This window comes from Thamnophis elegans, chromosome 2 (genome assembly GCF_009769535.1).
Source record: "Thamnophis elegans isolate rThaEle1 chromosome 2, rThaEle1.pri, whole genome shotgun sequence".
Lineage (NCBI taxonomy): Eukaryota > Metazoa > Chordata > Lepidosauria > Squamata > Colubridae > Thamnophis > Thamnophis elegans.
The window spans coordinates 35,232,107-35,286,321 of record NC_045542.1 but is presented as its reverse complement, the minus strand read 5'-3'; the positions used below and the strand labels follow the sequence as shown (position 1 = coordinate 35,286,321).

Genomic DNA, 54,215 nt, shown 5'->3' with positions numbered 1-54,215 from the left:
CAGGGATCAACACCAGACAAACGATCAGGTAGAAAGCACTACTTTACTCAGGAATCACCAAGGAGGAAACCATGCCCCACTCCCAGAAAAAACCCTGGTAGGACAAGCTACTATAAATAAACAGACAGCAAACCCCAAACTCACTAGCATTGATGGTATTAATTAAATATCTCCAAGCAAATAATCAGACTCGGACACTAGCAACTCCATAGCCACAGATATAGATCATGTGACTTTATTAAGCATGTCTAGAATTTACAAAATAGCTCCCTCTTTAAATTTCTTTTTAAGAAAACCTAGCAGCCACCATAAAACTTGGAAAAATACAATCCTTATACTTCTCTGAACATAAGCCTCCTTAAATGCTTTTATACTGTAAGTCACCCAGAATCATTTCATTACAAGATAGGCAAATGGGCAGCAAGTTATTTAGTCAATCAATCAAATAAATACATCCCATGGAACTGATTGCTTTGTAGCTGTGTGCCAGACCAATGGGAGAATCAGTCCAGGCAACAAAATAGAAATTTATTTGAATTAAGTATAAACCAATTTATTTGTGCTGTGGCTTGTCTGTGTACCTGGTTTTGTTAGGCAAAATGGGCCTTTCAGGAGAATAGCAGAGCTGATGAGATCCAGTGTTAAAAAGATGGAATGTTGGAAATGATCAACTTAATGAACAATGCAAGTTGGGATTTCTCTAGTTTTCAATTTTTTTGCTGCCCTGGAGCTGATTGGGAGGCTTTTTTCCCTTTGGTTTAGATGGAATTGCAGGGACTTTGGGACAAGATGTGTTAATTTGTGTCTGATGAGATTAAGCAAAGAGTTTGGATCTGGTCACGTCCAAAAAAACAGGAAAGGAGAAGGTACATTTGCTTTGTTAGATTTATTTTCTCCATTGCATTTCATTTATGTGAAAGTGATAATCATGTCCATCAACATGATTTTAAACTACTAAATGAGAAGAAATTAAGTGTCTCCTTGGTCATTCTGACTTTCTGGTTTTTTTCTGGTTTTTTCTGGTTTTAATTGCTTTTAATCCTCTGCGAACCACCCAGAGTTTTTAGTAAGTGGACAATTTCAGCAACTGAAATTATAAGCAAAGAAGCAAACAATAGAAGCTTCCAAGGCAGATCCTGTTCCTGGACGCCACCCAACAATGTCAGTTTTCAAGGGGGAAATGAAAAGCAAAATAATGAAGGACAACATTTTCCCCAAGGAATTTTATCCAAAAGAGAGATTTTAAGTTTGCCTCTGCTTTGACTGTTAAAAGCTCCAGGACCTGTTTTGACATATTCTCTGGGAGGAATATAGGATGGATGCTGCCAGTTCCTGCAGAGTGCAAAGAGCCAGCTCTGGAATCATAACCATCAGGAGTTTAAGAATCCCAGGGATCTGTTTGTATAGGCTCCTAAATCTAAGATGATCCCAGAAAAAAAATTGCTCTGAATGGGATGTATTGGTGCAAATGAATGGTTTGAGAACCATCAGACTTTTATAGGTAGGCATGAGCCTTTACAAAGAAGTGTGAGCAGGAGTGGGCTGCTACAGGTTCGCCCAGGTTCGGGAGAATCTGTAGCTAACGTTATGGCCCATTCAGAGAACCTCCAAATCCCACCCCTGGCTGGCCTCGCCCACCCTACCCCACCCCTCCCAGGAGTCTCCACGCAGCCTGTTTTGGATGCGAGGTAAGTGCTGGGCCCATGCTGAGGCTCGGGGAGGGAGAAAAACGGGCCTCCTGGAAGTTCCAGAAGGCCGGAAAAGGGCTTGTTTCCAGCCTCCAGAGCATGGAGGAGGCCACGCCTACCCAGCAACTGGGCAGAGAACCCATTGCTGAAATTTTTGAAGCCCACCCCTGGGTCAGCCTAGGTCACACCTAGTTATCCTAAGACTGCCTATAAACATTTCAAAATGGAAAGCAATAATAGTGACCCTGATGCTATTCACCTTCTAGAAAGCTTAAAATAAATCTAGCTTTTTCCTCAGGTACTAGGACTGGTTACTAGCCAAGTTTAAAATATGTGCATTTGGGACTGGGAGTTATGTGTGAGATCCCGGGACATTTGCATTTTATATTTACCAAGTTTATTTTTAAATGCATTTTTGTTGCTTTATACAGTATTGGCTCACATTATTAGTTGCCCAGAGTTACTTGCTTAACATGGGTAGCCCCATACATTTCCTTAATAGATAAATAAATAAACTCAACCCTTACATGATGAGCCTCTGGCAGGAGGAAAAGCATCCATCACATTTTCCAGGACGTGAGGGCTATTTTTAAATAGCTGTGAAAGTTTTAAGGGACGTCGGAGTATTGGCAGAAACACCACATCTCTGAGAGTCCAGAACATTGGCAGGACACAGCGGTGGAGTGCTGCACAAATGTCACAGGAACTTGGAAGTTGTTCACCTCCCAGGACCCTGTTCTGCTGTTAGTGGGATGGGCTTTGGTACCATTCATGAGACTTCTTTGTTGAGCTGATGATATGGATCCATGCCTTTGAGGACTTGTCTTCTACTTCCATTTTAGTGCCTGGTCTCTTGACATGAATGCTTCTTCTCTTAGCTACATAACTGTCTCCCAGTTTTTGCTCCGGTTTGGTCAAACCATTGTAAGGACATCATAAGCACCAGTTGGGAAAGGTCCCAGTTTCTTCATAAAACCTTATGCCACCAGACTTGAAATTTTGGGCTTAGACAACTTAGAACTACGCTGCCTTCGATCTGACCTGAGCGTAGTACATAAAATTATCTGCTACAATGTCCTACCTGTCAATTAATACTTCAGCTTCAACACAACAATACATGAGCACACAATAGATACAAACTTGTGGTAAACTGCTCCAAACTTGATTGCAGAAAATACGACTTCAGTAAGAGAGTTGTCAATACCTGGAATGCACTACCTGACACTGTGGTTTGTTCCCCAAACACCCCAAAACTTTAACTTTAGACTGTCTACTGTCGACCTCACCCCATTCCTAAGACGTCTGTAAAGGACATACATAAGCGCACCAGCGTGCCTACTGTCCCTGTCCTAATATTCCCTTGTATTCATATTCATTTCATGTATTCGTAATCATGTTTATACTTATATATGTTATCTAATTTATGCTTGACAAAATAAAATAAATAAATAAATAATCCCAGGGAATATATGTCTTTATTCCTGCAGTCTCCAATGGTCAGGCTGCTCCCAAACTCTAAATAGATGTGTTGCACTATATCAGGCAACTCAGCTGCAAATATTCCAGCTTAGAATATCCATTTGGTAATTTCTTTAAATTGCCCTTCTGGGAGGATCTTGGGACAGGTTGGATAATTATAAATACAAACCAGATTTATGAAACACAGCCGAACAGTAGTCTCTTGAGATTTGCAATGGGGTTTGCTGAAATAACTGGACTTTGATTTAACAGCATTGCATGACATAAAATTTTGGCTGCTACAAAATCATTTTGCTAGATATTTTTTTTAAACTTATAATTCTTTTATATTGCAGGAATTTCAAAATATCCATGACAGGAATTAGTTCAAGCAAAGAAAACAATGTAAAAGTTTCCTTAAATAATCTCATTTAATATGCTCTAAAATACACATTATTATTTTACATTCTGAATTGCTATATGTTCAATTAAAATGTGCTATGAATTTATGCTAGGCTTCCCTTTCCTGCTACTGAACAACTGTGTTGGATTCAGTTTTCAGAATTCCTAGCTAGCTACATAATTAAAGAGAATTACAGTCTAAATACATCTGGACAGCATCAGATTAGATAATGCCAGTATCTACTTTCTTCAGAAGAAATTCAGAGCTGGCCAGGGCTTTTGAGCACATAAATAAGTCTTAAGAAATGCACTTGGACTTAGCTGAAAGTGAAGGTACACAAAATTGCTGGCTTGTAGTACAGTGATAATAGCAGAAGTAAAACTGGACTTAATGACGCTAATAGAAAGGAATGTGAGCACCCTGCATTAGCTCTATTAAAGATGAATTTTGCCATAGAAGTTTCAATCCTAAATTTAGGAAAATTAAGTCACAGTGAATGCAATGACGTTTCTTAAAATACATATGTGCAGAATTGGATGCTAATGTTCTTAAACTGGGGCTATGGTAACTTCCCTAAACAACATGTGTTTATATTTGTACACACACATAAATGGGAACCCACAACACAATTTGAGCCTGTTTGGCCCTAATGTAGGGCCACTGTTTTAACTGAGACCACTGGAATGGTGGAGGTTAGGATGGTGGAGGTTGGGACTGTACAAATTGAAACTGTCTTGCAAATTGGATTTGAATCATATCGATCTACTATAAGACCATGACTTCAGTGGACCAGTTTCAACCCAGCTTCTATAGAACTTGGATATTGTTGTTGTCTAATGTTTATATAGCAGTCCCAGATTCTGGAACAAGTCCATAGCATGGAGGAGGGGGACTACCAATAACCTATCATTTCTCTACATGCAGCTAGACAGATTGGCTAGATTCCACCCGAAGAAAGGAGTTTCTTAGGTACTTTAAAGCGAAATCATACAGGTCTTTAAAAGTCAAAAACAGCACTTTGAATTGGACACCTATTGAAAGGAAACATATATGACAATAGCAATTTTGGCCCATTAGGATTCTGTCTACCACATTTTGTACCAACTGTAATTTTACATATTTTATCATCCACTTTTTTATCTTTTTCTGATTCATTGTTCTATTATCACTAAAATTCTCAGCCCTTATTTAGCAGGGTTTCCCAACCCTATTAGTGTTTTGTTTTGCTTTGTTTTTGTTTTCCACATTGATTGATTAACAATGTTTTATATTCCCCAGTTACACAGTTGTCCATGGCACATAAGAACATAGCAAAAAAGCAATAGCCAATAATGTATCTCTCACCCGCCCCTAACTTCTCCATAATATAGTTCATACGTATACATGTGTGTTTGTTTGTTCTTCTGTGAGTAGATGGGTATAGACAAATAGATAAATAGAATTTTCAAAACATAATTTAAAAAAATTAAATTCCATACCAAAGGCCAGTTTAAAAGAAAGATTTTAAATGCTTTCCCAAGCCTCAAGAGGGAAGATACTAAATGTATCTCTGGGGACAGCATGTTCCATACTATGGGGCAACAATGGAGAAGCCTGTCTTTTTATCCAGGCACCTCTTAAACTTTGTGTGGTGGTGAATTATGGAAGACACATTCTCTAGGTGACCTTAACTGGGGAGACAGATTCAATTTGGAGAGTGCAGCAAACTTAGAAAAGGAATTATTTTACAATAGTTGATTGACTCCACTAGCATTCTGGGTGCCATACTAGTTGCAGCTTCCAAGTCATTCATTCATTCATTAGATTTCGCTGCCACCCATCTCCTCTGCAAGGCGATTCTGGTTTGAGTCTTCAAAAACAGTCCCATATAAAGTACAGGTAGTCCTCGACTTACAACCATTTGAGCGCCACTAGAAAAAAACGACTGATGACTGTTTTTCACACTTTAAGACAGCTGCAGCGTCTTTGTGGTCATATGATCAAAATTCTTGGCCACGAGCACGTTTTTATGATGTTTGCAATGTCTTGGAAACATGTAATCACCTTTTGTGACCTTCTGACAAGCAAAGTCAATGGGGAAGCCAGAATCACTTAACAACCATGTTCCTAACAACGGCAGTGGCTCAGTTAACAAAGGGGGTAAAATTCGTTTACCAATTGTCTCACTTAGCAGCGAAAATTTTGGGCTCAGTTGTGGTCATATGTCAAGGACTCCTTGTATATTGCATTAGTCCAATTGCATAGGGATATGTGTATGAGTTACTGCTGCTGAGTCTCTTGCTCAAGATAGTAAAACAACTGCTCTACCAAGCCATGAGTCTGCCTGCTGCTGCTCAAGCAGGACTCAAGTCCAGGAGGCCATTCATGATGAGACCTGCTCTTTCAGGGAGGATGACCAGCATACAGAGTTAGTTCTGGAATCAATGTTGGCAAGAGGCCAAAGTGGTGTTTGGTGGTGGGGGGCGGATTACAATTCTTTTACCCTGAGGAACTTTCTTCTCATCCAGATCCTAACAGCCTTCAGATTCTTGTTCAGGACTTTCATAGCATTATTTTCTCACGCCCTCCTTTTAAGCTCTGTTTTGCTGGTATCCGCTCAATAACCCCTAGAAATAATTGTCTCTTCTTACTTTCTTTCCCATGAAATCCCGCTATTACAGAGACAATGCCTTTGTACAAAGACAACACCATTGATGTCCAAGAGCACCAAATCCTTCCCAAGCAGCTCTTTATCCTCTCCTTAAACAAAATAGCGCTATCAGGAAGAAGGGAAGGTAGTGCACTTTTGAGTTAGGGTTAGGCTTCCTGGAATTCTGGGAGGAAATTGAACATCATTGTTTTGATATGTTGGACATATCAGTGTCCCATTTTGCCAAAACCCCATTGGAGGAAAAATCCAATCTAGGGTTAGAGTTTGGCTTCCTTAAATTCCAGGAGGAAATCCAGTAAGTATCAATGTTAGACGTGAGGAGGTTCCTTTGGTATAATGGAAATCTTTTAGGTTTTTGCTTAGTTAACTGTAAAAGAAAATACATGGGAAAACCCCTTTGGAGGACAAAAAAATCAAATCTAGGGTTAGGGTTAGATATATGGTTAGGATCAGGGGTGGGTTGCTGCCGGTTTTACTACCAGTTTGCAACGTGCACACGCTGTTCAATGTAAATTGTTCTTCGTGCATATGCACAACAATTTACAGTGAACTGTGCACGCACAGTCACTAAAAATCAAAATGGCAGTAGCCCAGCGGGTGTGGCAGGCCTGGATTGCTGCCAGTTCTGTGACCCGGGCCTGAATTCCACTACCGGTTTAAACTGGGAGCAACCCATCTCTGGTTAGGATGAAATCCAACATCATAGCCACATTCCTTGTTGGTGTGGTGAACTACTGACTTTTATATTTTCATTTACTTTACCTCTAAGGGAAAATACACAAAAAAAATCCCACTGGAGAAAAATATATCTGGAATTAGGGTTAGGGTTCAGCTTCCTTGAAATCTGGAAGGAAACGCAGGATCAATAGGATCAATTTCATGGAAGCTCATTTGGTGTGGAATGGGACAACTTGCCAATGGTCAACTCACTACGGCCATCTCTCTCTGTGACAACTCACCACAGGGCAATTCAACAAACACAAAAGTTAAATTAATTTCAATGGAACAGTGGCCAATAATAATAGAGTCAATCCAATTGCAATAATTTTGATGAAAACATGGTCACCAAAAATAAAAGTAACTGAATGAAACGATGAATGCAGCATTGAATTGTCCTGTGGCGACTTGTGCCACGGTGAGCTGGTCGTGGTGAGTTGTCCTGCAGCAAGTTGGCCATGGTGAGTTATCCTATGCCCCATTTGGTGTATTGGACATCTTAAAGGTAAAGGTTCCCCTCACACATATGTGCTAGTCATTCCCAACTCTAGGGGGAGATGCTTATCTCCGTTTCAAAGCCAAAGAGCCAGCACTGTCCGAAAGTGTCTCCATGGTCATGTGGCTGGCATGACTAAATGCCAAGGGCACATGGAATGCTGTTACCTTCCCACCAAAGGTGGTCCCTATTTTTCTACTGGCATTTTTAATGTGTTTTCGAACTGCTAGGTTGGCAGAAGCTGGGACAAGTAATGGGAGCTTACTCTGTTACACGGCGCTAGGGATTCGAAGTGCCGAACTGCCAACCATTCCAAGCTTAACTTCTTAGCCACTGAGCCACTGCGTCCCTATTATTGGACATCGTACTTTTATGTTTATTGCTTACTTTATCTCTAAGGAAAGATGAATGAGAAAACCTAATTGGAAGAAAAATGTAACCTAAGGTTAGGTTTAGGGTTTGATTTCCTTCAATTTGGGGAGTAAATCCAACATCAGAGTGAGATTCAGGGAGGGTCTTTTTATCTAGTGGACATATTGCCATTATCTTTTCACTCAGTTTACTTCTGAGGGAAAAAGCACAGAAAAACCTTATTGGAGGAAAAATGTAATCTAGAGTGAGGTTTACGCTTCCTTGAGCACTGGTAGGAAATCCAACATCAGTGTGATATATGTGTGTGTGTATGTGTGTGTGTGCGCGCACGCGCGTGCTCTTTTTTAACATAGTGGAAATGGAATGGAGGCAGTGGGCAACCAACAGCTGCAGCACAATGCAACTGCCCTTTTGTTAACTTCACACAATTTATGAGACAGGCGTGTGTAGAGGCCCCAGTGCTAGAACTGCTGAAATCCTCTTGAAAGGATACGCCAGCCCATTAAGGACTCTTTTGAACACATTTTCAAATGCCATCTTCATTTTCCTTCCCTGTGGATTAACTCTTTCTGCCTCCCATTGTGTTTCTCCACTGTCTCATCCTTCTCTTTGCTCATCTCTATGCACTTATTTCCCCATGCATACTATAATCTCATACAAACATACTTTGTATCCCAACAGAATTGCCATGTTTGGTAATAAAGAGCTCAACTCCTTAAGGTAGTGAGCAAGGGGATTGCCTTTTAGCTGGCTCTAAATACACTTCTAGCAAGAGCACGAGACATTGTATAAATCCTTGTTACTCTTATTTTCTCCAGATGAAAAATGGGTATATATTTCTCTTAGGATGGACACGGATTTTTTGTTATTGTTGTTGTTCTATTTTATAAGTAAGTTGGGCGAGGGATTTTTTTTACGATGTAAATGCTAACTTCCAAATTACACTGAAAAATACATTTTGGGAGTAACATTTTTTCAACAATTAAGATGCAGGCAAGAGATATCCTCAACTCACAACCATAATAGAGCCCAAATTTCTATTGCTAAATGAGAAATTTATTAAGTGAGCTTTGCCCCATTTTACGACTTTTCTCGCCACATTTGTCAAGTGAATTACTGCAGTTCTTAAATTAGTAACACAGTCATTAAGTGAGTCTGTCTTCCCATTGACTTTGTTTGTCAGAAGGTCGCAAAAGGAGATCACATGACTCCGGGTCAATGCAACTGTTATAAATGTGAGTCAGTTGTCAAGCATCCGAATGTAGATCATATGACCATTCGGATGCTGCAATGGTCGTAAGTGTGAAAATGTCATAAGTCACTTTTTTCAATGCTGCTATAACTTCGAGCTGTCAATAAATGAACTGTTGTAAGTTGGGGATTAGCTGTATAATGTACAAGGGGAAAATAATATTTTGTTAGCTTCTAAAGCCTTTCTTGGAGTCAGTCAATTAGAAAACTCAACTTTCATTTAGACTGTTCATTTGACACATAGCCAAATTGTTTAACCTTCAAAGGGTTGAAGGTGAAAGTTTGACAGGCTGCCAGCCAACAAATCTATTTCTATTGTCATTCTAAAGGGGGAAGAGGCTGTTCCATCACTCTTTGCCTCTTTCAAGATATAGTAGATGAAGCCAATGGCCCCCAACCTTTTGGGCACCAGGGACCAGTTCCATGGAGAGAGGTTTTTTGGTGGACCAGTAGGGGCATCGTTTGTGCTACCTGCATCCCACGAATGGGGCATTGCTTGCTTGCATGGTTTCTGGTATACCGTGGACCAGTGTCAGTCCACGGACCGGGGGTTGAGGACCCCTGCATTAAGTTATCAACACATGCAGAACATAGGTATGAAGAGGGTTGCATACAGGGTTTTTTTTCCCCTAGTCAGTCTAAGGAAGAATGGAACAAAGTAGAAAACACCAACCAGAATAAGTTTTAGAGTTAGTAGAAAATGGAAGACTGGTACCCGCACACTGTGGCTGTGCCGAAGTACAAAGCCTTCTGAATCTGCCCCTCACAGCACCTCCCATGAATCCATGGCATAATATCAAGGGACCATTTCAGGTGCTCAACCGACTACTACCAGTGCAGAAGTGGGCAACCCATCAACATATTGAGGAAGTGACATAGATAGCCAGCACATTTTAAAAAATGGAAAATTGAATAGGGTTGAATAATGCTGAATTTTCAGTCAAAATGTGCAATGTGCAAAGCTTGATATTTCTTAGGGAACCAAAGTCTAGGGCTGTGATGGCAAACCTATGGCACACATGCCACAGGTGGCACCCAGAGCCCTCTCTGGGGACATTCAAGCCGTTGCCCCAGCTCAGCTCTGCCATGCATACACATGCACCTCCCACCGGCCAGCTTGTTTTGGGGTCTCTGCCACGCATGGGGTTCAGGTTGCATGTGCATGCGTGGGGTGCCGGGTGCACATGGGGGGTAGTGCACACATGTGGGGGGGGGCAGAGAGCACAACGGTGGGTCAAACATGCATGCATGGCGTGCAGGGGGCCCACATGCGCATTGCATTATGGGTGTGCACATGCATGTGCTTTCAGCACTTGGTGCTGAAAAAGGTTAGCCATCACTGGTCTAGAGTCATGTTCCCAGCAAAATATCGGGGGGGGGGGGGGAGAAAAGAGTTGCAACCCTTCAGCCCAAATGAGAAAGATAAAAATGGACAGGTCCAAGCCTGCTGAAGGAAGGAGGCAGTCTCAGAGGCGGTTACATTGGAGTGGATGACCCAGCCTCTTCTACCCCTTTACATACACCCAGTTTCCCCATGAAAAGATGCTTCTCAAAATGGAAAACACAATTTTCATTGCAATGTGATTTTAGCTATCTCAGTGGCAGGCTACCAACAAGATGAAGGCTTTGGTGTAAGGACATGGAAGTGGGTGGATCATCTCTGTCCTGATTAAAAAAAAACTATACAGATAAAAGTAAAGATATGGAAGAAGAGGGCAAGAATAACAATTGGATACAAATCAGGTGAGGAAGTATCATACGGGATGGTCATTTTCTCAAGCAACATTTTCAAAAACGTCCAGCTGAAATCCGCAAGACATTTTCCATTTATTTTAGATAGAAATGTCTGTCCCAAGGCTTTCCAATCCAACACGATGCAGATATCAATGTACCATTTCAAATTAGCAAATAAAATTTTTGAATTCATCTTCTATTTTTCTGATTCCTTTCTATACCTGGGGCAACATAAGCCCACAACTTTTCACCTAAATTCAGCAGTTTTCTTGCTGATCCAGCTCTGATTACCAGCAATAATTCATCATTCTGTGATTAAGCAAAATATGATATCGCATCTGAATTCAGTGAGTTCAGATGCCGTATCATATTTTGCTTAATCATCTTCTCTCTGTTACACTGTGACAAGGTCCTACCAGTAATTCTTAATTTAATGTTCCTTTAATAAGAACAGCCAAGTTCATTCCCGCATGTTCTAATTACAGCCAGCCTCTTAAAATTATTTACTGTTAATTCATCATCTGTAGAATGACTCATGCACATGAGGTAAATTGCAAATTATCAGTAAATAACAGAAGTTGTATATTTTTATTGCAAGCTAAACTGAGGGATGAACACGAGTTGTTAGCCTTTCCTCTCTTATGATCTAATCTAAGTACAGATATAATCTACAGTATATGGGAGAGGCTCGCTTTAGATATTTCCCATAATATATTTTTGACTTGTTGTCTAGATACAGCACATTCCATGGATGCATCCTATCAAGAGTGATTTGTTTTTTTCCATTGTAAATGCAATAATAAAATATCCAAATGCTGCTTAAACATGTGAAGCCCATATTAGTTTTAGATAAATGCATCCATTATAGTACAGGTAGTCCTCAACTTACAACCACAATTGAGCCCAGAATTTTTGATGCTAAGTGAGAAATTTGTTAAGTGAGTTTTGCCCCATTTTATAACCTTTATACACGTTTGTAAAATGAATCACTGCAGTGGTTAAATTAGCAATATGGTTGTTAAGTTAATCTGGCTTCCCCATTGGCTTTGCTTATCAGGTTGCAAAAAGTGATCACACGACTCCAGGACACTGCAACCGTCATAAATATGAACCCGTTGTCAAGAGCCGTGATGGCACAGTGGTTAGAATGCAATACTGCAAGCTATTTGTGCTGCCTGCTGGCAGCCTGCAATTTGGCAATTCGAGTCCCACCAGCTTAAGGTTGACTCAGCCTTCCATCCTTCCAAGGTCGGTAAAATGAAGACCCAGGGGGAAATATGCTGAGTTTATAAACTGCTTAAAAAGGGCTGGAAAGCACTGTGAAGTGGTATATAATAGCTATTGCTATTGCTATCTGAAGGTAAATCACATGACCATGGGGATGCTACAATGGTCATAAGTGTGAAACACAATAATAAGTCTCTTTTTTCAATGCCGCTGAAACTTTGAACAGTCACTAAACAAACTGTTGTTGGTCGAGGACCACCTGTAATTGTTGCGTGCAAATTCCCCCCACCCACTTAGGCACATAAAAATAAGAAATGAGTAGGAAGTTACAGAACAGGAAAATGTATAAATATGCCTCTATACAAATAAATAAATTTTTTAAAATTGGGGTGGAATGTCCTTGAGACAAAAATATCCCAGGCTAAACCCTTAAATTACCCAGTTTGGAGCTCTGATTGAGACACCAGGCTAGAAATCGGGAGACTTGGGAGTCCTGCTTTAGGCACAAAACCAACTGGGCGGCCTTGGGCCAATCATCCTCTCTCCATTCTGTAAAGCAAGGGCAAACCACCTCCGAAAACCTTGCTGAGAAAATGACAGGGACTAGTCCAGACAATTGCCAAGTGTCAATTCTAACTGAAGCTCGCTCCCAAAAAACAACACAACACATGCACACACCCTTAGATAGCCTAAGAAGATTAACAGATTAACAGAGTTGGAAGGGGCTTCATAGGTAATTCGAGTCCAACACCACCACCCCCTCAAGCAGGAGACCCTACACCATTTCTGACAAATGGCAGTCCAATCTCTTCTTGAAGTGGGGAGGGGGTCGTGATGATGGCTATCAAAACTGAAGATCTCTTGATTCTTTCCATTACATTGGCTGAGGGAGTGAGGAAAGGAAAGAAGGAAGGAGCGAGGGAGGGAAAGGAGGGAGAGAGAGGAAGGGGGAGGGAGGGAGGAAGAAAGGAAAGAAGAGAGAGAGAAAGAGATGGGGAAGAGAGAGAGAGAAAGATGGAGAAGAGAGAGAGAGGAGTTGGCAGTGTCAAGAGTCGATGTGAATCACTTCAAAGAGGCGGGAAATTCTTCGCTGCTAACCGGCGTGCCTGGCAGACGTGCCAGCGATGCAGCACCCATTCCCCGACGAATCCCCTCCGTCTTAGCATCCAAATCATCGGACGGGGAGAAAGAGAGAAAAGAGCAAGCCTCCCGCCGACACCGCGCTTTCCCAGCACCGCCCAGCGGCTCACACGTGAGCGCCGGAGTCATCTGACAAGGAGGAAGGCCGAGGGGAAGACCGGGCGCTTCGGTGCTCTCTCTCTTTCTCTCTCCCCGGGACGGCCATGCTCTCCCGCTTGCTGCGGGAGCACCAGGCCAAGCAGAGCGAGCGGAAGGAGCTGCAAGGTGAGCGGCCGGGGGAGCCTCGGGAAAAAGCCTGGCTCCCTGTGCCTCCCCACCCCACCCCTCCCCGACGTCTCAACTCTTGGAAAGGTTGCGGGGAGAGGAGGAGGGCCGAGTTCGGGGGTATCGAGGCGAGGGACTCCGTGGCTTTCGTGACTCGGCGCGTAGTAATAATAATAATAATAAAAAAAAACCCACCGGATTTTCGGCAGGTGTAATTTGAGTCTGACTCGCGTGTTTGTGGAGCTCAGCTGTTCATCCTTTTCCTTCCGGTCTCTTAAATCCAAAGAATGATGAGTAGCTTCCCTTTTCTTTCCTTCGTCCTTAGTGCTCAAGCACTAAGCATTAGGAAAGCAGTAGGGTCTCCTGCTTGAGCAGGGGGCTGGACTAGAAGACCTCCAAGGTCCCTTCCAGGTCTGTTCTGATTCCGAGTGTGGCTGCAGCTGTAATTCTCACTACACAAACCTTCAAACTACATTGGAACACTCCCCCCCCAAGGATGTCTAGTTTTGTGTGATCTGAACTAGCTAGCCTCATATTGCCTGGCTAGCGTCATCCTCGAGAGTGAGAAAAGCGGCATATATATTTAATAAATAAACACAGGTAGTCCTCGACTTTACAACCACAATTAAGGCCAAAATGTATGTTGCTATGTAAGACATTTGTTCAGTGAATTTTGCCCCACTTTACGACTTTTCTCAGCGCGCATTTGTTCAGTGAATCCCTGCAGTTCTTCAATTAGAGTAACACGGTTGTTAAGTGAATTTGGTTTCCCCATTGACTTTGCTTGGCAGAAGGGTCGCCAAAGGAGATCACAGGATTCTGGGACACTGCGACCCATCATAAATTGGAGTCAGTTGTCAACAATCCGAATGCAAATCATGTGACCACAGGGATATCGCAGGGTCACAAGTGTGAAAAACGGTCCTGTCACTTTTTTCAGTTCCGTTGTAACTTTGAACGGTCACTAAGTGAACTGTTGTAAGTCAAGAACTACCTATACAGGTAGTGATCCTTGGCTTACGACCACAATTGATTCCCAAATTTTTGTTGTCGAGTGAGAATATTTATTAAGTGAGTTTTGCCCCATTTTACAACCTTCCTTGCCACAATTGGTAAGTGAATCACCACAGTTGATAACTTAGTAACCTGGTTGTTAAGTGAATCTGGCTTCTCCATTGACTTTGCTTATCAGAAGGTCACAAAAGGGGATCACATGATCCCAGGATGCTGCAATCATCATAAATACATACCGGCTGTCAAGCATCTGAATTTTAATCTCATGACTGTGGGGGTGCTGCAGTGGCTGTGTGTGAGAAACGGTCATAAGTCACTTTTTTTCAGTGCCATTTTAACTTCAAACGGTTACGTAAACAAATGTTTGTAAGTTAGGGACCACTTGTAGTGTTCTCACCAAAGACTCCGGGGGGGAGGGGGGACTGTAAAAAACGGGCTGCTCTCTTTTAAATTCAGAACAGATACTTGTAACATTCTAAAATGGTAAACATAAGTCACTTTTTTCATTGCTATTATAACTTCAAATGGTCGCTAAATGAACTGTTGTAAGTCAAGGACTACCTGTACTTGAATACAACTGTAAACATTTCGAAGGCTATAAAACTGCTTGAATTTCACAGTCTCTGGACCAGAGGTGGGTTCCTAACAGTTCGACCAGGTTCGGCTGAACCGGTAGTGGTATGGCCGTCTGGGCCGCTGGAATCGGCAGCCACCCAGGCCTACCTCACCCCCCCAACCGGTTCCCCAGTCACCGTCGCCATTTTGTTTTTGAGTTGTACACATGCGCAGAACAATTTTAATTGAACTCTGCATGCACGCGGGCAGGAGCAAATTGGCAGTAAAACCAGCCAGAACCCACCCCTGCTCTGGACCTCTTCTGGTCTGAAAATTTCATTCATTTTCATTTCATTTATTATATTTATATGCCACCCTTTTCCCCCGAAGGGGACTCAGGGCGGCTAACAAATCAAATCGGGGGGGGGGGGGACAGACAAAAAATAAAAAAATAAACGATACATAACAATACATAATTTAAAAACACACAACAGTCATACCATTCCAGACGGGGGCAACAGCTCTTTAGCCCCAGGCCTGTGGGAACAGCCAGGTTTTAACGGCTTTGCGGAAGGCCTGGAGGGTGGTGAGGGTTCGAATCTCCACAGGGAGTTCGTTCCAAAGGGTCGGAGCAGCCACAGAAAAGGCTCTCCTCCGGGTAGTCGCCAGTCGACACTGGCCGGCGGATGGAATTCGGAGGAGGCCTAATCTGTGGGATCTAATCGGTCTAGCGGAGGTGAAAAGAGGCTAAACCCACGAGCAAACATACAGCAGGCCATGGGTCTCAGGCAGAGAGGAAATGCAGGAAGGAGCTGTCGTTAGTGGGCTTCTTCTTCTATTAGTCTTGCACAGAAGGAATGGCAGTGCTGGCAGCCAATTCTGCCTTCTTGACCGTAGCAGTTCGGGACCTCCAGGGAAATGGATGGGTGTATTTATTTATTAAATTTTTATGTCCCCCATCTCACTGAGATATTGACTCTGACTAGAGAATATAGACAAACTTGCACTACCGTCTTCACTAAATACAGATAGTCCTCGACTTACAACAGTTTGTTCAGAGACTGAAGTTAGAAACGGCACTGAAAAAAGCGACACGACCATTTTTCACATTTACGACCATCGTGTTATCCCAGTGGTAAGTCAGTGTGGAAGCCAGATTCACTTAACAGCCATGTTCCTAACTTAACAACTGCAGTGATTCACTTAACAAATATGACAAGAAGAGTTGTAAAACGGGGCAAAACTCACTTAACAAATTTCTCAGCAACATAAATGTTGGACTCAATTGTGATCGTAAGGACGACCTGTAAAAGCCCCTGCCCTCAAACTCCTTGTGGGCAGAAGCAGAGTAATGCATCCAGTGGTGGCAGAACCATCAGTATACAGTTGGTAAAACGTTTGGTAAGATTTGGTAAGTTTGGTCTGGTGGTTTTAAGATCTCAGGCTAGAAACCAGGAGGCTGTGAGTTCTAGTTCCCACTTAGGCAGGGGAGCCGGCTAGGTGACTTTGGGCCTGTCACTCTCAGCTTAACTCACCTCACATGGTAGTTGTGGAGAAAATAGAGAGAGGAAGGAATATTCTCCAAAGCACTTGAGGGTAGAACAAAAAGCAATGGGTGGAAACTAATCAAGGAGAGAACTTAGAACTGAGGAGAAATTTCCTAAGTTAGAACAATTAATCAGTGGAACAGCTTGCCTCCAGAAGTTGTGAATGCCCCAACACTTCTTAAGTCTTTAAGAAGATGTTGGATAGCCATTTGTCTGAAATGGTATAGGGTTTCCTGCCTAGGCAGAGGGTTGGACTAGAAGACCTCCAAGGTCCCTTCCAACTCTGCTATTGTGTTGTATTGTATTGTATATTAGGAATGTTCAACACCTTGAATTATTTGTAATAAAAATAAAGAGATAAAAATTAAAAAAAAATCAGTTATTTCCCAGTTTAAAGCAACCTTCCACCTACAGTACTTGATGTGTGACCACAATTGAGCCCAAAATTTTTCTTGCTAAGCAAGACAATTGTTAAGTGAGTTTTGCTCCATATTATGAGCTGATAAATGAATCACTGCAGTTGTTAGTAACACAAGTTGTTAAGTGAATCTGGCTTCCTTATTGCCTTTGCTTGTCAGAAACTCACAAAGGGGGATCCCATGACCCTGGGCCCCATGGCCATCATAAATACATACCAGTTGTCAAGCATGATCACACCTGCTGTTGGGGCCTAGAGGTGGAGCTTTCATCTCACAATCAGGAGGTTGTGGGTTCTATAACAGGTAGAGGCAGCTGTAAGGTCTCCTGCTTGGGCAGGAGATGACTGCCACTAGATGACCTGCAAGGCCCATTCCAACTCTACTTATCTGTTAACGTGACTGTGGGGATTACCAACGTTGTAAGTGTGAAAAATGGTCATAATAAGTCACTTTTTTTCAATGCCGTTGCAATTTCAAATGGTCACTAAATAAAGCTGGGGACTATTTATCGTCTTCTCACCAAAGACTCTGAAAAAAAACATTAAAAAACAGGCTACTCTCTTTCAAATTCATGTTTCTAAGAAGCCCATGTGATCAGAACAGATGCTTGTAGCATTTTCAAATGGTAAACAGTAGGGCCAATCCCAAGCCTTGATTAAATAAGCAATAATACGGTTGATTAAATTTGCGTGAGACTCCACTAGTTTAAAACTAGAATAGATCAACTAAAGTTGGCTTTGTTTGAGATGTGAGCCAAGAAAAGAAACAATATCATGGGGAGATGGCATTAAAAAAGCAATTCCTGAGGCATGTTGGTGCCATGGTCAGGGAGATAGGAGATTGAGGCCTGTCTTAAATTACTGAGGTGGATATTATATAAAATCAATGCTCTACTAAGCAAACAACCTTAATATTCCAAACAGATAATTTAATGTACAGTGAGAGGAAGGACATAATATGAAAACAGTGCCAAGGATGTGATGCAGAGTCATTTCACAGACATGCTGACTTTAATGATATCATAGAAGAGAGATTTGTTTTTCTTTCTAGAACGGCGGAGGCGAGAAGCAATTGCTGCAGCAACTTGTTTAACAGAAGCCCTCGTTGATCATCTAAATGTGGGGTGAGTAGTATTGAGAAGTGGGGAGTGATTGAAACTATATGAAATATCCATGAAATTACATGGCATGGATATTGGTATCCAAGGCATGATTGAAGATCAAACTGATATATCCATCAAAGCTCTTGTCTCACAATCAGAAGGTTGTGAGTTTGATCCTAAGTAGAGATGTAGGATCTCCTGCTTGGGCAGGGGGTTGGACTAGATGTCCTGCAAGGTCCCATCCAACTCTGTTACTCTTGAAAATGGGAATTTGAATATTTTGCCATCTGGCTCATGCCTCCTATTTGAAATTTGTATTGGCAAAATATAAGGTTTCTACACAAACTTTCAAAAAGATGCTTTGGTTTGAGGACTTTGAGTGAATCAGCTCTTTGAAACTGCATCAGGAAGTGATAGCTTCTCACTTCAAACAGCAAATAGTTACTTCATTGAAGGCTGCTCTCTTTAGGAAGCTGCAATGAGTAGAAGCCACTTCTAGCTACTGCAAAAGTTTGTTAAGGCTGGAAAGCACTTTATGGAGGCAAATCAGTTCTTCATTTCAACAAAGAAAACTCATTTTGCATTCATGGAGCAAAGTTCTTAACCAAGGGAAATTGAATGTGCCTTGGGCAGGCTTACTGAAAAATTAATTAATAACTGACTGGTATTTCTGGGGCAGGGGGAGAATCAAATTACAGAAGATGGAGGTTGCAGAAAAGGACACCCTTGTTTTACACCTTTAGGTTCCTGAATTGTTCCCTTATAAGGGAATAGTCAAGAGCCAGTAATGTGAAGGATGTAATCTCTGGACAGAGCAGTTCAATCTCCCTGCCTTGACTATAAACATAGCATACGCATATGACAAGCCCCTCAGCTTTATCTCGCCAATTCCAAGAATAATACAGAACTTTCCTGAGAATGCCTGAATAGTGTAACGAGCTTTAAACATCACAGCTCTGTAGAAATAAATACTTAATTCAATTCTCGCCATTTGTTGCATGTTAACAAAAATAGCTTTGTAGAATTCACATGGCAATGCAGAAAAATGCAGATGGGAAACGACCTCTCTTTTATATGGATATCCTTTTCTATAACTATAATCAACTATAATCAAACTGTCTGTTTGATAGCTGTCTCCAGGAACCTCATCACAGTTGTCTTAGCCATGTGGACTGGATTTATTGCTTTAGCTTTGGCACCTTATGTTTCATGGATAACATTTTTCCTTGGTTTTAATACGTTGTGAGCTGCCCAGAGTTGCACATATAAATTTATTAAGTAAATAAGTCACAACATTACAATTTAAAACTCTATAGTTTAAGTATTGCAAATATTGCTTTTCTTGATCTCTTCTGTGTTACCCATGATTCATTTTTTGGTTACTCTGAAGTCTCTTGTTAAAATAGAGGCCCGGGGGGGGGGGGATCACACCTGAATACTCCATTTCAGACATAAATTGATGCAACTTTTGACTATTAATTCTCTTCCAATAGATTTTAAATAATAGCATTATAAATAGGTTTTTAGCCTCAATATGACAGCAAAATCTTGGAAGAATAATATTCATGTGACATAAGAACATCTAAGGCTGGGTTGTCCAAGTTTAACAACTTTTAAGACTTGTGGACTTCATCTCCCAGAATTCCCCAGGCAACCAATTCCGTCCACAAGTCTTAATGTTGCCAAGATTGGACACCCCTGATCTAAGGCAAAAGTTGTATGTTTCAGCAAGGTCTGAAATACTAATTGGAAGGATGTGATTTCCTGTTAACACTTTGTGGCCTGTATCACACTCTTCACCCTTTTACCCAACAGTTATTTTGAAAGAAGATGGGACTGAAACTAGACCACCCTCTAGCCTGAAGTGTTTATTTACATTGGGAAGCAGAAGCTGCAACATTTTATAGCATGACTCCTGTCCTTGACAAGCTCCCACAGTTGCTGGCGCCATTTAGTTTTGTGGTTAATGGATGAGAATGGGAATTACAATTTTATTCTTCAGGCTACATTTCCCTAGAGACTTTCAACAGACCACAGATCCCTAGAAATTCCTTGGGACAGTAGAGCAAATGATTAAATAAGCCTTGTGTAGGTTTCTCCCCAGAAATGCTGCATCTAACTCCTTTTGCAAAGACTATTTTTGTTGTTATAACTTTTTACCACACAAGTATATGAGATCCTGATAATGGAACATAAAAGTAGCTGTAGCCTCAGGGTTTTCGCATGTTTCTCTTCCTCATTAGTAAACAGGGAATATAAAGCAGGCTTCCTTTGTCTACCCTGTGATCAAGCCACATAGACTTTTCCAATGGCTTCATAAGGCTGGACCATAAGAAAGGCTGAGCACCAAAGAATTGGGGCCTTTGAACTCTGGTGCTGGAGAAGACTCCTGCGAATCCCTTCGACTGCAAGGTGATCAAACCCGTCAGTCCTAGAGGAGATCAACCCTGACTGCTCTTTAGGAGGCCCGATCTGAAGATGAAACTCAAATACTTTGGCCACCTAATGAGAAAGAAGGACTCACTGGAGAAGAGCCTAATGCTGGGAATGATGGAGGGCAAAAGAAGAAGAATGAGTGGCTGGATGGAGTCACCAAAGCAGTAGGCATGAGCTTAAATGGATTCCAGAGGATAGTAGAGGACAGGAAGGCCTGGTGGAATGTCGTCCATGGGGTCTTGATGGGTCGGACACGACTTTGCAACTAACAACAAAAACAAAACAATGGCTTCATATTTTTCATTTTACTATAATACTAGCTAAAGTCAGTAGGGAGAGAGGTATCAGCCCTTTCAGACAGGCCAGGTCAAGAAACAGAAGCAGCGGGCAGGGATTCTAAGAATGTTGCTTTATTGTTGTGGGCCCCAATAACAGAATCTTGAAAGCTGGTCAGAGTTTCTCTCTATCCCATCTTATGTTGGAGAAAATCAAGGCGGGGTTATTTTGACTTTCTTTCTCACCTGTGCTTCAATTGCTGAACTGTGTATTGCATGTCCCAAGTCCCTGCATAACTGGCTCGTCATACCTTCTTCAAGATCAGCTCTGAATTCCTTTACTTCACCTCCCCTATCAGAACGATCCTCCCCTCCCTTGTAGGAAGATGAGCCAGACAGGTTGTTATGGGCGGAGATGAGAATCCGTCCTTCCCTCATCTGAAGATGGGCCTGGCATCTTACCAAGATCAGTGGACAAGTCACCGAAGAGTCAGCTGTAAAATTCCCCCACTTGTCTTCCTGCAAATAATACAGGGGAGCTTATCCTGGGAATTGGCAAGGAGTCTCCTTCATCTCTGGCTCTATTCTCTATTAATAGCAACAGCAGGTCACAAGGACAGAACTTGTACAGGAATATCAGATGGAACTGTTGTTCAAAGTGTGTAATGTGGTCATTTCTCTCCCTCTCCTGTGACTTCTCTGGTTTGGGATAGCTCAGAATGCATTCAGTATTCAAAAATTTCAAAATCTTGAAAGCCAGTCTAGGTTTCTTTCTATTCCATCTTAATATGAAATGAAATTAAAGCAGGGTTATTTTGAGATTCTTTCTTATGCTTGCTTCAGTGTCTGGACTGTATAACTTCTTGTCCAAGTCCCTGTTTCACATCTCTTTCATATCTTCTCCAAGGTCCATTCTAAGAGGGGATTCACTTTGAGGTATGGTGGATGTCCTGGCAAGCCTGCGATTCCTTTTCCCACTGTATACAGTGAACTGTAATATATATTTATGAGCCATGGTGGCGCAGTGATTAGAATGGGGTACTGCAAGCTACTTCTGCTGACTGCCTCCAATTTGAAGTTTGAATCCCACCAGGCTCAAGGTTGACTCAGCCTTCCATCCTTCTGGGATGGGTAAAATGAGGATCCAGATTGTTGGGGGCAATAGGCTGACTGTAAACTGCTTAGAGAGGGCTGTAAAGCACTGTGAAGCAGTATATAAGTCTTAAGTGCTATTGCTATTTTTCATATAAAGGTTCAGAGTCTTCTTAACCCAATTTACTAACATTATCCAATTGCTTTCCATTCCCTTGGAATCAAGAAGAGATGGATCATCCTCTCTCACACACTACCAATAATTCTCTGCCTTTTGGTCTCCACCTTTTACTCATCCTGACCACTAGTTCTGCTCACCATCCTGCTCATCAATTGTCTACAGATTTTTCATTATTACTGAGAAATAATAGACTTCTTTTCATACTGATGCCCAGAAAACTATATGTCTACATGAAGTTACCAAGAGTTGAAGACAATGCATCAGAAGCGTTACTGTTTTGTTTTGTGTTATTTTGTGAAAGAATGCACTAAAAACTTCACCATTTCTCAGTGTTAAAATATCTCTATCTCTTGTTTATTTCACAAAAATTCAGTTAGTCCAAGCCATTGTATGCTAATTGTTCCAGTATATTTAAAGAACTATTTGTCTATCTGGTACTCAGTGTTACAGTGTCATGAGAAAGTAATTTCCTCCCGTTCCTAAAAAGCTCAAATGACATTATCTTAGCTTTAAAAGCATCCCCCCTAAGATTAATATTGTATTCATAATCCCTTTCCTCATGGAGGCAATTATAAGTTATTTTTTGCATATGCTTGCATCTATAAACATCAAGATAACTTTTTTAAGATTTCCTTTTTATGCAAGGCAACACTTTTCTTCCACTTAAACGTGTTAGAACACTATCATGTTTTAATTTCTATAGCCACAAAAAGAATTTTTAATAAATTCCAGGCGTGACTTTTTCCAACAAATAATCCATTCTGAAATGCTTTCAGGGCCTTTAAAGAGGGTGAGATGGGGAATGGAAATGCAATAAAGCAGTTGCCTCACATATGGGAGTGGGGGCACATATACAAAACATGAATTAGTGTTGTGGCCCAGCAGGTGCCGTTGGAGCTGCCACCAGACTCCGACAGCAAGGGGCCTTCTGAGTCGGCTCTGGAGGATGTGGAGGACCCTGGACAGGGTTCTGACTCCAAGCAGGGCACAGAGAGACTGGTTGGCCACTAGGAGGAACCTGAGCCTTGGACCAGTGGGGGGGAGACAAGGGAGAGTGAGCCGGAGGCCAGCAGTGAGTTGTTCCTGGATGCACGCCATCGAAGAGCTACTAGGCGTCAGGAACAATTATGCAATTACAGGAGCTGGTGGTCATTAGGCTCCTCTCCAGACTATAAAAGCTACTTGTGCACATGGCCTTCTTTGTAGAAGTCAACGCAGGATTGAATGTCGGAGGACAGTACTGAGAGCTTGGCAGGCTGGATTGCTGCCAAGCCTTATCTGTGTTTATTGCTGCCTGAGTTTGTCTGAGTTGCTGCCAAGGTCCTTATCTGTTTGTTCTGCTTGGCTTTCAGCCACCAAGGTTTTGGTATCTTGCTAATTAAAGTATATTCCAGTTAAGCTTGTTTCGGCATTCGTTACTGGACGGAGGAGGGGGTCAGAACAGATTAGTATATTAAATTATTAGATAGCAATAGCACTTAGACTTATATACCCTCTTTACAGTGCTTTTACAGCCCTCTCTAAGTAGTTTACAGAGTCAGCCTGTTGCCCCCAACAATCTGGGTCCTCACTTTACCCACCTCAGAAGGATAGAAGGCTGAGTCAACCTTGAGCCTGGTGGGATTTGAATTGCCAAATTGCAAGTGACCGGCAATCAGCGGAAGTAGCCTGCAGTACTGCACTCTAACCACTGTGCTACGAGGCTCCTTAGTTAGAGATGGATATTTTTCATTAGAAAATCAACCAAATAAGGTATAATTCCATAAGTTATAACTACCAACTCAGACAAACGGTAAGCAACAGCCTCATCAAGGAACTATCAAGAACACTCCAACCAACACTGACAATGCAAGCCACTGGTATATAAACAGAGACCAAACCCCACTCTCTTCTCACACTGATTATGTTATTTAGTTGGGTAATGAAACATCTATAATCTATAACATCCAGGCAATCTTAGAGAGTACCAAGGACCCCACAGTTCAACCCTGAACTACAAATATTGTCTTGTATCAGTCCCACTAGTTATTTCAATACATATTTTGTGTTTTCCAATCCATTCTCATTTAGTGGGCCACTGACTTCAGTGGACAAAAATCAGTGGAGCAAAGATTTAAATTGGTACCAGATGCAATGTAAAGCAAATGAAAGGATGATTCAAACAGGTACCTGCCCTGCCCCCTGCAGCTGACTGTTAGACTGTTTGGTCTAACAAATCCATCTCAAAAGATTTTTGTTCTTCTTCCAAGGAGCCTGGTAATATTCAGAGCCTTTTTCTATAGCTTTAATTTGTATATTTGAGTCCAGATAGGAGTGGAAAGATTCCTGTCAGATAAACATCCAAGATCTCCCAAGGTTTCTGCATGAAAAAATGAGAAGAGACAACTAAATCCTCATCTCTTTGTAAAGTTGGGGGGCTTGGGATCTTCCAATCTTTTGCTGTAATTTTTAGGGGCTGCAAATGAAGAAAGGTATCTGCAAATATAACTTCTAATTTCCTTGTTGATCAGTAAGGCAGCCTAGGTAAAGGATTCTATCAGAAGTATTACATTCAAGCAAATATGTCAAAAACAAATAATATAAGACCATATTTTTAGCATAAAATGTTTTCAAGAATAATCCCTATCATTGTCACACCTGTCTCCCTTACCTGGAAACTGTTCCTTCCGTTCTCAAAAGTATTATTATCAAATGCAGTAAAATTATTTAAATATTTAACTTTTTATTATTGGCAGAAGATGGATTTTCTGTTGTAGCTTGCTTATGTGATTTTCATCTCACATAGAAGACTCTTTTATAAACAGACAATACTGACTTCATATATCAACATTTCTTAACTGAAAACACGTATGTTGAAATGTCGATGAAAATATCTCATTAGCCTTTTATCAAAAGTATCAGTCCATTTCAGTCAGATTACTATCAATATCAGAATATTGCTGTTTCTACCCCAGATGTATTATATATTTTATGTCAGATATATGAATATAAACTCAATTACCGTATCTCGAGTTAGAAAAAGAGCATATATCAGTTTAACATTAAAAGATATTTTCTGAAAATATACCACTTATAAAACATTCATCTATTCATTGAACAGAACGCAACTGATACACAATTCAATTAAATGTTTAATTGGTTGCATAGTTCATTAAAAATACAGTAGGTGATAATAGGAATAGGAATAGCCATAGGGGTTTTTCTTAAATGGTATAATAGATTAAGCATCAAACACCCATATAAATACTCAGTTGATTAAAGAAGGAATTGTATTAGAAGCCCATAGTGCATTAAAGAGCTTTAATTGACCTAGTCCTACTTCATTACAGGCAAGAATAATGATTCATGAAAGATTGTTAAAAAGTATTAACAGAGAGGACAATCCAGATTAACTTATATTTCTCTGATCATTGAAATATCTTGGTGCTTTAGATCCTCAGTAGAATTAAAAATAAGAGACTTTAAAAGCAATTACAAGCCCATTTAAAAAGGTCTGCAAAGGGTAGAAGCCTCAGTTCAAAAGAGAATATTTTCCAGAGACCTGGGATGGTTACAGAGAAAGTTTGACCCTGAATTTCCACAAGATGAGCCTCTGGCAATTATAGGAGAACTTTCTCAGATAATCACTTTCAGTCATTTAAGATCCTCGTTCATACAACCGTGCAAAGCCCAGCACTTCACCTTTTAAATATAATGTCATTGTGTAACAAGTCACAGTAGCAGTCTGCACAAATCTTTGGTCTTTTGAAACATCCTTCACATCAGCTTAAACCAGGGTTCCTCAAACGGGGGCCAGATACAGTCCATCAAAGCCATTAATCCGCCCTGTGGGGGACCATAAGGCTGCCCCACCCACATCGCCCCACCTATTCATTGGCCCCCCTCCACTTTCTGGAGGCCGAGGAGGCCAAAAACGAGATGCAGGGAGGCCTCAGGAAGCCAAACATTGGCTGGTTTTGGCCTCCCTAGCCTCCAGAGGGAGGGGGGCAGCCCCCCCAGGCAGCCACATCCCGTCATTAACCTGCTTTCCATCCCCAGGAGCATAACAAATTAAAGTTTAATTTGAGCACATTGTTTAATGGACTGCTACATTGGCCATGACCACCTGGTCACATGGCCACCTCCCACCCAGTCACATGACCACCTAGCCACCCCCACCCAGTTATATGACCACCTAGCCAAGCCCACCCAGTGACACCTAGTCACACCCACCCAGGCAGTCCGCCCCGCCCCCCCAAGAATCTGAGGGACCGTGAATTGGTTGAGGACCCCTGGCTTCAGTGATTGAAGATTTTAGAGTAAACCTTATACTCCGTATATTTTACATTCCTCTTAGACAGCTGATAAAAAATTTGGAGAAAGCCTCAAGAGGTTTTAGTTCCACAAAGTAAAGTTTACACAGTAGCATCTCTCCCCTTTGAAAGTGCTGCTTTCTCTGTCTCTTAATCCTCCGCCTGCAAGAGAAACCCATATTAGTTGAGAATGTTCACCGTTCAGTGAAGTAGGAGAATTCCTGTTCATTTATTGAGACATTACAGAACAAGTCACTTACCACATGCTGGGTAAGGTCTGAGACTATGCGTTATCAGAAGCTATAATTTATACAGGAAGGATATCATAGTTTCTTGGAACAGAGGTTTTTTTAACTCAATCTGGAAAATTTGCTTCCTAAAAGTACACAATGAAAGGAATTCTCAGAATGACTTTATTTCTATATGTCGCTAATGCAGCAGCTAGTTTTAGAAACACCCTGGCTTTTTGCAGGTTGGTTGATTTTTCCTCTTCATCACAACCTCTTATTGTTTTGCCCTTCCCTTATATCCCTTTTTCCCAATTTGGTGGTTCGAATCCCACCAGGTTCAAGGTTGACTCAGCCTTCCATCCTTCTGAGATGGGCAAAATGAGAATTCAGATTGTTGGGGTCGATAGGCTGACTCTGTAAACCACATAGAGAGGGCTGGAAAGCACTGTGAAGCAGTATATAAATCTAAGTGCTATTGCTATATGCCCTTCTTTGGACAATTTCTTCAGTGGCTCAGCCTCCTCACCATGCTGAATCTTTTACCTGACTTTGCCTTATTCACAAATGGATCCAGATGCTCCTCATATTTATAATGATTGCCAGATGTTGCTTAGATACTTAATCTACTATATCCTTGGGAATTTATCCGGCTACAAGCTCCCAGCGCCTGCCTCTGCCCCTGGGATTAGCTTGCTCTGAGCTGGGAAGCTACTTAGTACGGGGAAAAGTTTGAACAGAAAATTGAGTGACGGAGAGCTTAGAGAAAGGAAGCCTGTTCTGTTCCTCCCTTGTTGTCTTAAAAGAATGACTGAGCCTCTCATTCCCAGGGTGGCCCAGGCTTATGTGAACCAAAGGAAGCTGGACCACGAGGTGAAGACACTGCAGATCCAAGCTGCTCAGTTTGCCAAGCAAACAGGCCAGTGGATCAGCATGGTAGAAAACTTCAATCAAGCTCTGAAGGTGAGCACAGTTGCCTGTATGAATGGCAGTGGTTCATATATTGTGCATATATTGTATTAAGATCAGCCTTAAAGGGCTGGGCTGGGCGAGTGGGAATAGGGGGCATCACAGGTGGGTTCAGCATATACAGAGCCATCAGTTCCCAGATACAAAAGAAGAGGCAATTCCAGAAGGGGAAAGAAATAACAAACATCTCAGGTCTCCCCTCTGGCCCATCATTTATAACTTTTTAAATATCAATTATATGCTATGATTTCTATTTCAAAAATTCTAATGCAAGCATGCCCATTTGAAAAATGCACCTTTGACCCTTGTGTGCTCTCTGGTTCTACTATGGCACACTGGGCAGGGATTAGCAACCTGGGACATCGGAGAAGAGTGAGTGTAGTTACACTTTTATTTAAAGCTTATTGTCAGCAACTCACTACACCAAAAGAATGTTTACTTGATCTCAAATATATTTTGTTGTTTTGTCACTCTGTCATTAATCCTGAGTGTAATGGGAGAGCGCCATCTACTGGTCATAGACGGATGATATAGATGGATGGATGGGTGGGTGGATGGAGGATGGATGGATGGGTGGGTGGGTGGATGGAGGATGGATGGATGGATGGATGGATGGATGGATGGATGGATGGATAGACGGACGGACGGACGGACGGACAGACAGACAGAGTCTAGTAGACAAAGAAATGAAAGACTTTGAACTTTGTATGTGTATTTAGCGAAAGAGATGAGGGCTAACAAAGGTCTTCTGTTAAAATGGTAAATTGTTTTCTGTACATTATCCTCAAATTCATCTAAAATTATTTCAGTGTCAGAGCAGAAGGATGCTCTAGAAAATTAGGTCCAGGCATGTATGGATTTGAGAAGCCAAAGAACGAGTTTAATCTTGACTTATCTCTCTGGCCAGGAAATTGGTGATGTGGAGAACTGGGCACGGAGTATCGAGATGGACATGCGGACCATTGCCACCGCTCTGGAATACGTTTACAAAGGGCAGCTGCAGCCTTCCACTTCCTGATCCAGATGCCAGATTCTATTGGTCACCAGAATTGCATCTCTCATGCTATGTTGCCAACTGAAGGCATGTCATGGCAGAGTCCTTGCCTGCAACCTCTTCCTCTAGTTCAGTGACTATTCTTCTGCAGCACTGAATAAGCTTTCCCCCTCCCTCCCCGGCCCATTTAGATGGCATAAGAGGCGCCATTGGGTCTTTTGCTTTGGCTGAGTATCCATGGGCAGCTGGGAGGAACCATGAAACACTGGCATGGAAGTGCCCATACCCACACGGACAGGAATAGAAGCCATGCTTTTTCCATGCAAGCTGGATCAGTCTGTGCTATGAAGTTAGAAAGAATGAAATAAAAGCAGGTGGCTTAATTACATTGCAAGTGTCGGTGTGAGTCATTGCAGGGGGGGCGGATGTTGGTTCTATCAGCTGTGTAACCCCATCTTGGCAAATGGTGAAGGAGGACAGAAAGCTGCCTTCTCTTCCTCAGACAGAGGGATGGATTGGAGATGGGGAACTTCTGTGTGGCTGGAGCTTTTTCTCATAAGGTCACCCAGCCTGGCCTCTTCATCCTCTTTTAGTTTTCAAATCCTTCCCCCATGTTTTTCAAGCCTTTATACAAAGGAACCTTTCTCAGATTTAATTTGTCCTAATCTCTCCTTAATTCGGCATGTGCTACATGCTTGGGTAAGAGGGGTGTGACATGGAATGCCAAAAGTGTTCAATTTCTATTTCTAGAGTGTTGCCTCTCCCTTCACTAGCTTTATGGTAGAAGAGGCTGGATATTTTAATATGGTCCGGGAAAATCTCCTCCTATTAAGGAAGCTCCCCATATTCCCTGGTTCCACAGATGGGTTGCCTTTAGTATGTGCAGTTCTACCTCTGGCTTGAGTGGGCTTCAGCTAGGAAATATTCTGCTTCTCTTTTCCTGATCTTGTGTGCCTTCCATCTACTTTTGTAGTTGCAAAGGTTGGGCAACTTTTGAGTCAGTAATAATCCTTTATTAAATATATTTTCTGCCCATCACAATCACGACAATACAGGAGTTCTTGTTGTATTTCTTTATTCCCCAAGTTTTTTATTTTTTTTATTTTTTACAAATAAATCAATGAATAAACAGTGTGGTACCTGGATGTCATACATTATAACACAAGTAAAATTGATAAAGTTAATCATAATTATTACATTCAATCAACTTACTGTATTTTTCGGAGTATAAGACGCACCTCGTTCCCTCAAAAAAGAGGGTGAAAATCGGGGTGTGTCTTATACACTGAATACAGCATTTTTTGCCTCCTGAAGCCCCGCTCCCTTCACCGAAATGGCTGTGCAGAGCCTCTAGGAAGCTTTTAGAGAGCTCCTGGGGGCTGGGGAGGGCTCAATTTTGCCCCCACCCAGCCCCCAAGGGTGCTTGCATGCCCCTTTTTTTTTTGACAAAAAAACGGGCTGTTTTTTGCTTGTTGTTGGGGGGGACGGACTTTATTTATTTATTTATTTATTTATTTATTTACTTGTTTGTTTATTTATTTATTTATTTATTTATTTGTCTTGTATGCCGCCCACTCCCGGAGGACTCCAGGCGGCTTACAAAAGACAAGGGAAAGAGGGGAACAAGACAAAGACAACATATTAAAAACAAAACCAACATTCACAATTTCTATGGAGGTAGATGCTTCTCAGCTCCCCCCAGCCTGCTGGAACAGCCAGGACTTGGTGGCTTTGCGGAAGGCCAGGAGGGTAGTAAGGATCTGGATCTCAACAGGGAGCTCGTTCCAGAGGGCCGGAGCTGCAACAGAGAAGGCTCTCCCCCGGGGAGTCACCAGCCGACATTGGCTGGCAGATGGAATCCGGAGGAGACCCAACCTGTGCGATCTAATTGGTCTGAGAGAGGTAATCGGCAGGAGGCGGTCTCTCAGGTCCGATGCCATGTAGGGCTTTATAGGTAGCGACCAGCACCTTGAAGCGGATTCGGAGACTAATAGGTAGCCAGTGCAGCTCGCGGAGGATAGGTGTAACGTGGGTGTACCTTGGTGCACCCACAATCGCTCGCGCGGCTGCATTCTGGACTAATTGGAGTCTTCGAACACTCTTCAAGGGCAGCCCCATGTAGAGCGCATTACAATAATCCAGTCTTGAGCTCTACAAGCCTCCTAAAGGCTATTTATGCACTTTTTTTTTCCCGTGAAGAACGAGCCATTTTTGGGAGGTTTGCAGAGTGCAAAAACTTTTTTAAAATTTGCCTCTTCAAAACCTTCAGTGCGTCTTATACTCCGGTGTGTCTTATACTCCAAAAAATACGATACATTTTCCTAATAGTAATACACACTTATATTAGGTTGCAATCTATTGTTCAATTATTCCATGTTTTCTCTTGTTATTACTTTTATTTTATCATATAAAAATTATTATATACAAAATTTATACACTAATATTCCCCCTTCTCTTATTTCTATCGTATTCTAGCTTTAATCCTTTATTAAAAGGCTTTTTCTTTCTATTCTGTATAATTTCTAATCATGTCACCCACTTACAAAAAGAAAAGAGAGTGAGAAAAAGAAAAGCAAATCAGAGCAACAGCAAAAAAGAGAAATCATCTTTGCCCGTTTCAGTACTTTAAGTGCTATGTTTTAAAAGAAAAGAGAGAGAAACGGAAAAGCAAATCACCACCACAACAACAAAAATTATCTATCCATCATCTTTTGCCCATTTCAGTACTTTAATTGTTGCATTTCTTACAACAGCACTGAGACTCCCTAACTTAGGGCAGAGTTTGTCTGTAAAAATTTAAACCATTTATTTTCCTTTCTTCCTTATCTGTATCTTTTGGCTTAACTGGGCCTTTCTAATGAACACAAGATTACCAAATCAAGATACCTGTATATGGAATTCCATATTTGCTTCATTTGGAGATCAGAAAACCACACATTTTGAATGCTTTTGTGCGTCTGAATGTAAATGGCTTTCTAACCAGACTGTACAGGTAGTCCTCAACTTATGACCACAACTGAGCCCAAGATCTCTATTGTTAGGTGAGTTTTGCCCCATTTTACGTCTTGCCAGAATTGTTAAGTGAATCCCCGCAGTTGCTAAGTTAGTATCAGATTCATTGTTAAATGAATGGCTTCCCCATTGACTTTGTCAGAAGGTCAAAAAGGTGATCCTATGAACTCGGAATACTGCAACCATTATAAATATGAATCAGTTGCCAAGCATCCGAATTTTGATCAGATGACCATGAGGGTGCTGCGGCAGATATAAGTGGGAAAAATGGTCATAAGTCTCCTTTTTTCAGTGCCGTTGCAACTTTGAATGGTCACTAATTGGACTGTTGTAAGTCAAGGACTATGTCCATTGGTCGTTCTTAAAGAAGCAGTGGAAAATAGATTCTTGGTTTCTACCGCAAAGATGAGGTAGAAATCCTTTTCGATTATAGGTTCACATTTGATTTCGACTGCTGGGCTTAAGCTCCCAATATGCCTTCTCTTAACTTTGTTTGTGTCCTGCCTGATGATTTTTGCAAATAACTCGAGGCGGTGAACATATTTAACACACCTTCCTTCTCTTATTATCCTCACAACAAGAAGCCTACGAGGAGTTGGGCTGAGAGAGAGAGAGAGTGACTCGTCAAAGCTCATCCAGCCAGCTTTCATGGCTGAATCAAGACTAGAACTCACCATCTCCTGCTTTCTGGCCTGGGGCCATAACCACTAGGCCAGTGGTTCCCAAACTTGGCAACTTTAAGACTTGTGGACTTCAACTCCCAGAATTCTGCAGCCAGCTGGCTGGAGAATTCTGGGAGTTGAAGTCCACAAGTCTTAAAGTTGCCAAGTTTGGGAACCACTGCACTAGGCCAAACTAGTCATAAATTAATTGTAAATGAGCCCTGAGGGCAGAAAATTAATTAGGATTTTCCCGAGGCTATTTATTCTCATTTCCTTCTGTATTCCTTAATTCATTGAGGGATAGGTGGAAAACAGTTGGAACATATGGAGGCATCTAAACTGTGGGGACTCCCATGGCCTCCCTTTTTTTGTAGCTGGAGAGTGGCAAGGGATTGTGTTCATTTTTGTTTAGATTATAGTTCCAAGCAAGAAACTTAAGGTGATTAAAAAAAAAAAAAGCACTTACGCCCACATCCCAGCTAGAAAGACTCCCAGTGCAACTTCTAAATCAATAAAAAGTCCCTAATGTTATATTTATAATCTTTTAAAAAACAAACATGGCAGTTAAACCAAAAAAGAATGTACAAGGCGGGAAAAGACATACTTGGATACCAATTCTTCATGTACAGGGAACTTTATCGCTTGTTCAGCTCTATCTCAGGAAAAGGTGGCTGAATGATTGTTGAGGAGGAGACAAATCCAGTTGGAATTATAGCAATAGCAATAGCAGTTAGACTTATATACCGCTTCATAGGGCTTTCAGCCCTTTCTAAGCGGTTTACAGAGTCAGCATATCGCCTCCACAGTCTGGGTCCTCATTTTACCCACCTTGGAAGGATGGAAGGCTGAGTCAACCCTGAGCCAGTGAGATTTGAACAGCTGAACTGCAGATAACAGTCAGCTGAAGTGGCTGCAGTACAGCACTCTAACCACTGCGCCACCTCGGCTCCTTTGACTGCTGAGTTGTCTACCTTTTTTCCTCTTTCTCTGCTGATTCTCTAAATTGGATAACCTGAAATATGTGGGCATTTCAATCATAAGTTTATTTATATCCCATCTTTTAATATTTTTATAAGAGTGATTAAGCCACACAATGTTCCTTCCTCCTCCTATTTCCCCCACCCCAACAAACCCTCTGTGTAGTGAGTTGGGCTGAGAGTGAGTGACTGGCCCAAAGTCACCCAGCTGGCTTTCGTGGCTAAAGCGGGACTTGAACTCACTAGGCCAAACTGGCTATGCGTCAGTAACAGGATTAAAGCAGGCACATCTCACTACCTATTCTTATTTGGATTTAAATATACCATATTTTTCGGACTATAAGACACACCGGAGTATAAGATGCACCAAGATTTCGAAGAGGAAAATAAGAAAATAAATGTTTTTGGCCTCCGTGCATCCAGTTTTTGTCCCCCCTTCGGCCCCCAGGAGCACTCTGCAGGCCTCCCAAATCTTCTGCGTATCCCGTTTTTGTGAAAACAGGCCCATTTTCATGAAAAACGGGCCTGTTTTGGTCTCCCAACCCCACCCCACCCATGCATCCTGGTTTTGCTCTCCCCAGCCCCCAGGAGCACTCTGCAGGACGCCCAAACCTTCTGTGTACCCTGTTTTTGCAAAAAAAAAAAAAAAATGGGCCCGTTTCCACAAAAATGGGATGTGTGGAGCGGGGTTTCGGGAGGCCAAAAATAGCCATATTTGGTGTATAAGACGCACTGACATTTCTACCCTCTTTAGTCAGGGGAAATTGTATCTTATACTACTTTTTCTTGCATAGCACCGTATACATTTGCAGAAAAGGGACACCTTAGTCTCCATTTTGTTAGGCTATTTTACCAACAAGGCAGGGGCTTTCACACATGGAAAACTCATGGCCACTTTCTTTACTTACCTAAAGCTCAGCAGCTGAGACCTCTTATTTAGAGACTTCTAATGAGTTGAACTAAGCAACAAAGGGCTTTTTCACTTCTAAGCTCTCTCTCTCTCTCTCTTCTGTTCTCTTCTGCGAAAGCATAAAACCCTTCGTAGGTTTTTGTAAGAAGCCTGGATTTCATTTCTCTTTACTTCTCAACCTTGACATTATCAACAATGAGTGGGACTCTATAAATGTACTACAGCCAATCCTTGACTTACAACCATAATACCGCTCAAAATTTTCATTGCTAAGCAAGGCAGTTGTTAACTGAGTTTTGCCCCGCTTTACAACCTTTGCTACCACAGTTGTTAAGTGAATCAGGTTTCTCCATTGACTTTGCTTGTCAGAAGGTCTCAAAAGATGATTACATGACCCGGGGACACGGTAACCATCATAAATATGAGTCAGTTGCCAAGTGTCCGAAATTTGATCACGAGACCATGGGGATACTGCAACAGTCGTAAGTGTGAAAAACAATCATCAAAGCACTATTTTTTTCAGTGCTGTTGTAACTTTGAACGGTGACAAAACAAATGGTTGCATATCAACAGCTACCTGTATACAGGTTGGAATACTGATTCTTAAGTGATGCTATACAGCTCCACAAGGAGTAAGTTACTGATATATCAATATTGGAGTATTCAAGAAAGTACAGAAACCTTCTCCCCTCTTGCAATGGCTTCTTGCAGCCAGCAGAGGAGAATTGGTGTATTCTGTATGAGCCGTGGTAGTGCAGTGGTTAGAGTGCAGTACTGCAGGCTACGTCCGCTGACTGCCGGCCACCTGCAATTTGGCAGATCGAATCTGACCAGGCTCAAGGTTGACTCAGCCTTCCATCCTTCCGAGGTGGGTAAAATGAGGACCCAGATTGTTGGGGGCAATAGGCTGACTCTATAAACTGCTTAGAGAGGGCTGTAAAGCACTGTGAAACGGTATATAAGTCTAAGTGCTATTGCTGCTTCCTTCCTCCTGAGAATAAAATTTCAGTTTTCTTCCCCAGGTCATTAAAAGGATAGGGCAGATGCTAAGGAGAAATTAAATAGGTAGGAACAAATGGACATCACCTTGGATAAGGTGATGAGCCAAGGTGGCGCAGTGGTTAAAATGCAGCACTGCAGGCTACTGCTAGATCAGCAGGTCAGCGGTTCAAATCTCACCGGCTCAGGGTTGACTCAGCCTTCCATCCTTCCGAGGTGGGTAAAATGAGGACCCAGATTGTTGGGGGCAATATGCTGACTCTCTGTAAACCGCTTAGAGAGGCCTGAAAGGCCTATGAAGCGGTATATAAGTCTACTGCTATAACCCTGAATTAACTTCCATCTATTTAGAGCTGTATATCTGATGAGCTCTCAGAAAGAGGGCTTATAATGGCACTAAGACAAGAAGTGAATTCCCAAATCATTCTAAAATAGTTGAATGGTTCCTGCTGAAATATGCCTGAGAATTGTGTGTGTGTGTGTGTGTGTGTGTTTCACTCTGAAAGTGGTTTTTTTCCATGTTATCTCACCTCCAGATGCGGCATCCAAGCAAAGTAGAGAATACATGTAGAGAACAAAGTAGAGATGCACATCGGAAAGGGGGCATGAAATGATATGTTCTGTTGGCAAAATTGTGACTCTACTTGGTACAGCCAGATTCCTGTCGAATCACCCATTCTCATATGATTTCTACCCTTCTACACCCTTTTGCCCCTGAGGAACACCAGCATCCCAACTTTTACAGACACATTTTTTTAAGATAGGCTGGTTAACACAGAATGTGAAATTGATTAGCCCATCTCTGCTTACTTAGAAGTGTACTCAAAAGAATTCCCATATTTTCGCATCACTTCCCCCCCCACCCCAAGGTGGAAATGTCTGTGTGTATTACAGAGCAAATGTTGCCAAAACCCTGCCCACCCACCAGCCCCCCCTTTGGCCTCTGCTTCCCAGCAATTTGCCTCCTTGCAGCAAACAGCAAACAGCCTGGTGAGCTTCAGCACAGCCGGATTTAGCACGCTGATTGGCAGTTGGATCAGCCTCCCGGAATACCACCTATCAGCTGTTCCAAGCTGCAGGGATGGCCATTGCCACTGTCACCACCCATCGCCACCTCTGCACACATTTTCGGCCTCTGTGCCTTCCATTTTTGGCCTTTGCACGCTCCATTTTCAGCCCATTCCAGGCATCAGGAATAGGGGGCAGTGGCGATCCCCACCACCTGGAACAAGCCGCAAACAGGACGCATGGAGGCCAAAAATGGGGCACGCGGAGGCTGAAAATGGGGCACGTGGAGGTGGTGAAAAGTGGCGGCGACAATGGGTGGTGGCGATCCCTGCAGCTTGGAACAGCTGATTGGGGGTATTCTGGGAGACCGATCCAACCACCAATCAACTGCTCGTGCTAAATCAGGCTGTGCTGAAGTTGCCCAGACTGTTTGCTGTTTGCTGCAAGGAGGTAAATTGCTGGGAGGCAGAGGCAGTTTTTTTCCCTTGTTTTCCTCCCCAAAAGCTAGGTGTGTCTTATAGTCCAGAGCGTCTTATAGTCTGAAAAATATGGTGTCTCTTGTACAATGTAGTCTGCCCAGGAGATAATTCCTTTCCTAGTAGTTACTGCTCCTGAGACCAATAGCTCCTCAATTTCTCATCTCGGATGATGTTCTTACAGTGCCCATTCTGATTTCTGCAGCTTATCCTCCTTCTCCAAGACCCGTTCTTTAATGTTATTTATCCAGTGGTTGCACAAATACAGAGGACCACTTGATGACAGTCAAAATACAAATAAAAACCTAATTCTATGCTGCCCCCTAGTGATCAAAAGGTCTATTGGTCAACCTCAGGTGCTACCAGACCAGTGGTGGGAATCAAATAATTTAACAACCGGTTCTCTGCCCCAATGACCAGCTGGGTAGGCATGGCTCTGTGGTCATGTGACCATGTAGTCGTGGCCAACTCAACATTCCTCAAGTCGATGGGTGCTTTGCCTTAGCTGTTTCAATGTAATAAGGGTTAACCGGAAAGGCAGTTTCTGTAAGCAGGCCAATAAAGATTAGGCTAGAAACAACACCAGAATGTTTCCTTCCTGCCTTCCTTACAGGATTAACCCTGTAAAGTGGAAAAAAACAAAATGAGATTTCTTCCAACAACTGGTTCTCCGAACTGCTTGGAAAGTTAACAACCAGTTCTCCCGAATAGGTGCGAACTGGCTGAATCCCACCACTGTACCAGACTCTTGAACCCTTAGTCTACCCTTAGAGTAAGATGGATCCATTCGAAGTGTATAAAGGGCAAGCTTGCAGAGGCAACAAGATTTAAATCAGCATGACTTCCTGCCAGCTCTGGATAGGAAGAGAATATGATAAAGCAGCTCTGTTTGTGTGTGTTGGGGTGTGTGTGTTGGTGTGTGTGTGTGTGTGTGTGTGTGTGTGTGTGTCTTAACCATGAAGCTTTCTTGGGGTAAGAGGCGGTCTCTCAGTTACATCTACCTACCTTATTGTGAAATTCCAAAACAGAACATACACTAACTTTGCACTCCTGGGATTATAAACAAGTGAGCCACATTCTGTCATGATTGCTTCAGTATTGACTACCTTTGACTGCAATTCTGGCCTGCTTCATTGTCCAGGAACTCGGACTACACATTCATTTCTTCAACCCATTTCTTCACACATGCTTGGTCCTGTTTTTCCCCCTCTTCATTCTCCACCTTCACTTTCACAAGAGAGACTACAATAGAATTTGCACCCTTGGAGAAAGACTGGATATTTCTGACTCTTAGCAGCAACGGCAAGAGTTAATACTGGGCTGAATCGTTGCCCTTGGCATCCTCCACCAGAAGTCCTGATTGGGAAGGGCTCTGCTTCTGCCCCTGGTGGACTTTGACAAGGAGCAGAACTGTTACCTACTAAAGGCTAAAGGCTCTTAAACAGAGTAGGGACTTGCTGTGGCTTTGAGCGCGCAGTTTGCTCAAGTTATCTCCCTAAGCTTATCTTCGGAAAAGGTAAGGAGGAGGAACAATAGGGGGCGGGGAGGTGAATTGATGTTGCTCAGTGTCCAATCCCAGGGATTTTCTAATGGACTCCTTATATTTTCCATCTTGCAAGATTGCAAGCTTAGGAAGGGTAGGATGTTATAGGCAGGAAATTCAGCCAGTATAACCAAAACTGGGTAAACTGGGGAGGGGGGGGAAAGACCTGGCCTAAAAAAAAAAAACTTCCCATTTTGCTCTGTAGATAGGAACTATTTCAGGATTCAAAAGCCTAGCTGTGTTAGATGAAAACAGAGACACAAAATCGGAATCCCAGGTTCAAACTTCAGAAGGAAAGGGGGCAATTAGTGCGGGAAAACAAAGAGAATTTCTACTTTAAAATAGGATGTAGTCTTTGTTTCTGCTACTGTATGTCTTTAACTGGACCTTATATCTTTTTGCTTTGTGCCTGATTTACAGAATGTAAATCTCTAATTCAGTTCGCTTGAGGAGAGCTATTAGCATTCCAGTTTATAGTCTGATAAAAGGAAAACAGTGGATTATAGGAAAAATGCAACATTTCTTGAGCCTCTTAAAGAGTAATCGTTTTGTTATGTTCTCCATTAATGGACAGAGCTCATTCTGCCAATCATTTTTTCCTTTCTTGTATTGTTTTTGAGTTTTGGGTAACAATCCTAAAATACAAAGAGAACTGTTGATTGAATGCATTAACCTATGAGGGTAGATTGACACTGTAACATACCTGGAATAGTCCAGGAATGGCGTGGAGAAAATATACATACCTATTTCAACTACCGTAACCTCTACATTTTCTAGAATGTATTTATTAAATTTTTAAACCACTCATTTCGCCTGAGTGACTCTAGACAGTTTACAAGTTTAAAAAAAAAAGCACAGTGATTGCTGAAAGATGGAGATCTCAAATGAGAGATACCAATCATGAATGGGTATTTACCCGTGCCAATAAAGAACTAGCAAATCAAAATCAGTGGTGGTTATACTATCTGTTTCATTGAAGGAAGGAATTATCTTCATGATCCTCTAAAGCAAGGGGTCCCAACCTTTTCTATACCCCACACCCCTAGAATGCTTCTGATATATTCTCGCACCCCTTAAAAAAACACATGATTATATGCATATAATTATACATATACACTATAATTTTGAAACTTCTAAACCCAAGTTTTCGCACTCACTGGAATATCATCTTGCTCCCCCGGTTGGGACCTCCTGCTCTAAAGAGTGCAAAAAGAACATGAAAATTAATTGTAGTAGCAGAGAAGAAATGTAGCTGATTGAAGAACAGGAGACACTGCTTTGTGGTGAAGTAACAAATGCCGCCAGAGTTAGACTTTATCTTTTTATACTCAAGCAAAAAGCCATTTCTGCATCTCACATCCATCTTTTGGATATCACTGGTCATCTTTCTAAATGGGATGTGGTGGCTCAGTGGCTAAGACGCTGAGCTAGTTAATCAGAAATGTCGGCAGTTCGGCAATTTGAATCCCTAGCGCCACATAACGGAGTGAGCTCCCATTAATTGTCCCAGCTTCTGCTAACCTAGCAGTTTGAAAGCATGTAAAAATGCAAGTAGAAAAACAGGGACCACCTTTGGTGGGAAGGTAACAGCCTTTTGTGCGCCTTCAGCGTTTAGTCATGCCGGCCACATGACCACAGAGATGTCGCCAGACAGAGCTGGCTTTTTGTCTTTGAAATAGAGATGAGCACCACCCCCTAGAGTCAGGAACAACTAGCACATATGTGTGATGGGAATCTTTACCTTTACCTTTACCTTAGTCATCTTTCCTCTGAAGCACTGATGGAAAATTATAACTTTATTTCTACGCCAAGTGAAGTCAAGGCTAGTCCAATCTGGCAGAATAAGGAAATTGTCACAGGAAATAGAATTGGGGCATTAAATCCTTCTTTGTTATTTTTCTTGCATTTAAACTGTCCTAGGATAGGGAAGAAATTCAGGTGCCACAATAATTGGACTGGATTTGAATGCACAATTCCTTGACATCTGTAGCCTTGTATGCATGTGTTGGTGTCAGTGTCATTCTCTAACTAGTAGCTACATTTTTTTGAACTACATTGTATTGAATTGCACCTGACATGATTAAACCCTAACCAGGTGGACTGGGTTCACACAGCATGCAAAATGCTACACTGCTATTACTAAGATGCAATTGATGTAATATGCTATAGCACAAACATGCTGCTTTGTGATGTCCTGCTTCACAAAACTTTATAAGAAAGTGGCTGAGTTTCCACAATATGTTTCCAACCTCCATATTCTGTTGTTTTATATAAATACAATTACTGACAAACATGTGCAAAAAAAAAAATCATGGTAAGGTGCATTCAAGTAAAGTCATTAGCTGATGAAGATCAGGCATGGGGATGACCACAAGAGGTGTGAGACATATTCTTGCAGAATTATCCTCATCTTAATGTGAATGGGAGGCTCTAGGGTTGTGATCCACTCCAGGGTAAGAGAAACCATCCAAACTGTACCTTATGCAAGTTGTGTAAATGTCAGTTTAATCCTTTAATCTCCTCCCGAGCTTTGCTTGAATGAAGCATAGAACTGGGTACACGTTAACCGGGACCAAAGACAGTTACAAAACTGACCTATTAAACCTATTCAATAGTTTAAACTGGAATTCTGGAGGAGGGGGTTTATCCTCTACTATTCGACTATGGGACAATGGGACATAGTGGCTCAGTGGCTAAGTCTCTGAGCTTGTCAATCAGAAAGGTTGGCAGTTCGGCGGTTCAAATCCCTAGCGCTGCATAACAGAGTGAGCCTCTGTTACTTGTCCCAGCTTCTGCTAACCTAGCAGTTCAAAAGCATGTAAAAAATGCAAGTAGCAATAGCAATAGCAATAGCAGTAGACTTATATACCGCTTCATAGGCCTTTCAGGCCTCTCTAAGCGGTTTACAGAGAGTCAGCATATTGCCCCCAACAATCTGGGTCCTCATTTTACCCACCTCGGAAGGATGGAAGGCTGAGTCAACCCTGAGCCGGTGAGATTTGAACCGCTGACCTGCTGATCTAGCAGTAGCCTGCAGTGCTGCATTTAACCACTGCGCCACCTAGAAAAATAGGGACCACCTTTGGTGGGAAGATAACAGCATTCCCTGTCCCTTTGGCATTTAGTCATACCGGCCACATGACCTGCCCTCTAGAGTCCAGAATGACTAGCATATATGTGCAAGGGGAACCTTTACCTATTTGACTACCCATAGCTGAATCTTCCCTTCAAGAGAAAACTGGATATCAGATTATGGTTTTATGGTTTTATTGGGATTTATATGCCGCCCTTTTCCCTGAGGGGACTCAGGGCGGCTTACAACCACAGGGGAGGGGAAGTGCAAGGTCAAAACAAACACTTTGTGAACAAAAGAAAAATAATAAGACACAACTTTCATTCAGCAATCAAACACTCGGGCGGGTAATTAGAAGCCTATCCCCAGGCCTGCTGGGAGAGCCAGATCTTGAGGGCTGCGCGGAAGGTCTGGATCGTGGTGAGGGTGCGGATCTCCATGGGGAGCTCGTTCCATAGGGTCGGGGCAGCAACAGAAAAGGCTCTCCTCCGTGTGGTCGCCAGTCGACATTGACTGGCAGATGGGATTCGGAGGAGGCCCAGTCTGTGCGATCTGATTGGTCGATTTAGGGAGGTAATCGGCAGAAGGCGGTCTCTCAAGTACCCAGATCCACTACCATGGAGTGCTTTAAAGATGGTCATCATTATCCTGAAGCGCACCCGGAGACCAACAGGCAGCCAGTGCAGCTCGCGGAGGACAGGTGTAACGTGGGCGAACCGAGGTGCGCCCACTATCACTCGCGCGGCTGCATTTTGGACTAGCTGTAGTCGCCGGATGCACTTCAGGGGCAACCCCATGTAGAGCCCATTGCAGTATTCCAGTCTAGAGATCACAAGGGCTCGAGTGACTGTTGTGAGGGCCCCCCGATCTAGGTAGGGCCGCAACTGGCGGACCAGGCGAACCTGGGCAAATGCCCCCCTGGTCACAGCTGACAGCTGGTGGTCAAAAGTCAGCTGTGGATCCAGGAGGACTCCTAAGTTGCGGACCCTATCTGAGGGGTATAAAATTTGACCCCCCAGCCTAAGCGTTGGTGTATTAGCCAAATTATTGGGGGGGAAACACAACAGCCACTCGGTCTTATCCGGGTTGAGCACCAGTTTGTTAGCACTCATCCAGTTCTTAACGGCCTCCAGACCCCGGTTCATCACGTCCACCGCTTCATTGAGTTGGCACGGGGCGGACAGATACAATTGCGTATCGTCCGCATATTGATGGTATTTTATCCCGTGCCTCCGAATGATCTCGCCCAGCGGTTTCATGTATATGTTAAATAGTAGGGGGGATAGGACCGAACCCTGAGGTACTCCACATGTTAGGGGCCTCAGGGACGATCTCTGCCCCCCTACTAACACCGACTGCGACCTGTCCGAGAGGTAGGAGGAGAACCACCGCAAAACAGTGCCTCCCACTCCCACCTCCCGCAGTCGTCGCAGAAGGATACCATGGTCGATGGTATCGAAAGCCGCTGAGAGGTCAAGGAGAACCAGGATGGACGCATAGCCTCCATCTCTGGCCCTCCAGAGATCATCGGTCAATGCGACCAAAGCGGTTTCTGTGCTGTAACCAGGTCTGAAGCCGGACTGGAAGGGGTCAAGATAACTGGCTTCCTCCAAGGCCCGTCGAAGCTGAAAGGCCACCACCTTCTCAACAACCTTCCCGATAAAGGGAAGGTTGGAGACAGGACGAAAGTTGTTTAAGATGGCTGGATCTAACGATGGTTTCTTTAGGAGGGGTCTCACCACCGCCGTTTTGAGCGCGGCGGGGAAGTGCCCCTCCCGAAGGGAGGCGGTGATAACCGCCTGGATCCAGCCATGTGTCACCTCCCTGCTGTTGGCCACCAGCCAGGAGGGACACGGGTCCAGAATACAAGTGGAGGCACTTACAGCTCGGATGGCCTTGTCCACATCCCCAGAGGCAACTTCCTGGAACTCAACCCAGAACTGATGTGGCAAATGATCTTCCTGTGTCTCAGCTGGATCTACTGCGGTGGAGTCCAAGTCCGATCGAAACCGAGCTACTTTGTCCGCCAAGAATTGAGCATAATCCTCAGCCCTACCCTGCAAGGAGTCTCCCGCATCCCTCCTATTAAGGAGGGAGCGGGTTATCCTGAACAGGGCGGCTGGGCGAGACTCGGCGGACGCAACCAAGGAAGAAATATATGATCTTTTTGCAGTTCTTAATGCTCGGACATAGTCCTTGGTGCAGGTAGTTAAGAGTGCTCGGTTTGCCTCGGACCTATCGGACCTCCACTGGTGCTCTAGGCATCTCCTCCGGCGTTTCTTCTCCCGGAGTTCCTCGGTAAACCAGGGAACTCTCCGGGATCCACTGACCCGGAGGGGCCGTAGTGGCGCAATCCGGTCGAGAGACTCCGACGCCGCCGAGTACCAGGCGGCAGCCAGAGTCTCCGCCGAACTGTGGGCGAGGGTATCAGGAATAACCCCAAGCTCCGTCTGGAACCTCAAAGGGTCCATAAGTCGCCTGGGGCGGAACCACCTGGTCGGTTCCTCCTCCCTACGGTGGGGGTTTGGCCTCCGGAAGTCAAGCCTCAGTAGGCAATGGTCTGACCACGACAGGGGTATGATCTCATTACCCCTCAGACCAAGATCACACATCCACTGCTCCGAGAGAAATACGAGGTCGAGCATGTGACCCGCTGCATGGGTTGGGCCCCGAATTACTTGGGTCAAGCCCATGGCTGTCATGGAAGCCATGAACTCCTGCGCCCCTTCAGAGCGTTCACCGAGCGATGGCAAGTTGAAATCCCCCAGAACTATAAGCCTGGGGAACTCAACTGCCAGCTCGGCTACTGACTCGAGGAGCGAGGGGAGGGATGCTGCAACGCAGTTGGGAGGCAGGTACGTTAGCAGCAAACCCACTTGACCCTTGAGGTCCAACTTTATCAGCAGAGACTCACACCCGACAAGCTCCGGAGCAGGGACCCTACGAGGTAACAGAGACTCCCGGATTACAATAGCCACACCGCCACCCCTTCCCTGGGCTCTCGGCTGATGAAGCACCTGAAATCCCTCTGGGCACATCTCTACAAGGGGGACTCCTCCTTCTGTGCCCAGCCAGGTTTCAGTAATACATGCCAGGTCTGCCCTCTCGTCAACAATTAAGTCCCGGACGAGGGGAGCTTTGTGAACAACAGACCTGGCATTTAGCGACAACAGCCTGAGACCAGGGTCCTGACTACTCGCGCCATCTGGTCTTGGAGTGGGACTCCTAGGGCCGGAAGGAGGGATCTCTGTAATGTAGCGAACCCTCCTTCCCCGGTAATGGCCAGCCCTAAGGTCCCCGCCGTATCTGCCTCTCCCTGTCACGACCGCTATGCTCCGACCCACTCCCATGTCCATGGTCCCCCCAACCACCCCAGTTCCTCCCGCCTTCCCCAGCAGGTCCTCCGAGTCAAGCATTCTCATTTATCCACTCTAACAAATCCCACGTAAGAATTTAAAACATATAAAATACAAAGGTAACAATTACTAAAAGTGGGCCATTCATTCAATTCCAAGCAACTCCCATACACTCAACATTCTAATTAAAATTGCGCAGTTATAATATATAATAATATGGAAACAGTGGAGGAAGCGATGGTCTGCTCCTCTCCCTTCTTATGTCCTGGGGAGATGTCCTTAGCCACCAAGTCAAAAGTACGTAGTATATAAGGTGGCTGTAGACAAACAAGATTGAGTATAAAGCTCCAGAGTTCGTAGACGGCTCCCATATAGTCTTGCCCCACTGGTGGAGGTTAGATTCTTAGAAGCTGAATTAGACTTAATGAGTTTTTCTGTAATGATACTTCTCAATGTAAGTGTCACAAATTAGATGCCTTAGATTGTAGAATGGTGCAGTTTGGACCTTAAAATGGAGTCCCAAATCTAAATCAGGTAGAAACACATTTTATGCTAACTATTGAAGAGACTGTCCCACTGGAGTTATTAAGCAATTTTGCCCTATTTGAAGTCCACACTTACTGGGGTCCCCAAGTCAACAGATTGAACCCTTACTCCACATCATAGTGCAGTGCTAATTTGGATCAGGTTCATCCAGTCCATTTCTTTTATTTATCTGCAACCCAAAGCTGTTAGGTGAGAATAAATTAATTTCTAGCTTCCATCTTTGGAAGGCTCCCTAAAAATTCAAATTGTGTTGATGATTCATTAACTGTTTTCTAGTAGCTCTGTTTCCCCATTATTTCAATTAGCATAGATGTTTAGCAAGATAATTAATAGGGCCGCTTAAATACCAGCAGCTTGATCAATGTCTCTCAAAGGTATTATTCTGGAATTAAAATCCTAATGATTGATGCAGACTCAGACAACCTCATGACCCCTATCTCTGTAGGACTGCAAATCCTTTGATGAGCAGCCACTTGTCCCAAAAGGCAATTGGATTTTCCTGGGTGTTTTTTTCTTTGAATACATTATGCTTCCCATCCAAGCAGTGGTGAAATTCTTTTTTTTTTTTTTTACTATTGGTTCTGTGGCCGTGGATTGGTGGGTGTGGCAAGGGAAGGATTCTGCAAAATATCCATTCCCTCCACACTCTGGGACTAGCCAGAGGTGGTATTTCCCGGTTCTCTGAACTACTCAAATTTCCACTACCGATTCTTCAGAACCTGTCAGAACCTGCTGGATTTCACCCCTGCAACCAGGAAGTTTTTTTCAGTGAAGAAGCTTTCTGGGTGAGAAGGGAAACATTTTTGAAGAAAAAAGCCCAAGAAAGTCCAGTTGTCTTTGGAAAAGCTCCTTTGGGACAACCATGACCTGGATGACTGAGAATCTCCATAGACATTGGGTGCCTTGTATTGGCTACGACTGATGGAAGTCATGATCCTAAATAAATGGAAAACCTCAGATTGCTTCTCCCTGAAAAAAAATATGGCATGTGTGGATTGAGTTAGATAAGTACCATTTGGACATTCGGAAGAGGACAAAAATGGGAATACTGGGGTCCCATTCTACTTTTGCCAATCCTTTCCCATCTCCGCAGGCCTTCAGCCTACCATGTGGTGCTACATTCTACTCATCAGTGTGGTTTGGGCTGTAGTCTGGTTCTTCCGCGACCAGAAGATTTTGAGCAACTTCAAAGACAAATATGTTTTCATCACGGGTTGTGACACGGGTTTTGGGAACATGCTAGCCAAGAAGCTTGACAAAAAGGGTTTCCACGTGCTGGCAGGCTGCTTGACTCAGAAAGGAGCCGATAACTTGGACCGCACCAGCTCGTCGAACCTGCGCACCACACTGATTGACGTCACCAGCTCCGAAAGCATCTCCAAAGCAGTGGAATGGGTGAAAGCTGAAGTGGGTCGAAAAGGTGAGTTTCGCCCCATCAGGGATCAAAGAGAAGACAGGAGAGTATGTGGGAAACTAGGAATAGAATTAGCTGTTTGAGCTCCTTCCCTATGTAAATAATCAACACACTATTCTTATAAGTCAAGGTTTCTCAACCTTGGCAACTTAAAGACATGTGGACTTCAATTCTCAGAATTCACCAGTTTCTTCATTTCTGTTGTGGTCACAGGATCTGTTTTCATAAATTGCAATAGCACTTAGACTTATATATCACTTTACAGTGTTTTACAGCTCTCTCTAAGCAGTTTTTACAGAGTCAGCATATTGCCCCCAACAATCTGGGTCATTTTACCCACTTCTGAAGGATGGAAGGCTGAGTCAACCTCTTGAAAATCTCCCAAACTGCTACCATTAGTTCACCATACCTTCCCTGGGCATGCCAACAAAATAAGGTTTTTCCAGCAGACCAATCAAAGCAGTCTCAGCCTCATAGCCTGCCCGGAGTCTAATTGGGTCAGGTTTGGCTCATCCTGAAAAGTCACCATTCTCTTACCTTACCCAACTGTGGGAGGAGAGCACCTTGTTGTAATTGCCCATCTCTGAGAAATTCACGGCACACTTCTTAAGGTTGGTCTCGTAATTTGCCTCTTTTTTAAAAAAGGAGGAATCCTGCCCTCCCTCAGAGAAGCATTCATGAGGTTAACCAGGTGTCACTAGAAAGCTCCAGGCTAAAGTACAAGCTAAGTTGGACAAGGATCCAGAGGACAAGCAGTGGAAGGCACCATTTCAAGGACTCAATCACTGTCCTTCTGTATCATAAATCAAAACCAATCTATTATGTACAAAAAAGTGTTAACTGTACACCAAAGCTGACACCCAGATAGGCTCAAAGATGCCTTCATCTGCAAAATAATAATAATCCCTTATTGAAAATGGTATAATAAGTCCTCCAGAGGTCTGTGAGGAGGAAGAAATGGAAGAGTACAAGGTAGCTCTCTTACAAACAAAACTAGTCAACCAGCCATGAGGTTGACTCTACAAAACATTCAGGGAGAACAATGCTGTTTTGATGCACATTTATCAGATTTGTCAGATCTTCCTCCACTGGCACGCATAATCTGCTTTGGTGTTTCAGCCCAAACTTTCATACCTGTAGTATAAAGGTAAAAGTTGTGTCTGACCTTACAGATGAGCATAGCTCATCTGTTCCTTAGCTGAGCGAGCCAGCATTGTTGAAAGACATTTCTGTGGTAATGTGGCCAGCATGACTATACGCTGAGACTTATGGAACACTAGTTACCTTCTCACCGAAGTGGTTCCTATTTATTTACTCACATTTGCATGCTTTCAAGCTGCTAGGTGGGCAGGAGCTGGGGCAAGGATGGGAGTTCGCCCCATCATGTGGCACTTGGGTTTCGAACCCAGGCTGTTAGCTTTTCAACTGACAAACTCAGTCTCTTTAATCACTGAGGTAGTATAAAGCTACCTTTAAAAGGGGTCAAACAAAATCCTTGAGAATGGATCTGGCAAGCTCTATATTCCATGTACTAACCATAATCGTGGATAACAGTACGTGTTGCGCTATTTTGACGGGACAGCACATTTACACTGTTATACAAGCTGTATACTCACTACTTTACATTGTAGCCAAGCATTTCTTCAGTGTTGTGACATGAAGAGAGATACTTAAATATTTACAAATGTGAAGGGGTGTACTCACTTCTGTGATATACTAGTGCAATCAGTCAGAAACCTTTCCATGTTGCCTTGGAATATTGAACCGATAATCTTTACAGATAGACTATTAGTTCATTGCCACTAATTCAACCTTAATCACAAGGTAATCCATCCAAGACAATGAAAAAAATAAATGAGGTGAGGTGATCTCGCTCTCAGATCATCTCAGATATTCAGAACAAATACCAAAACAAACACAAGGCCTATACTACATGTTCCTAGTTGGGTTAGACCTCTGTCATGAGTACTATAAACTCCTGAATTCTTCCAGACAAATCAGCACCAGAGTAGATTTTGAAACCTTTCAGCACCAACTCCAGTTGTCATTTTAGTCTGTGATTCTGTTAGCCAACAGGGCAGGAGTTACATTAACAGAATTCCTCATCTACTGTATCTCTGATCCTACATCTTAGTTGCACACCCATTGTGCAACTTATATCCAATGATCCAATGTGGAATGTGGGATCAGAGATAGATCCAGATCTCTCACTGGTATCTTGGTAAGGGAGATTATTTTTATGAATTACACCCAACCACTTGCTGCAGAGAACACAAACTGGGGCCACATGAATTGGCTTTCCTACAGCTGGTGTGGTAGCATAAACAGAAAAACACCGCACCACCATACAGTTGCTGAAGTGGAAGCCCTCTGCAGTTTGTTTAGCGAATAAGCAGGATTGTTTTTCTCATTTTCCCCTCTCTCTCTTTCAATCATCTCCCAGGTCTCTTTGGTCTGGTGAACAATGCAGGTTTAGGCAGCTCTATTGGCCCCACGGAATGGATGACCGTGGAAGACTACCGCAAAGTCATGTCTGTTAACACTTTTGGAATGATCGAGGTATCATTGGCCTTCCTGCCATTGCTCAAGCGAGCGCGTGGACGAGTAGTCAATGTTTCCAGCGTCTTGGGGCGGATTTCAGCCAACGGTGGTGGCTACTGCGTTTCCAAATACACAGTGGAGGCCTTCTCTGACAGCCTCAGGTAGGTGGGCTTGATGCACGCTCATTCCTCAGGTCCACAATAGCCTTCCGCAGTCTCCCTATTGCAGTGTTTCTCAACTTTGGCAACTTGAAGATGTCCGGACTTCAACTCCCAGAATTCCCCAGCCAGCATTTGCTGGCTGGGGAATTCTAGGAGTTGAAGTCCAGACATCTTCAAGTTGCCAAGGTTGAGAAATACTGCCCTATTGCCTGCTCTTAGTGTAACAATTATTGTTATTAAAACGGATGTCTTATGCTAACCAGAGGTGGGTTGCTCCCAGCTCAGCCCCATAGTGGAATTCAGAACCGCTACCAGTTCTGCAACCCAGGCCTGCCGCACCCCCAAACTGGTTCCTTTGCCACTGCTGGGTTGCCACTATTTTGATTTTTAGTGACTGCACATGGGCAGCTCACTGTAAATTGTTCTACACATGTGCAAAGAACAATTTACATTGAACAGCACGCGTGCACACAGCACGTGTTGCGGGCAGGTTGCAAACCGGTAGTAAAACTGGCAGAAACCCACCCCTGATGCCAACCCCCATGATAACCATTCAGACTGGGCTGTTTTCCCATTTTCAAAGATTTTATGGTGCCCATTGTTTCTTGAGAGATAAAGGTATCACGAAATAAGCATGTTGATCATACATAATCCTTGTGGCAACAACCGACTACACCATTATTGGGGACTGAAGGAATATTATGGAAGCTTTACATATTAGTATAAAGAATATAATTCAACCTTTCACAATATTTTGGTGTTTTTTTCCCCCCCCCCAGGAGGGACATGTATCATTTTGGGGTAAAAGTCTCCATTGTAGAGCCAGGCTTTTTCAAAACAGCCATGACTAATCTTGAAACGATAGAGGCCGCTTTGACGCACTACTGGGACCGAATGACTCCGGAAACCCAGCAGAGCTACGGTGAAGGTTTCTTTCGCAATTGTGAGTACTGATGCATTCTAGAATACAGGTAGAAGCAGGGAGGTAAACTACTCCCATTTGAAGCCATTTTCTGTAAAAAAAAAAAAAAAACCCTTCCAAACAAATGCACCGTGGCCATAGCCGTATTGCAGGGTTTAAGGATAGTTATTGTTCCCATCTCCATTCTCAAAATACTAAAACCTGCCAAAAAGTGACTGAAATCATTCTGAAGAAAGGGGAAAAAACAACCTTTGAGTAGGCCTTGCTCCCATTTGCATCCTTACTTTTGCGTTTTAAATAAAGCTTTCAAAATTTAGTATTTGGTTCCCAAATTTCAGTAGGTGCATAGCAACATCACTTAGATTTACATACCACTTGAGTGCTTTACAGCCCTCTCTAAGCCATTTACAGTGGCAGCATATTGCCCCCAACAATCTGGGTTCTCATTCTACCGATCTTGGAAGGATGAGTCAACCTTGAGAGCTGGTCAGGATTGAACTCCTGGAGTGAGCAGTGAGTTAGCCTGCAGTACTGCATTCTAGCCACTGGGACACCACGGCTTTTCGGCACGGCAAGTGTTAGTAGACCTTTGTATCTGCATATGCAATTTTCTACCTGTTCTAACACCATCGAAAGAATTGTGCAGATAAGCCTTACATCCCAGCAGTGATTTCAGTCAAATTTTGCAGTTTGCTAGTTAAATTCAGAATGGAGAACAGTTTTTCTTAACATGATGCCCATCAGAAGAATTGAACTCCCATCAATTTATACTGTTGGGAGTATAAACATCTGCCCTTAATCAGTTGTCTTCAGACTAAAGATCATCTGATTGAAGACAGTTAATTTAGGTCTAGGAGAAGTCAAGTGTTAGCTTGATGGGACCAGCTAACAAGCAGAGGAGTCGGCATCTTACATTAAGACAAAAGACATCCTAAAACAGTAACAGTAACCACTTATCAGGATAAGGTTAAGTATCAGGCAGAAAGTTTAATTTCTGATTATGTCCATCTCTCTGTAGACTTGAAAGTCCAAAAGTTCATCATGAACATCATCTGCGATTCTGATCTCAGCAAAGTGACAAACTGCATGGAGCACGCCCTTCAAGCTAAGCACCCCCGCTCTCGTTACAGTGCAGGATGGGATGCTAAGTTTCTGTGGCTGCCAATCTCTTATCTACCTTCCTTTTTGGTGGATATTTCCCTGGCTCTCATCTTACCAAAGCCAGCTCAGCGGATGCACTAAAAGCTGCTCCCTCATGATCAAGCTTGAGGCCTAAATGTTGGCAGATATACTCCTTGAAAGCTAATGAGAAATAAAAGGATTATTCAAAGAAAGCTGTTGTCTCGCCAGCTCTGGTTTCACAGGACGGTATGGAAACATTTCCATATCTTAATGTACTACTAATGTACTAATGTACTACTTGCTACTTACTATCCAGATGCTGAGGAATCATAAGGAACAGGGATATTTGGATGCTGAAGGGAAACGTTGGGCAAATGAATTGAGTAATCAGTGCCAACATAAAAGCACCTGACAAAAAGTGGGTACCATATATTTTTTCAAGCATAAGCTTTTTTAGTGAGACTTTGAGGTACACATGACAGTACAGGAAAGGGCAATATTGAATCTTAATTGCAGCATTGGGGGAAAAGGTTAAAGTAAAATCAGTATTCCAAATGGCAAAACACTTCACAGTTCATTGTCTTAACTCCAATCACCAAATCACACCACTGTTGCAGACTTTCAGAGGCAGAACTTGGGGAGACCTTGCAGGAAGTACTCCAAAAGACCTCGAGCTGCTAACTGTTGTGGTAGATTGTAGATTGCTCAACAGTCCAACTTTCATGCATCCATACATTCTGTGGGGAATGTTAAAGCTATGAGTAGGAATCTCTATTGGATTTGTTTGTTGTAGAACACCCCAATATCCAAGAGAGCTCAAAGATGATCTCCAGACCATAATCTGAAAACCTTTGCTACCTTTTTGTATACATGTCCAAGTCGTCTATTTAGAGGAGGAATAGATACCAAAGGTTCATTAGGTGAATGTATGGCGAAGTGAAGACATAAACGGATGTTTAGGACAAAACCATTTCCCCAGAGTTCTCATGCTTTCCCAGTTTCAATCCTGATGGATAATGGATGATGGAAATTCATTAGGATTCAATATGGCAGCTTGGGTTACATTCAACCAAAAATCTCTCAATTTTTTCACTGAGCCCAAAGGATGACCCAACAGCCTTTCTTTGACTCCACTTCAGACAAAAATAGTTTTAAAGTTAGAATTCTATTTTTAGCTAGGCAGCTGTGTTAAAGGTGTGTCTATATTAACCTGATTTTTCAAAAATGCTAGCAAATCTAGCACAAATGTACTCCTACTTAGCAGCAACTGTTAAGAAAGGGCAACCAGGTACACAGAAATACTGATAGCAGATTGCTTCCGATGATTGGAGATAGAGGCAAGAGGAAAAAAGATAGAACTTGCAATTCTCCACAATGGCTATCAGAGGATGATTTGGGCACCATGGGAAGTTCCTTGTATAACCAGATTAATTTGATAAACATAATCTATTACTTACATTGAAATTTAATATGGCATTAGCATCACTGAGAAAGGATAACTTTTAGAGCCAACTGAGATTGATGAGCCTTCTTTCATGGTGCTAATCTAGAAACATGGCTGTGATTGTCCTAAAAAGCCCAGGCAGGAAGTGGTTTAATAATGACCAAGAACTAAAGTCCTGTTGAAAGCCAAACAGAGGAAGGAGAAGAATAAAAGGAATGCAATTCAGAGTTCTCAATACAGGCAGTCCTCAACTTACAACCACAATTGGGACCAGAGTTTCCATTGCTAAGCAAGGTGGTGGTTAAGTGAATGTATGACCTTTTTTGCCACGGTTGTTAAACAAAACTGACTTCCTCCGTTAACTGCTCCGTTAACTGGCAAATGGCGATCCCATGTGCCTGGGATGCTACAACCACCATTAATACGTGCCAGTTGCCAAGCACCCAAATTTCAACCATGTGACTGTGGGGGTACTGTGATGGTTGCAAAGTGTGAGGACCAATTGTAACTTTTTTCAGTGCCACTGTAACTTCTAACAGACACTAAACCAATGGCTGTTAAGTCAAGGACTATGTGTAAAGGGTAAAAATACATACATCCACAACCAGACAACCCCCCCCCCCCCGGATCCAAACACATCCCATAATTCAATGTTAAGTAAGATCTCCTACATTTCTGGAGCACTGCAGGAGTTGTTTACAACTGATTATATCCTACGTTATTCCGGTATTATATAAAGAAGCCATGGTCTACCAACCATCAACTCTTTTCTAAGAGAGTCAGAGGATGAAGCAAAGCCAAAAAATGGTCAATGGAGAAAAGGCACCATACCTGTGGTGGGTTTCCATTTTTTTTACTACTGCTTTGCTTGTGCGTGCACACACAATGCTTCTGTGCATACGCAGAAGCGTCCGGGTGGAGCCTCCCGCTGTCGCCACTACTGCTTCACCCGATCCAGGCCAAACCGGGAACAACCCACCTCTGCACCATACAAATAAGTCACAACATGTGGGTGAAATAATATCTTTTATTTTCCAAATAGTGAATTACTGACTAAAAATATTAGCCCTGACAATTTTCCTTCTCATTATAACCTATATAGAATCAAGAGTTTACCTTTCCAAAGGAAAAGAGAAATATAGCTGAACACATAAGAAAGTCTACTTGAAAGGACTTGTAAGATAGAATAATGTCTTTAAAGATGTTGGCTCACATCTATTAAGGGCACTAGGAACATATCACCAGATGTCCACTAGGTGGCACAAAAGTCTCACCTGAAGGATAATGCAAGGTCTAGGAGTTGCAATGAGGTGCAAGGAATGGACTTAAAACCTGCCCATTATGGGAGAGGAAAAAAGAGAGAGAGAGAGAGATAAGGCAACATATGAATCCTTTGAGGGCAGCATATATTTTTCCTAACAGGCAACAGAAGAAGAGGCATCCGCCCAACCCTGTCCCATTGGCACATGATGGACAACTGTATCCCCAGAAATGGTGATGAAAGTATTCCAGAGCTTTGTGATTGGGCCTCATAAGAGCCAGATGT

The 54,215-nt window shown here is 42.9% G+C and overlaps 2 protein-coding genes across 2 annotated transcripts; both read left to right on the top strand.

Annotated features, from left to right (window-relative positions):
• Positions 1 to 13,259: 13,259 nt before the first annotated feature.
• On the top strand, positions 13,260 to 28,891 carry BLOC1S1 (biogenesis of lysosomal organelles complex 1 subunit 1). The gene is made up of 4 exons (XM_032211666.1): positions 13,260 to 13,400; positions 17,986 to 18,058; positions 27,371 to 27,503; positions 28,417 to 28,891. The coding sequence occupies exons 1-4, from the start codon at positions 13,340 to 13,342 to the stop codon at positions 28,525 to 28,527; spliced, it is 378 nt and encodes a 125-aa protein (XP_032067557.1). The 5' UTR covers positions 13,260 to 13,339; the 3' UTR covers positions 28,528 to 28,891.
• A 9,032-nt stretch (positions 28,892 to 37,923) lies between these two features.
• LOC116502724 (retinol dehydrogenase 5-like) lies at positions 37,924 to 51,431 on the top strand. The gene is made up of 5 exons (XM_032208625.1): positions 37,924 to 38,063; positions 46,159 to 46,485; positions 48,923 to 49,181; positions 49,961 to 50,124; positions 51,122 to 51,431. The coding sequence occupies exons 2-5, from the start codon at positions 46,173 to 46,175 to the stop codon at positions 51,343 to 51,345; spliced, it is 960 nt and encodes a 319-aa protein (XP_032064516.1). The 5' UTR covers positions 37,924 to 38,063; positions 46,159 to 46,172; the 3' UTR covers positions 51,346 to 51,431.
• The last annotated feature ends 2,784 nt before the right edge of the window (positions 51,432 to 54,215 follow it).

What these genes read in the sequence shown, in the direction of transcription:
- BLOC1S1 (XM_032211666.1), top strand. Translation starts at nt 13,340, where the DNA reads ATGCTCTCCCGCTTGCTGCGGGAGCACCAGGCCAAGCAGAGCGAGCGG. An exon ending in CGAGCGGAAGGAGCTGCAAG is followed by an intron (nt 13,401 to 17,985) that starts GTGAGCGGCCGG and finishes TTTTCTTTCTAG; the next exon opens with AACGGCGGAGGCGAGAAGCA. An exon ending in GTTGATCATCTAAATGTGGG is followed by an intron (nt 18,059 to 27,370) that starts GTGAGTAGTATT and finishes TCTCATTCCCAG; the next exon opens with GGTGGCCCAGGCTTATGTGA.
- LOC116502724 (XM_032208625.1), top strand. Translation starts at nt 46,173, where the DNA reads ATGTGGTGCTACATTCTACTCATCAGTGTGGTTTGGGCTGTAGTCTGG. An exon ending in GCCTTCTCTGACAGCCTCAG is followed by an intron (nt 49,182 to 49,960) that starts GTAGGTGGGCTT and finishes CCCCCCCCCCAG; the next exon opens with GAGGGACATGTATCATTTTG. An exon ending in TGAAGGTTTCTTTCGCAATT is followed by an intron (nt 50,125 to 51,121) that starts GTGAGTACTGAT and finishes ATCTCTCTGTAG; the next exon opens with ACTTGAAAGTCCAAAAGTTC.